This window comes from Trachypithecus francoisi, unplaced genomic scaffold (assembly GCF_009764315.1).
Source record: "Trachypithecus francoisi isolate TF-2019V2 unplaced genomic scaffold, Tfra_2.0 Lachesis_group3, whole genome shotgun sequence".
Lineage (NCBI taxonomy): Eukaryota > Metazoa > Chordata > Mammalia > Primates > Cercopithecidae > Trachypithecus > Trachypithecus francoisi.
This window is the reverse complement of record NW_022681468.1, coordinates 66,122,403-66,194,491: the sequence shown is the minus strand read 5'-3', so window position 1 is coordinate 66,194,491 and position 72,089 is coordinate 66,122,403. Positions and strand designations below refer to the sequence as shown.

Here is a 72,089-nt window from a genome sequence, read left to right as displayed (position 1 = left end):
TCATGCAGCAGAAGGTGGTAAGAGGAAGGAAAGATAGGTAGAAGTAAATGGTACAGACAGAATTCAGTCTACTGAGAAGAAAAAAACCTTTTTCTCAAAAAACAAGATTCTAGGAGAGAAAGAAAGCATAAAGGCCTTTTAAATACACACACACACATCTTGATAGCAGCTTTTAATTAAGCTGACTTTCAACCATCAAACTGTTCAAAACATCCTTTTATATCTCATTACCACATTTTAGCTGGGACAAATTGCTTATATTTAAAAAGTAACATAAATATAAAAATATAAAGCCAGAAAGGACTTGATTTAAGAATCAATCCCAGGTGTCACGGTGAAAAAAAGGGCAAAAGAACGAACCACAGTGTGGGGTGGTGGCCGAAGTTCTTTCGGTTTCACTTGGCTAGCAAAAGGTGGCCTTGTTACATAAATAAAGTCCCTGTGTAGTCAAATCTTTTTTTCTTTTGCTGGCTGGTTTTTTTTTTTTTTTTCCTCCTCTCCTTTTTTTTTTTCCCCAGCTGTGGGAATTTAACCAATTCAGAGGCCTTATTCCTTTTAATTTGGAATGTTCCTTTGCATTTGATCAGGTCAGGTAGAGTTGGTCAAACCCAATGGGATAAAGACCGAAAAAACAAAAACAACAAAAAAACCAGAAACAAATCAACAAAACCAATTAAGCAACACAAACGATGCTTGCACAATTTATATGACTACTGAAGTCTTAATGGTAAGGAGGAATTAAGACCAGCTAGTTGTTAATCTTAAGGAGAATTTCCAAGACAAACCCTAGTTCAACTAACTAGGAATGGGGTCTAGGCTAAAGATTGTTCTCTAGTGTCCTAGAAGCAGGAAAACACTCAAACTTGCCTTCCCTGTTGGAAGCAAGCTGAAACTCCAGAAAGGAGTTGCCTGCTCTCCATTGTCATGGAAGCAGGCAAACTCACTTTTTCTTGTTGGAAGCAAGTAAAACTCCAGAAAAGGAGTTGTGTAGCAAAATAAACCTTAGACCTCAATCAAATTTTGGGAGATCAGGGATTCTCTGGAAGGGAGAGCTCACAAGCCTCAGCAAATCATCCTATTTGAGCAATAAAGATAGCCCAAGCTGGTACCAAGCATCGACAGGAAATTTATTAAAGGTCAGGGGGACCTCCACTGAGCCCCTTCCTGGTCACAAATTTGTAAACCAAAAAGTTCCTGAGACAAGTCTCAACCAATTCAGAAGTTTGTTTTGCCAAGGTTGAGGACATGCCCAGGAGACAGCTTTGTGCCTTTCTGCAAAGATGATTTTGAGGGCTTCAGTATTTAAAGGGGAAAAGCAGGCTGGAGGGGAAATTGGGAGGGTATGGTCACATTACTGAATCCACATGTTACAAGAAAAAAGGAGCAGGTAGGGGAATAGCCAATTATGCATTTGTCTCATGCTCCATAAATCTGTGCTGTACACAAGATAAGGTGAACATAGAGTGGAGATATTTGACCTTTATCTGTAGCTATCTGCTTAGGAACAAAAGGAAAGGCAGTTGCTTGCATGACTCCACTTCCAGCTTCAGTTTTTCCTTTAGCATAGTGAATTGGAGTCCAGACTTTTTATTTTCCTTTCACACTCATAAGAGATGTCTAGTAACAAAAATGTGTTCTAGTTTATTATTTGAAATGCTATTTATTATTTATAATTAGGTGCAATAACCAAATAAGAATTGGACACTCTTTACTAATTGAACAGCTTTTAGCTATATATCTGCTATGGCCACAGTTTTTTTTTGTAAGATATATAGCTTTTGTTTCTTACAATAGTCCTTCTATGGGTCCTGATACAATTCCCAAACAATGGTGGAAATTATAAAGAAACAGCTGATATGACTATTACCTGTAAATCATGACCAGAAATATAATACAGACCTACTTCATTTTGTTACACTTCATTGTGCCTCACAGATATTGTGGTTTCTTGTTTGTTTGTTTTAACACATTGAAGGTCTGTGGCAACTCTGTTGAGCAAGTCTATCAGCACTATTTTCCCAACAGTTTGTTCTTGCTTTGTGTCTCTGTGTGACACTGGTAATCCTCATAATATTTTAGACTTTGCATTATTATTGTATCTGTTATGGTTATCTATGATCAGTCATCTTTGATGTTACTATTGTTATTTTGGTGTACCACAAACCACATCTATAGAAAATAGCTAACTGAATTGATAGATGTATGTGTTCTGACTACTCTACTTTCCCCATCTCTCTCCCTCTCCTTGAGCCTCCCTGTTTCCTAAGATACAATCATTAAAATTAGGCCTATGAGTAACCCTACAATGACCTCTAAGTGTTCAGGTGATAGGAAAAGTCCCATGTCTCTCACTTCAAATCAAAAGCTAGAAATGATTAAGTTTCATGAGGAAGGCATGTTGAAACTAGGCTTCTTGTGCCAGACAGCCAAGTTGTGAATGCAAAGGAAAAGTTCTTGAAGGAAAGTATAGGTGCTACTTCATTGAACACATAAATGATAAGAAAGTGAAATGGCCTTATTGTTGATATGGAGAAAATTTTAGTGGTCTGGATAGAAGATGAAACCAGCTACAGCATTCTCTTAAGCCAAAGCCCTCACTCCAAGTCTATGAAGGATGAGAGAGGTGAGGAAGCTGCAGGAGAAAAGTTTGAAGCTAGCAGAGGTTGGTTCATGAGGTTTAGATAAAGAAGTCATCTCCCTAAAAATGCAAGATGAATCAGCAGGTGCTGATGTAGAAGCTGCAGCAAGTTATCCAGGACGTCTAGCTAAGCTCATTGATGAAGGTGGCTACACTAAACAGCATATTTTCAGTGTAGACAAAAACAGCCTTCTGTTGCAAGAAGAAGCCATCTAGGACTTTGATAGCTAGAGAGAAGTCAATGCCTGACTTCAAAGCTTCAAAGGACAGACTGACTGTCTTGTTAGAGGTTAATGCAACTGGTCACTTTAAGCTGAGCCATTTGCAATTCCAAAAATCCTAGGGTCCTTAAGAATTATGTTAAATCTACCCTGCCTGTGCTCCATAAATGGAAAAACAAAGTATGGATGTCAGCAGATCTGTATATAGCATGGTTTACTGAATATTTTAAGCCCACGACCTACTGCTCAGAAAAAGGTTCCTTTTAAAATTCTCATTGACAATGCACCTGGTTATTAAAGAGCTCTGATGGAGCTGTGCAAGGAAATTCATGTTTTCATGCCTGTGAACACAGCACCCATTCTGCAGCCCATGGATCAAAGGGTAATTTTGACTTTCAAGTCTTATTTTTTTAATTTATTTTTTAGTTCAATATGGTTTTATTTTAACATGTGTACAGCTGAAGGGGGGATCTGATCTTTTGTTAGGTGAAACCAGTTTTCACAGTTCATATTTGGCCATTTTAGCTTTGTAGTGAATAATAACAGAAAAGGAAGTTTCTATTCAAGATCCTCACTCCAGCACACTCAGCCAGGTGCCTGGCAAGATGACACATGTCGTGGTCTAAAGTTCACAGCCAATCCTCTCACCCAGATGGAACACCAGTTCTCCTCCTGGCATACACACACACATACACATCTTATTTTCACTGCTCTACACAGGGCCCTGAGAATCCTTAATTTTAAAGTTGGGAAAAACGTGAAAAGATCCCTTAACTCATTGTCTGTGACAAATTCAACTACCTTTTAACTCTTAACAATTGCAAGTATAAAATGCTTGAAATTTATGAGATGCTTCACTTAATGGAACAACTCAAATGCTAAAAAATTAGGTGAAGTAACATGCTTTAATATTTTAAAATGTTACTTAAAACTTATTGAGACAAGATAGCAGCACATTCTTGGTATTATAAACTCCTACTGATGACTGCTACTTGATAGCCAAAAACATTGAAAAAAGAGAAGAAACCATACTGGTATACAACAATGTCTGCAGGGAATGTCATGTTTTACATTTTGTTAACTGAAATTAAACCTGACAAACCCAAAGATCTACAAAACTGACACTCATGTTATTTTAGATGATGAGGTAGGTTGTTTCCTATGCAGTAAAGTGAAGATAACAAAAAAATCCACACAACTTCCAAATCCTCTTAAATAAATTTCGGGTTACAGTCACTTTCACAAACAAGACATTCATAAACTGTAAAGTAGAGAGGTTATACTCAGGCAGGTTCTGTACTTGATGTGTTACTTGGAGATTCAATAATCAGTCTTGGGTCAATCAACTCTCTCCAAAATACAGTGATTTTGCTCTCCTGTGTCACAGAGTACTCCACTAACTCGGTTCCATTTTCATTGTGATAAACCAAATCAAATTTCCCAGGTTCTCTCAAGGCAAGTAAGGATGGTAGAATTTCTGTATCTACTTGCTGGGTCTTTGGATTAGGGCTTAATATTCTTCTGGATGTTAGTTCTAAAAGCTTAAATGCAATCTTTTCTCCAACTTGAGGGGCAGCTGCTTACAGTGGTAACAGACTATAGTCCTTCTTGTGTGTCTTTACCGGATTCTGGATAATAGATGAATTTGTTACCACGTCACTTAATTGCTGTTGCCTCTGGTTGTCAAGTGCTTCTATTTCCAATACAGAAAACAGGATGCCGTCATCCTCGACCTCTCCCCCGCATGCCCCGTCCCCTAGCTCCCTTCCAAGAAAAAAAGTTCTCTCCTCTACCCCATCCTCTTCCTTAACTAGTGGGGAGAGACACACTAGGAGACGGACCAGGAGTCTGTCTACCACCATTTGAGCCAGAATGCCTCCATCCAGCAGCACCTGCAGTATGTGATGACAACTCTGGTCCTGGACAACCTCTTCCTGCAAAAAGGCCTACTGCCTTTAATAAACCAGCAGCACACTCCAGGGTGCTTGATGACATCAAGCACTGGTCATCTGACTCTGAACTACAGTCTGAAATAGAAGATGTTCCAGAAGTCTTGTCCTTGCTGGGGGTAAGGCTAAAGCCAGATTTTATACCCAGTTTGTCTGCACTTGTATTTTTGGTAGAGGGTCCTTCCTTTGATAGCTCAGTTGGTAATTTCTCTGAGGAATTTCTGGCCTCCAAAGTGACTTTGCTGGGACCATCACTGATAGATTCATCACAAGACTCAGACTTCGAGAAGGAACTGGGACTCTCTTTTGAGCAAACGCTTACACTACCTTTCCTTTTGGCTTTAACAGGCTGTTTCTAGCAGAACCTTTTGGAGAACTACATCTCTGATTGGCCCAGTCTTTTACTGCCTGTACTTCTGGAGACTTGGGATTCTTGGCCTTTTTTTAAATATTCACTTTTCTCTTTTTTCTTTGCTGATTTTCTTTTGGTGTCTTTGTTATCATCACCCGCTGTGCCACAGGTTGCTTTATTTTTTTCTCTCTCTTTTTTTTTTGGCTGACAGTCTGATCTGTAACAGCTTTTGGTTCCAGATCCAAGACCTTCTCATTATTGTTATTGTTCTCTTGCCTCTTCCGATGCTTCTTTGAATATTTGTAATCTGGTTCGGTTTCTTCATCCTCTAACTGAAATGCCCGCTTCTTGCTTTTCTAAGTGATAAATTAGTGTCACCATTACTGATGATTACAGAATTCTCAGCAACTCCTCTCTCTTCTAATTTAACTCTGAGGCAGTTGTTGTCTCTCACCAGGCGCACGCTCTCCGCCCGGGGCAGGAGCCCCCGCTCAAGGTAGAGGCCTAGGAGGGCCCCAGAACTGCAGCTGAAGCGCTGGTGGATGAGACTAGTGAGATCTGTGACGACTCGTCAGCTGTTCAAATCGACCAGAAGCCAGAAGGCCATGCACTGCGGGGTAGCTGGCGGTGGGTAATCAAATTGAAGCCTTAGCCTAACCGTTTCGGAGGCTGCCATCTTGCTCCATGCTCAACGGAAGCCAACTTTCAAGTCTTATTGTTTAAGGAATACATTTTATAAGACTATAGCTACCATAGAGTTTCATCTGATGGATTTGGGAAAAGTAAAGTGAAAACCTGAAAAGGATTCACCATTCTAGATGCCATTCAGAGTATTTGTGATTCACAGGAGGAGATCAAGGTATCAACTTTGTAAGTACTTTGTAAGGAGTGGATTCCATGGATGGAATCCATGGAATGATTTTGAGGGGTCTAAGACATCAGCGGAAGAGGTCACTGCATATGTGGTAGAAATAGCAGGAAAACTAGAATCAGAAGTGGAGCCTGACAACGTGACTAAAGTGCTGCTGCAATCTCATGATAAAACTTGAACAAATGAGGAACTGCTTCTATGGATCGGTCAAAAAGTGCATTTTTCAGGTGGAATTTACTCCCGTTGAAGATGCTGTGAACACTGTTGAAATAACAAAATATTTCAAATATTCCATACACTTAAGTCAATAAAGCTGCCGCAGAGTACAAGACGATTGAGTCCAATTTTGAAAGAAGTTCTGTGGGTAAAAAGCTATAAAACATCATGACATACTACAAGGAAAATGTCCACAAAAAGAAGGAATGGATGCGGCAAATTTCATTGTTGTCTCATTTAAGAAATTGCCAGATCCACTCCAGCCTTCATCAACCAGTACCCCCATCAGTCAGCAGCTATCAACATGGAGGTGATATCCTCCACCAGGAAAAAGACTGACTTGCTGAAGGCTCAGATTATTGTTAGCATTTTTTAGCAATATTTTCAAAGTTAAGGTCTGTACATGTTTTAGACATAATGCTATTGCACACCTAATACATTTCAGTATAAACATAACTTCCATATGAATTATGAAACCAAAAAGTGTGTGTGACCTGCTATATTGTATTATTCTCTTTATTGCAGTGGTCTGGAACTGAACCTGCAGTATCTCTAAGGTACAGCTGTACCCTAATGCCAAGTTCCCCCATCTGCTAATCATTTAGTGCCTTATGGAGAAACAACTGTTTTTTTTTTTTTTTTATCAGAAATTAGAATTTAACTTTGGTCAATATACAAGGCTGTTGATAAAGTAAGGCATACCCATGTATTTACTGACAGCTATGCAAACAATCTTACCTTTTTTTCTTCATGTTTCTTTTTAGAGAGGCAGTTTGTTTTATTCTGCTGCATTGTTACTGTAATTTCAAACTTTATAATTTAAGCCTTTTTTCCACATCTTTCCACATCCCTTTAAGTCTATAAATTTTATGTCCTTACCCAATTTCTCTGAAAAATGTTTTCCAGATGTAGCGATACTGTAAAATTAATGCCAACCCAAATGTTAATATGCCATTCATTTGAGAAACATATCTGAGAGTCTTCTGTGTGCTCGTGTGTCTGGAATCGGTGGGTTCTTGGTCTCACTGACTTCAAGAATGAAGCCGCGGACCGTTGCGGTGAGTGTTACAGTTCTTAAAGACTGTCCGGAGTTTTTTCCTTCTGATGTTCGGATGTGTCCGGAGTTTCTTCCTTCTGGTGGGTTCATGGTCTCCGTGGCTTCAGGAGTAAAACTGCAGACCTTTGCGGTGAGTATTACAGCTCTTAAAGGCGGCGAGTCTGCAGTTATTCCTTCCTTAAATCCGGAGTTGTTCCTTCCTCCCGTTGGGCTCATGGTCTAGCTGGCTTCAGGAGTGAAGCTGCAGGCCTTCGCAGGGAGTGTTACAGCTCATAAAGACCACGCAGACCCAAAGTCTGAGCAGCAGTAAGGTTTATTGCAAACAGCAAAAGAACAATGCTTCCCCACCATGGAAGGTAGGGCTAGAGGGTTTCAACTGCTGGCTCGCCCAGCCTGCTTTTATTCCCTTATCTGACCCCACCCACATCTTGCTGCTTTTACAGAGAGCTGATTGGTCCGTTTTACAGAAAGCTGATTGGTCCGTTTTGACATGCTGCTGACTGGTGCGTTTACAAACCTTTAGCTAGACCCAGAGTGCTGATTGGTGCATTTACAATCCTTTAGCTAGACAGAAAAGTTCTCCATGTCCCCACTAGATTAGCTAGACACAGAGCGCTGATTGGTGCTTTTACAAACCTTTAGCTAGACACAGAGCACTGATTGGTGTGTTTACAAACCTTTAGCTAGATCCAGAGTGCTGATTGGTGCGTTTACAACCCTTTAACTAGACACAAAAGTTCTCCAAGTCCCTCCACCCAGCCCAGAAACCCAGCCAGCTTCATCTCTCACCCTCTGCCGGACCCAGCCCAGGCACTGTGGCAGCCCAGAGGGAGCTCGTCCCCCCATCAAGCCCTGCAGGCGCCCGCTAGCCGCGGGGCCCACTGACCCCGCGCCCACTTGGAACCCTCGTGGGTCGGAGAGCACCGCGCGCAGCCCTGGCTCCTGCCTGCGCCTCTTCCTCCACACCTCCCTGGGAGCAGAGGGAGCTGGCTCCTGCGTCGGCCAGCTCCAGAGAGGGGCCCCACAGCACAGCGTCAGGCTTAAGGGCTCATCAAATGCAGCCAGAGCCAGGAGCGATCGAGGGCTGCTGGCACGTTGTCACCTCTCACTAGGCATGTTCTAAGTGCACAGGAAACAATTAAGAACGACAGACAAGGTCTGATCTTGTGGGACCTTACATTCTGTTAATAGCGGGGAGACAGATTTTAACAATGAATATGTTAAAAAGGCACTTGCAGATAGTGCATGCCAAAGAAAATGAAAACACATAATAATAGAATGTGTTCCAAAAAGCTGCTTTGAGGTGGTGAATTTTTTTTAGCTGAGTTGTGAATAATAAAAAAGAATGTGAATATGGATAGGATAGCATTCCACAAAGAGGAAACAAGTACAAATATGGCGCTGTGCAGAAAGAAATGGGCTTTCATTTTCAGGGAAAGAAAGATGGCTGGTATGATATGGAGTGGAGTGAGCACAGGAGAGCCTGAGAGATCAGATCAAGAAGTAGACAGGGCCAGGTCGTGCCTATCTTTTTTTTTTTCTTTTTTCCATTATCTGTATGAGAGATAGGTTATGCCTGTCTTGAAGGCCATGTTAGGAAGTTAGTATTTTATTCTAAGAACAAGATGCCAGTGGAATATTTTTATATGACCTAACAACATATAAAATGAAAAGCACTTTTATTTGTGTGTGGAGAATGAACTTTAAGGGGAGAAAGATGGAAAGTAAAGAAATAAACTGAAAGACTATTGAAATAGTACAGCTGAGAGACAATGGTGGCAAGAAGAGATGGAGAAGGAAGAGAAGTGGATGACCTTAGGATGTATTTTAAAGTTATAGCCAAGGAGTTGCTGGTGGATTAGATGTAGAGAGTGAGAGAAAAAAGGAATCAGGAGTGACTCTTGGTTTTTGATTTGAGCAATTGGGTGAACAATAATGCCATTTATGGAAATGGGAAAAACTGGGGAGAAAAGTTCTAGAGGGGGTGAAAATCAAGAATAGAGAATTCTATTGAAGAATACAGACTAGAGATTGCCCTATTAAGTTGGAGAGGCCCATTTAGACATCCAAGTGGAGATTACTAAGAAGGAAGTAAACTCTGTGAGTCTGGAGCTTGTGGAGGAAGGCACTTTAGGGCCAGGGAAACTAATCTGGGAGTCATCAGCTTACAGGTAACCGTGCCAGTGGATGAAATTATGTGGGGAGTGAATGTAGACAGAGTTGTGAAAATTTTCACAGTTTACATCAAGTATGTATGGAAGTTGCTTAACACTTTCAATTTAGAAACCTTTGCGATACATTTGGGAAGGTTAAAAAAAAAAGTGTCCATGAAATGCCTGAAAACCATGCCATCCCTTTCTGATGAATTTAAGCCTTGCAGTGCTTCTTCCAAGCCAAACATCCTCTGGCATGGTTTCTTCCTCCATGGGTCTAAAAGTTTTATGACAAAATAGAGAAATATATTTTTAATTAAGGGGATTAACCTCAGAGTGAGTGAGAACCTTCCTGCTTAGATTTGATGAATCTTTCTGGCATCTAGTAAGAGAAATTTTATCAAAAGGGAATGAGTATCAGTCTGTCTCGGACTATGTTTTACTTTTTTTCCTGTCACTTAGCTTTCTTGACTGATAATGCTCCCGCTAAGTTTTAGGAGACCTTTGCATTAATCTGTTTCTCAGTAGGCTGTGCTGTGGGTATGTCTTACAAACAAGCAGCATAATTTGGCTACATACAAACAGAATCCTTCTCTCAGGTTACTTTTCTGGATTGAGTGTGACTTAGGAATCCTTGCATGAAATGCTATTTATCTTCCTTCAAAGGTGAAGATTTACTGGGAATGGGATTTTTCTTGTGCTAGAAAACACCCATCCTAGATTACCTTCAGTTCAAACTATTTAAAACAGTATTTCAGAAATTTAAAATATTTCAATATTTGAAAATATTTAAAATTCTGTCTAGAATGCTCTTGTAAGCCAGAAAAATTCTAGTGACAATGTTGAAAAATTCTAGTGACAATGTTAACATTTATCCTATGAGGCTAAATGTGACCTGTATGTTCCAGAATATTCAGGTGCAGCAGAGCTTGGAAATATGTAAATTAAAATGATTTCTTCCTGTATGTTTCAACTCCAAAGCTAGTTTTGATGCTTTAATTTCATGTATATTCTAACAGATTACATGATATTTAGTTATGTGTTGAATTTGTACAATGCATTATGCATTAGCTTTTAAAAAATTTTCATACCTATTTGTAGTGGCTTTATATCCAGTGATTAGGCAGGACAGCTGTTAAAATTCCTGCCACAGACAGAGCTAGTAATGTGCCTGGGCTGGAATCCAGAGTATATTTCTGTAAGATAAGGACCCTTAAGCAAACAACAAACATAACTACAATACCAGTGGCCACCCTTTAAAATCCCAATAATTTCCTAATATCATCAAATACCACCTAACATCCAGGAATCATAAAGATCCATTCATATTTTTGCAACTGTCTTTAAAATTTTTTTTTTTTTTGTTTGAATCAGTATCTAAATAAGGTCCAAATAGTATCTTCAGAGTGTCTGTTTTACTTTTGTCTTTAAATCCATGCAAAAAAATCTTAAAGTCTAGCTTACATAGTGTTTTAGTAAGATCATAGTATAATTGTTATATATTATCAAATAATCTAGTATGTCAAAAGAGTATTTTGGAGGACCGAGACGGGCGGATCATGAGGTCAGGAGATCGAGACCATCCTGGCTAACACGGTGAAACCCCGTCTCTACTAAAAACTACAAAAAACTAGCCGGGCGTCGTGGCGGGCGCCTGTAGTCCCAGCTACTCGGGAGGCTGAGGCGGGAGAATGGCGTGAACCCGGGAGGCGGAGCTTGCAGTGAGCTGAGATCCGGCCACAGCACTCCAGCCTGGGTGACAGAGCGAGACTCCATCTCAAAAAAAAAAGAAAAAAAAAAAAAAGAGTATTTTGGAGGAAAAAAATAAGGTAACTATGTAGATCTGAAAAAGTTTTATCAGTCAACTTTTTTTGTCCAGCCCAGAGGTCTTTTATTTATTTATTTATTTTAACACCTATTATGCCATGAATTCATAGGGAATAGGTTCCAGCAGCTCAGGCTCCTTCCCATTGGTTCTCACAAAGCGTGCTTCTCTGAGTGGAGCAGGCTGGCGCTTCAGTTGAACCCAGGTACCTTTCTCTTTGGCTTCTTTCTTTTTCTGATCATTTTCCTTCACACGTTTCAGGAAGCCATCTCGGCTCTTAGAGTGCTTAATGTGCTCAATACGTACATTAATTCTCTTGGCAAGAATCTTGCCCTTGTTTGTTTACAACAATGCCAACAGCATGCTGGGTAACATTGTAGACTCTTCCGGCTTTGCCATGGTAACACTTGTGGGGCATCCCTTTTTGAACAGTACTCATTCCCTTGATGTCTACGATATCACCTTTCTTACAGATTCGCATATACGTGGCCAAAGGAACAACTCCGTGTTTTCTAAAAGGCCTGGAGAACATATATCGGGTGCCTTTCCTCTTTCCCTTTGTATTCGTCATTTTGGCGAATTACTGGAAGATGGCGGTTCTGGCGGAAAGGCGATCTGTGAACTTTATGACACGATGCCAAAATAGTCTGTTGATTTTATTAATTTAGTGGAAAACATGATCAATTCAGTCAGCTCAGGTATTAACAAAACTGCAAATTAATTAGCCTTTAAAAAATGTCTTCTAAAGGCCGGGCGCGGTGGCTCAAGCCTGTAATCCCAGCACTTTGGGAGGCCGAGACGGGGGATCACGAGGTCAGGAGATCGAGACCATCCTGGCTAACACCGTGAAACCCCGTCTCTACTAAAAAATACAAAAAACTAGCCGGGCGAGGTGGCGGGCGCCTGTAGTCCCAGCTACTCGGGAGGCTGAGGCAGGAGAATGGCGTAAACCCGGGAGGCGGAGCTTGCAGTGAGCTGAGATCTGGCCACTGCTCTCCAGCCTGGGTGACAGAGCGAGACTCCGTCTCAAAAAAAAAAAAAAAAAGTCTTCTATTTGTTGGGTCCACATATACTGCCAAGATAATATTTATAAAGGACCACAATTATATATTGACCACAATTATGTATAAGACCACTTCAGGTCAGGTGTGGTGGCTCACGCCTGTAACCCCAGCACTTTGGGAGGCCGAAGTGGGTGGATCTTGAGGTTAGGAGATTGATACCATCCTGGCCAACATGTTGAAACCCTGTCTCTACTAAAAATACAAAAATTAGCTGGGTGTGGTAGCGCGTGCCTGTAGTGCCAGCTACTCTGGAGGCTAGGAATGAGAATCGCTTGAACCGGGAGGCAGAGGTTGCAGTGAGCTGAGATCGCACCACTGTAGTCCAGCCTGGTGACAGAGCGAGACTCCGTCTTAAAAAACAAAACAAAACAAAAAAACACTTGAAAATCTTTAATAATGTCACCTCAGTTGAGTAGTTCTTACCTTTCAGAAATAATTACAACTATAGTGCAGTGCCTATTCTAATTTTAGAGCTGTCTTGTCTAACAGTTGGCTAACCACATACCAACTTTTTTTTTTTTTGAGACGGAGTCTCACTGTCACCAGGCTGGAGTGCAGGGCTGTGATCTTGGCTCACTGCAACCTCTGCCTCCGGGGTTCAAGCGATTCTCCTGCCTCAGCCTCCAGAGTAGCTGGGACTATAGGCTTGCGCCACCATGCCCAGCTAATTTTTGTATTTTTAGTAGAGATGGGGGTTTCACCATGTTGACCAGGATGGTCTCGATCTCTTGACCTTGTGATCTGCCCGCCTCAGCCTCCCAAAGTGCTGAGATTACAGGCGTGAGCCACTGCACCTGGCCAATTATGTATTTCTTATTAAAGATTAGAATAAAATTATATGCATAGATTAGGTTATATAGTACACATACACACTTTGTATGTGTTAGATGTGTTAGGCATAAATTCATACACTTACATGATGATCATTCTGTTGCTTTGTGATTCCATAGATTTGGTGATACTGATAAATATACCAAGGGCAGTTTCATATAATGAAGGAGTTCTATCATCTGGGTTTAAATTCTACCCAAACTCTTACTGGCTTTACGACCTTAGACACAATTGTTAATTTTTCTATGCCTGTTTCCTTATACGTGAAATGAGATGATACCTACTCCAAAGTTGCTGTGAGAATTAAATGACAAAATACTTGTGAAATGCTCAAAATAGTGCTTTGCGCATAGTAAATAGTTAATACATATAAGTTATGTCATGTCTTAGCCAATTTATTAACATTGTTTCTTGGAGAATTTACTTGTGTTTTTTTTTTTTTTTTGAGATGGAGTCTGGCTTTTGTCACCCAGGCTGGAGTGTAGTGGCGCGATCTCGGCTCACTGCAACCTCCGCCTCCCGGGTTCAAGCTTCTCCTGCCTCAGCCTCCTGAGTAGCTGGGATTACAGTTGTCTGCCACCACGCCTGACTAATTTTTGTACTTTTAGTAGAGATGGGGTTTCGCCATGTTGGCCAGGCTGGTCTCCAACTCCTGACCTCAGGTGATCCGCCTGCCTCGGCCTCCCAAAGTGCTGGGATTACAGGCGTGAACCACCATGCCCGGCCTTAAGTGTATATTTTGTAGCTAAAGGCTAGTCTTTTAAATACATACTTTTATTTTAGCCATCTTCAGTAGAAATATTTCCAAAATGTACTAAATGCTCCATTAATTTATCCCAATATTCTGAACAGTGTAATATTTTTATATGGATTCAGGTTCATTACAAATACTTACCATTGCCCTGTATTTCAGGCTTGTTATAGGGGTGTTGAAGTCTGTTTCAAACACCAAAATGGCCTAAGACTGATTATGTTCTCGCTTTCATGAATGTGTAAGCTTCCGTGCCTTTCACAGTCACCTCTTTCCCTTCCCTTTCTAATCCACTGTAGACTGAGAAACCTGATGAACAGGTTTATTAGAATTATGCTGAAAAGAAGACAAAGTGAGCTAGAAGGAATTGGAAATGGCTCTTCTGAGTGTGACACCTTTACCCATTAGTCAGGGACTAATCCAGTGCCACGAGTCTTTTATATTTATATCTGGATCCTTGGCTACACTTCAAATAGCTGAGGTTGTTGGATATAATGTCCATATTAAATAAGTATTCATCTAATGACAATAGTGCTTTAAACTGAAATATGGTAGAGTCAATTACAGTGCCATTTTGCAGCTTTGAGGTGTAATTGGCAAAAATTGCATATATTTAAGGTACACAATGTGTTTTGATATATGTATATACTGCGAAATGATTACAATACTCAAGCTAATTAAAATATCACCTCATATAGTTACCATTTTTGGTGTGGTGAGAACACCTGAGATCTACTCTTAGCAAATTTCAAATATACATTAACACGTCACCATACGTAAATTAAATCTCCAGAATTTATTAATTTTATAATTGAAAGTTTGTACCCTTTGACCAGTATCTCCCCTTTTCCCCCACACAGTGACATATTTTGAAAAACCTATTTAGAACTTCCCTGCAAACAACTAGGCCTTAAACTCTCAGTAGATCTTTGAGCCTCTTTCAAGTTACCGTGATTCAGTAATGCATGAAAGGATAGAAAGCAATACTCTGTCCTCCTGCCTTGGTCACTGCCATCGTTTGAATGTGTCCCCCTTCAAAATTCATAGTTTAATCCCCAATACAAGAGTTGGAAAGTGGGGTCTTATAGGAGTAGTTTAGGTCATGAGGGCTTCACCCTCAATAATGGATTATTGATTGCCCCTATAAAAAGTGCTTACGAAAGTAGGTTAGCTCTCTCTCCCCTCTGCCATGTCATACAGTGTTGCTTTGGAGGATGTTGCATTCAAGGTGCCATCTTGGAGGTGGAGATAGAGCCCTCGCCTCACACCAAACCTGCTGGTGTCTTGATCTTGGGCCTCCCAGCCTCCAGAACTGTGAGAAATCAATTAGTATTCTTTATAAATTACCCAGTTTCAGATCTTCTGTAATAGCACAAAATGGACTAAAACAGTTGACTTTAGACTCAGGATTATGAAACAAGTCAGTCCATGAACATTCATTTGTTGGCAACTTGGATCAGTAAATTACAAATTATTTTTTAAAAATAGGAAATAACAAAATATGAATGCCCATGCCCAGTTACAGATAAAATGACCTTCATGCCCATCCATACTGATCCTTGTCCTCATGCCTGCCTCACAGGTAAGCACTCTTGTGAAGAGGGTGTGATTGTTTTTTGTTTTTCATTATGAGAGAGTATATATTGAAGGATGCATTCAGAGCTAAAAGGCAAATAAACTGATAACTGACAGAATATATAAGCTTAAGGAGGAAAATGAATGACAAAATTTCTAGTGATCAAGAGTGAATTGCTTTTTAAAAACAGATGGTAAGCAGGCTGGGTACGGTAGCTCATGCCTGTAATACCAGCACTTTGGGAGGCGAAGGTGGGAGGATAGCTTGAGGTCAGGAGTTCAAGACCAGCCTGGCCAACATGATAAAACCCCAACTCTACTAAATACAAAAATTAGCTGGGCTGGGTGGCATATGCCTGTAGTCCCAGCTACTTGGTAGGCCCAGGAGGTGGAGGATGGAGTGAACTGAGATTGCACCACTGCACTCCAGCCTGGGTGACAGAGTAAGACTCTGTCAAAAAAAAAAAAAAAAAAAAAGATGGTAAGTACTAAATTCCTATAGCATTTAGATTCCATTATACATATTTTAAGTAGTCATGTATATAATTTAAACTGCTAATGTTTATAGCTGCTAAGATTATGACCAATGTTATATGTTTAACTTAAAAATATGCAAAGGGGTACATTTTTAGGGGCTAGAAAAACAAGTTAGAAAACATGGGATTAGAGAATACATCTAAAAGTGAAAATTCTGGGTTACAGGGCACAGGCAACTTCCACTTTACAAGATACTCCAAGTTTGCTTTCCAAAATGGATATATCAAGTTCCAGCTGTGTTTCCTCTTCCTTGCCAACACATGGTGTATCTTGCCCTTTTAAAAAATCTTTTAGAAAGGACGATTCAAGTATCCTGAAAACTTACTTATGATACATCATCCATTTCTTTCCACAACCAGCAAACCAAATTTATTAGTATACTGTACCAGAGGTGATACCCTGCAAGGATACCTAATGAGTCCTGGGGTGGCTGGAGCCTGGGTTGGTTGCCTTCTGATGCTTTCAGGCTCTTCTGAGCAGTGGGAGTGGAGCTGATTCTGAAAGTAGGCCCCGGACAGAGAGCAAACTCACTCACTACTCCTAGCCAGATGAGAGTCACTGTCCATCACAGAAAAGGAGGGGCGGTCTACAAAGCTGTGAAAGCAATACGTTCCAGGTGTTCAAAGAGCAGGAAGGAACCCCAAGTGTGAGGCCCCCAGGTGTGGCTAGTTGGATTTGAAAGGGTTGGGAGCTGGAGGTGGGAGGAGGGCTTCCTGCAGCCTCTAACTGCCTTCACATATATATAAAGTTGGTGGCTGTTTACTCTTCAGTGGTGTCTCACCTAACAGGATTATGTAAGGGAGATCACAAATTAGAGCATCATGATTTTAAAATAATTCTAACAAACATCAATTTGAATTTAAAATTAACTTACAACATTATTTCCCAAAGAAAGAAAAAGAAGCGTTAAATTTCTTAGTTTCAACTGCATAAATTATGGGTTATTTTTTAAAAAGACCTAAAAATTACCTGTTTGTGGGGTGTTTCTCATTGGTGACAGTATTAAAACATTTTAATCAAATGTTTAATTAAATCAATTAAAACATCTGGCAAGATTTTACTTGAAAGTTCCAAATTCAGTATTTTTTCCTCAAATCTTCTACATTTTTCATCAATTATATAATTTAAAAAAAGTAATTTTTCTCTAATTCTTTCTGCTTTATACCAGTATGCTGTACAATATTTTCTATGTGTGCTACAACATGACAAAGGTTGGGAAACATGGATACAATGTGGTATGTTCCCTGGGTATCATTCACATGTGCTATGTTACTCCATTAGCACTGTGTTATGTTACTGGCTTCATAAGGATCCAATCTGATTCATGCTCTAAGTCCCAAGCAAGTTCCTGCATCTTTGTGTTCAATTTCTGCATCTTTGTGCTGGGGAAATGGAAAGTAATTTTAGATAGATACGTAAATTTCTATAGCTTAATAAGCTATGTTTTGAAAATATTTAATACCTTTGTTTAAAGATGATCTCGTGTATCTGTGAGCTACTGAGCTAACAGCAATGGAAAATTTCAATGAAGAATCGGAATTTTAGCTAGACAAGTCCAATCCTTCATTTTAGAGATGAGGAAACCAAAGCTGAAAGAGCTGTTTGTGCTCAAGTAGAGCCAGAGCTTAGACTAGAAAATAGATGTCAAGCCTCCAAAATTTAGAGCTTCACTACAATGACCTTAACTTGCATGCTATTCACATTAGATTTTCCTTTTTCATACATTTTGGGTATGTCTTAAAATATATACTTAAACATGTTGATTCATTCAAAGGAGTTAGATATTCCAGGAAGTAATGAAGTGGTAAGTATAAGGACAATTATTTGTGAACACCAGATTATTCCAACATAAAGCAGTACCTGGAAGAATCAATGTCTGGAATGATAAGGAAGGGAAGATGGAAGGAAGAAAAGAAGTCCTTTTGTTTCCTATAAATAAGAGCTGTGAATCTCAACAACCAAGAACAGAGATTAGAATACCAAAATAAAGGAATATAGGGGTTTATGAAGAATTTAATATTGGTTTATCTAAGTATTTCAGCATTTGGTATCTTTTAAAAAACAGCCCCTCTAGTCTATAAATTAAGTTTTACCATATTGATAATGTATTCTAGGTGCATAATATATTGAGATTTTGGGCTAAGAAATCCAGTGTTTGCTTATAAGCTTGTATTTTGTCAAAGTGAATTTTTGTAAAAAAATTCTCCAAACTATTCAGCTAAGACTTTTTATAATGTATTCTCAAATTTAAGCTTTGCTGCACCAGAATACAACCAGAATACTAACACATTATTATACACAATGTAAGGATTATTGCAGTTTATTTAACACTAAAAGTAGTCATGCTTCATATACAATAAAATATATTACAATGATCATTTTTAATGCTTTATTCATTGATTAAAAGAATATACATTTAACATAAACCATACAACATCAGTCATCAGGTCAAACATTCAGCTGGTTTCCTTACAGTTTCTGTCAGGAGTTATTTTATCTGATCACATTTATAAGATAAAATCTCACCACATCTGGCATTTACACATACTGTGCCAGTGGATTCACACTACTGATGTACATATAAAATCCGCATGGTATGTGCTCACTGGAGACAAAACAGTGCATACCTGTCAAAAGGTCATTTTAATATAAGATGGTAAAACCATTTGTAAAACACATATAAACTTTTTTCCATAAATAGAATCATATCTGGACATCTGTTGCATAAATTGTGTTTCCAAAGCTTACAATAGAGCAGCCAGGTCTCAGCACTGCTGGGCACCCAGGTTGGCTACTTACTTTATTATTGCAGACTGTCCTTTAACATTAAATGCACAACATTCGTACCACTTAAAACTGGGGTCAGGTGGAAGTCTCACAGAGACCACGTCTGTACCGCGGTTGCCCTGAAACAGTTAATAGGCTTTTAAAGCCTCTCAGATATAACAAGGTTTTAAAACATACTTCATGGAATGTTCTTCATGTATCATAGCAGCTCATACCTGTGATAGAACAAGCTTTCAGTTTTTCCTTTCTTTCCTTTACATTCACTATTCACAGTGAAACAGGTGCATGTTTTTTTTTTTTTTTTTTTTTGTTTTGTTTTGTTTTTTCAGAGTTCTGAGGTTGCTGACTGAGCCACAGCACAGCTGTGTACCACAGGTCGAAATTCGACCTTAAATATTACAATCTAGCAGTATCTGGCTGGCCAGAGTGGGCCGGCCCCTGCCAGCATGTGGGCACTTCTTCATTAAGTCTATTCTTTGGCAGCTGACACGCGTGCTGACAGAGAAAAATCCAGTGACTTGTTGTTAGGGATTTCACGACTAATGTTTTTGCAAGCATGTGTATTTACAACTCTGTATTTTTATTTCCTTTAGGAGGTTTTACTCTGAAATACAGTTTCTTTCTTCCCCCACTATTTGAAATCTGGGCTAAACGAATGTGTAATGTAATTGATGAATAAAATTATGTCAAATATAGTTAAAAAAAATCCAACGATTTCAGTATTCATGTTTATGTAAATGCATTTTTTTTTTTTAAAAAAAAGGATTAAGCAATGTTCTAGTACTATACAAAATTCAAAATGGTAACTGGTGATACCGACTATTAGATATGTAATGAAAGTTAAAGTCTTGGCTTTTGTGTTACAGATAATTCATTTGGGATATTATTTATCTTCCATTTGAAATCAAAATTAATGAAATGCTATCAGAATGCATGGATGCAGTGCATTGCATATAAATCTACCAGGCTATGGATATATATCTATATATGTATAAAAATATTTTGGCTCCTGAGCTCTGAACTCTGACACACAAAGAATAAAAACGTCGAAAAGGCAGAGTAACTCAGTGAAAAATAAAGTTAGCCAGCAACCTCAGACAATCTTCGGCTGTATATCCTTAAGGTTTGGTAACAAGTCCATTAACCGTGAAAGCCCTATACATTGTCACTTTGAACTTCTAAACCAATACCCGACTACGTTCTTTGATCAAGAAGTAGAATATACATATATAATTCTATAAAGCTAATACTGATTAAACACAGCACAAAAGGATTAATTCACACTATTGGAAAAAAAAAACATAATGGGACCCTACTTGCATATGTAACCACAGGAATTCTACATTTAAAAAAAAGCTAAATGTCTTCACTGAAGCTTTGCATCTCTCTGTAAAAATGACGATTTGGTTCAGTGAAGACACTGAGTGATTCGATGTCCATGACTGCGTGCCAAGGTTGACCTAGGCCCAGGGATACCTGCTCAATAAGGTTATGCACTGGATCTACATCCTGGTCGGCCAGTTCACCTTGGTCAAAATCAATGCTTTCTTCGGTGACTTCAAGCACTTTCAGATCAGAGCCCCGAAGACGAGCAATGGCAATGAGGTTGTGTGCCCATACCGTGTAACCTGAAAAATTAACAAAAGACAACACTGTCATTTCCTTTTCTCTTTGATAAGTCTGTCTTTTCCTCATTCAAAACTTCTAGAGAAGCTTCAAATTTGTATCTCACTTACCATTTTGGTCTTTTTCCTTTAGAAATATATTGAAATTGGAATAGGAAACATGGTTGTATAGCCCAGAAAAAAAAGGCTACAAGTTGTGTTCAAGAGTACCACTATAGGTGGTGAACTGGCAGTGGATCTAATCCTTTATATACTACTTCATTCAGTAAAATAGACATTTAAAGTATATACAAATAAATTTTACAGCTTTGGGCAACGATGTACCATAAGGATGAAATTTTTAGTTCATATATACACGTATCTGTTAACCACACATGGTAAATGTATTTTTCATTTGCGAAAAATCATCTCCTATAATGCTTCACAAAGTTATGAAGTGACACTTTAAAGATAAACTGTTAATTGTCAGTAGCAAGTATGTAAATTATAAAACAATCATGGGAATGATATACACCAACTTCAGAATAATAACTTCTTCTGGGAAGGAATAAAGGGGGATGAATGTGGGGAGCTTTAGCTTAAAGAAGAAAAAGGCTTTAAAAAGACTGGCTTAAATTAACTTTTAAATAACCTGATATGTCTTTACCCCACTGTGTTTTCCACTTTCAGTATTGATCTAGTCTTTTCTACCACCTCTAATGACTGGCATAAAGCAAGACTTGAAAAGCAAGACTTGAAAAGCAAGACATACATTCCCAAATACAAAGGAACGCTAAAAAAAAATAATGAAACAGTGCTGGTAAGATAGCTAATAAGAGAGTTTAAGACATTCTTATAGACTACTTTGTAATTATCTTACAAGTATCCGAAAAAGGAAGTAAATTTATTTGTCAGAATACCAACTCTCGATCCAAATGAGAACAGGTCACGTTAAAATGAAAGAAGCATATCAATGGAACCATTGCTAAAAAAAATTACACACATTAATACTTTGATACCAAGAACCTAAACGATGAGGTAGTGAGCATGAAAGAAATAATACGTTCTCTTCCCCCGCGCTATGTTTTAAGGGGTCGGGTGATTAGAGGAAATGTATCTACCACAGGTATGTGTGCTTTCTTAGACAGTTAAATTAATTTCCTTGATTTTTTTTTTTTTTTTAAATACCGCCATTCAAATGATGGACAAAAAAGTAACAGGGAAGCTGGAGCAGAACACTTAGGGTTAAATATGATTTTCCTTTTGTAAGTGATATATCTTGCAAGCTTTAGAAAGCATAAGAATCTGCATATCAAGTTGATACAAGATTTCTTGATACTATAAAGGTCAGTGCTATCTCTTCACTGGCATAAAATGTTTTCGGTGTAATTCCAGTATTAGATTATAATGAACAAAATCACCTACCATGAATTGCCAGAAGCGAGAGCTTTGTGCACCTCCATGCTAATAAAACCAACGGATCTTCATTTCGGTTGTCACTAAGATCTGGAAAACCAGACGTGTCAATCACATCATTCATTAAAATAAAATGAGTGAGGAACTTGTCATATTGCCTGGATATAAGATCAACAATAGCCCCTGAAACACAAGTGATATAGCTATCAAAATGAATCCTCTCTAGTGGTATACTGGGTTTCAGAATCTTTAACATATCTTCACTCTTGATATCAAAAGCCATTATATAGACCCGAAGGTTGGTGCTCTTTCGTGACAGGGCTTTCCAGTGCTCATCATTTGGCATGTTGTCCAGAGACTTGTGCATTACGGAAACATTGTGAACCAGAAGAGACAGTCGCTGCAAAGGCACATGGTTGCTATCAGTTAAGACTCTTGCCATCTCAGCTGTAAAGTCACAAAAATCCAAGGCAAGTGAGTGCAGATTCACGAATCGCTCCAGTTCAACTGCAGTGATAAGAGTGCTGTTACCAGGAATATTATTGTCAAGTAAACTCAGGTGCTCCATGGTGTTGGCAACAGCATTAGAGAGAGATGACAGTGATGTTGGCGTTACTATTTCCAGCATAAACCCACAGGACAGCCATTTCAGTTGCCTACTATTACTCAGGATTTCTTCAAACAGTTGCTGAATTCTATAAGGAAAACACATGCCACGGTGATGCCATTAACATTCAGTTCTAAACTTTTAACACTGACTTTTGAAAACAGGCAATGAAAAACATGCAATTTTGAGATCTAGTTTTCCTCATTAGGTAATTTCTATTCAACCCACAGTAAATACCATTAAAATTCACATTAAAATGTAATGAAAAGGTATATTAAACACACAGATCTATTAAACACACAGAAATATGTTCCTCATCCAAGAAAAGCACCACTTATACCCGTTTAGTACAAAAGTATGATGACATACAATTTATGTTATAGCAAAGGCATGTAGGGAAATAATTTTATATAGCAATAATTATTCACCAAGTTATTTGATTTGTCTTAAAGATTTATGAGATGGAATGGCAGATGCGGATCACTATATTTCATCATTAAAACATTTCCAGGACCTATGTTCCTTTCAGGAAAAAAATCATTACTCTTCTGTTTGTATCTCATAATTTATTAGAAAAAACACATTATTAATAAATAGTACAACCTTTCCATTAACCATGTAACTTACTGTTTAATTTTTTTGCCATCAGGGTCCACCTTGCTGAGGTATGTATTTGACAAACTTCCTTGCTGTTGTAGAACACTTATGTCTCCAAAAAGACTAAACTTCTGAAGGTTCCTACAAGAAAAATCATTTAAAATGATTTTCTAAATAATTTATACTTAAAAAAATGTAAATATAAAAAATAAGAATATGCAAAGGGGATATTCTAGCAAGGTTTCTATTTTATAACTCACTTAGAATCCAGTTAAGTACTTTCAGGTTTCTTTATACATACATTCAGATTTCTTTATACATATAAAGCAACATGATACAGGAGAAGTGGCAAAAGCTTTAAAGAACAAGGACTAGGGTATAAAGATTAGTTCAGGAACTCAATAGTATAATGACCATGGAAAAGTCTCTTAATGTGCCTGAGACTCAATTCTTCATCAGTAGTAATAATACCTACCTTATAGGGTTTAGGTATAAATAACACAATGACGTATGACAAACTATATAAGCTCTAAATTTTATAGAGATGATAATTACAATATAACATTTCCTCAAACCAGTTAATTTAGTTAACATGTTAAATGCTCCAGGGTAAATCACTGCCCTGAAGATACCTACTCAGTAAGAAATATTCCTTAACTAAAATCTAAAGAGAACCTTCTCCAGTTTTATGATCAAACCATACAGCTTATGAACAAGGGAAGTAGAAAACTATGTAAGGCTAGGTGCGGTGGCTCACACCTGTAGTCCTGGCTGGCACTTTGGGAGACCAAGGCCAGGGGATCGCTTGAGGCCAGGAGTTCAAGACCAGCCTGGCCAACATGGCGAGACCTTGTCTCTACTGAAAATACAAAAATTGGCTGGGCATGGTGGCATACGCCTGTAATCTCAGCTGAACTGGGAGGCGGAGGTTACAGTGAGCCGAGATCGTGCCACTGCACTCCAGCCTGGGAGACAGACTCTACCTAAAAAAGAAAATGATGTAAAAATCTTTTGGTTTTAGATAATTTTAGCTACCAAACATATAGTTTTCCAATAGTAAAATTGTAAATAAAATAGGAGAAAAACAAATGGATAAAGATAAAACTCCTCAGTCCAATAACAACCAACTAGTGATTCCATTAATAACATAAAATAAGATAATTTTAATTAAAAAATACATCATCTACAACAGTGATACAAGATTTTGGAGACAGTGTCTCGCTCTATTGTTCAGATTGGAGTGTAGTGGTATGATCATGGCTCACTGCAGCCTCAACCTCTTGGGCTTAAGTGATCCTTCCAGTTCAGCCTCCTGAGTAGCTGGGACCACAGGCATGTGCCACCATATGTGGATAATTTGTAATATTTTGTAGAGATAAGGTCTTGCTATGTTCCTCAGGCTAGTCTTGAACTTGTGGGCTCAAGTAATCCTCCCGTACTGGACTCTCAAAGGGCTGAGATTACAGGTAGGAGATACCATGTCTGGCCCGAAAAATACCATTTCTTGACGGTATGTCACATTTTCTCAAGTAAATCACCTTAACTGCACTGAAAAGCCCAGTGATTCTAAAATTTAGCTTGAGGAATAATCATTAATTCGTTTATTCATTTAACCAACAATTCCCTGAGGGCCTACGAAGTACCAGGAACTGTGCTATATATTAGAGACACGATAGTGATTCAGTGCTGTGAAGGATAAGTATCCATAAAAGTGGATATTTGGCTTTGGAGAATATAAGGTTTTATATAAAGTAGAAAAAATATATCACACTCAATTTCTAATAATACTCAGGCAAGTCATACAATCTCAGTACTTTCCTCCTTTCAACTCAACTTTCATTTATTTGGTGGTATTAAAATACATATGGAAGAGACATTTACTTCTTTTACAAAGAATTAAACAAGGACAACTGCCTTCCCTCTGTAAACAACTATAAAACTAGACAAAACATAAAATAATTGTTTTCAGACACTGGACAATAAGCAATATAGGACTCTGATCCTGGAAAATGGGGAAAAAATGAAGTGTGTACTATAATTGCCTGAGATTATGGCCTGGAAAGAGTTTTCAGGTTACAACATAGCCTGGTAGTCTGAGTCGAGGAGACAGAGAAAAATGGGAGTTTGCAGTCTAGAATTTTAGGGCAGAGTACCAGAGACAAAGGAAATGTACAGAGAGAGCTTCACAGATTTGCAAAGACTCTATATTACCCAGGTTTTTGGCTGAGTAATGATTTGTACACGCGTGGGGCAAAACTATAAGGCTGAAGAAGAGAGTACCGCTGGAAAGCAGTAGAGTCCACACAGTGGTAAGGAAACATGGCTCACAATTAGGCGAAAAATCCATCAATAGAAATATACTCAGAAATGGCAGATGAAGGATTTAAGGAATGAATTTAAATCAGCTATTACAACTATACTCCATAAAACTATTTATCAATAAAAAGAATATGGGGTTCAACATTCGCAAATCAATAAACGTAATCCAGCATATAAACAGAGCCAAAGACAAGAACCACATGATTATCTCAACAGATGCAGAAAAGGCTTTTGACAAAATTCAACAGCCCTTCATGCTAAAAACGCTCAATAAATTCAGTATTGATGCAACGTACCTCAAAATAATAAGAGCTATTTATGACAAACCCACAGCTAATATCATACTGAATGGGCAAAAACTGGAAAAATTCCCTTTGAAAACTGGCACAAGACAGGGATGCCCTCTCTCACCACTCCTATTCAACATAGTGTTGGAAGTTCTGGCTAGGGCAATCAGGCAAGAGAAAGAAATCAAGGGTATCCAGTTAGGAAAAGAAGAAGTCAAATTGTCCCTGTTTGCAGATGACATGATTGTATATTTAGAAAACCCCATCGTCTCAGCCCAAAAGCTCCTGAAGCTGATAAGCAACTTCAGCAAAGTCTCAGGATACAAAATTAATGTGCAAAAATCACAAGCATTCTTATACACCAGTAACAGACAAGCAGAGAGCCAAATCAGGAATCAACTTCCATTCACAATTGCTTCAAAGAGAATAAAATACCTAGGAATCCAGCTTACAAGGGATGTAAAGGACCTCTTCAAGGAGAACTACAAACCACTGCTCAGTGAAATCAAAGAGGACACAAACAAATGGAAGAACATACCATGCTCATGGATAGGAAGAATCAATATCATGAAAATGGCCATACTGCCCAAGGTTATTTATAGATTCAATGCCATTCCCATCAAGCTACCGATGAGTTTCTTCACAGAATTGGAAAAAACTGCTTTAAAGTTCATATGGAACCAAAAAAGAGCCCGAATTGCCAAGACAATCCTAAGTCAAAAGGACAAAGCTGGAGGCATCACGCTACCTGACTTCAAACTATACTACAAGGCTACAGTAACCAAAACAGCATGGTACTGGTACCAAAACAGAGATATAGATCAATGGAACAGAACAGAGTCCTCAGAAATAATACCACACATCTACAGCCATCTGATCTTTGACAAACCTGAGAGAAACAAGAAATGGGGAAAGGATTCCCTATTCAATAAATGGTGCTGGGAAAATTGGCTAGCCATAAGTAGAAAGCTGAAACTGGATCCTTTCCTTACCCCTTATACGAAGATTAATTCAAGATGGATTAGAGACTTAAATGTTAGACCTAATACCATAAAAACCCTAGAAGAAAATCTAGGTAGTACCATTCAGGACATAGGCATGGGCAAGGACTTCATGTCTAAAACACCAAAAGCAATAGCAGCAAAAGCCAAAATTGACAAATGGGATCTAATTAAACTAAAGAGCTTTTGCACAGCAAAAGAAACTACCATCAGAGTGAACAGGCAACCTACAGAATGGGAGAAAATTTTTGCAACCTACTCATCTGACAAAGGGCTAATATCCAGAATCTACAAAGAACTCAAACAAATATACAAGAAAAAAACAAACAACCCCATCGAAAAGTGGGGAAAGGATATGAACAGACATTTCTCAAAAGAAGACATTCATACAGCCAACAGACACATGAAAAAATGCTCATCATCACTGGCCATCAGAGAAATGCAAATCAAAACCACAATGAGATACCATCTCACACCAGTTAGAATGGCAATCATTAGAGGTCAGGAAACAACAGGTGTTGGAGAGGATGTGGAGAAATAGGAACACTTTTACACTGTTGGTGGGATTGTAAACTAGTTCAACCATTCTGGAAAACAGTATGGCAATTCCTCAAGGATCTAGAACTAGATGTACCATATGACCCAGCCATCCCACTACTGGGTATATACCCAAAGGATTATAAATTATTCTACTACAAAGACACATGTACACGTATGTATATTGCGGCACTATTCACAATAGCAAAGACTTGGAATCAACCCAAATGTCCATCTGTGACAGACTGAATTAAGAAAATGTGGCACATATACACCATGGAATACTATGCAGCCATAAAAAAGGATGAGTTTGCGTCCTTTGTAGGGACATGGATGCAGCTGGAAACCATCATTCTTAGCAAACTATCACAAGAAGAGAAAACCAAACACCGCATGTTCTCACTCATAGGTGGGAACTGAACAATGAGATCACTCGTACTCGGGAAGGGGAACATCACACACTGGGGCCTATCATGGGGAGGGGGGAGGAGGGAGGGATTGCATTGGGGAGGTATACATGATATAAATGATGAATTGATGGGTGCTGACGAGTTGATGGGTGCAGCACACCACCATGGCATAAGTATACATATGTAACAAACCTGCACGTTATGCACATGTACCCTAGAACTTAAAGTATAAAAAAAAAAAAAAAAAAAAGAATATGGATAGGAAGAAGCAGAAGTGTCCTAATTTGCCAATTACATGATCATTACACAAAAATTCTAAGGAATCTAAAAAAAGCTACTATGAGTTTAGTAAGGTTAGTGAGTTAAGGTCACATGATAGAAGGTCAATATATAAAAATCAATTGTATTTCTACATGCTAGCAATGAACATTTGGAAATTAAAATTAAAACTATTTACAGTAGTATCAAAAATATAAAATATTTAGGAATAAACTGAACAGAAGTATCAATCCTATACATTGAAAACTGCAAAACATTGTTGAAGTAAATCAAACAAGATCTAAGTAAATGGAATTCCACATCTGTTGGCTGGAAGTTTCAATACTGTAAACATGTCAATTCTCCCCAAATTGATCAACAGACTCAACACAATCCTAATAGGTACTATGCTTTACAACAGATCTCTAGAAATTTTTCATCTTGCAGAACAGAAATTTTATACTCATTAACAATTTTCCATTTTTCCCTCCCTACAGCCCCAGCAATCACCATTTTATTCTCTGCTTCTGGGAGTATGACTATTTTAGATACCTCACGTAAGTGGAGTCATGCAGTATGTATCCTTCTGTGACTGACTTATTTCACGTAGCATAATGTCCTGTGGGTTCATCTAGGTTGTTGCATATAGTAGGATTTCTCCTCTCTATTTTTAAGGCTTAATATTTTTCCATTGCATGTATATATCACATTTTCTTTATTCATCTTTTGATGGACATTTGGATTGTTTCCTTATATTGGCTAATGTGAATAATGGTGCACTGAACATGGGTGTGCAGATATCTTTGAGATCCTGATTACAATCTTTTTGTATACATATCCAGAAATATTCCATTACTGGATCATACAGCAGTACTATTTTTAATGAATCTCCATATTGCTTTCCACAGTGGCTGCACCATTTTACACTCCCACGAACAGTTGTATAAAAGCTCCAACTTTTCTACATCCTCACAAATGTCTATTTATTTAGAGACAGGGTCTCTGGTTGCCAAGGCTGGAGTGCAGGGCGCCATCTTGGCTCACTGCAGCCTCAACTTCCCAGGCTCAGGCGATTCTCTCACCTCAGCCTCCTGAGCAGCTGGGACTACAGGTGTGCGCCACCATGCCTAGCTAACTTTTTTTTGTATTTTTTAGTAGAGACAGGGTTTCACCATGTTGGCCAGGCTGGTCTTGAACTCCTGGACTCAATCAATCTGCCTGTCTCAGCCTCCCAAAGTGTTGGGATTACAGGCGTGAGCCACCAAGCCTGGCCTTAAATTTATTTTTGATAACAGACATGCTAAGATGTGAGTTGATATCTCACTGTGGTTTTGATCTGCATTTCCATGATTAATGATACTCAGCATCTTTCCATATACCTGGAGGCCATTTGTATGTCATCTTTGGAGAAATGTCTATTTGTTTTTTGCTTGTTTTAAGATTAGGTTACTTTTTTTTTTTTTTGCTATTGAATTATACGAGTTACTTATATATTTTGGATATTAACCTCTTATCTTGATAGGTGTTTTGCTAATATTTAACTTCTATTTCTCTTTGTTTTCTGGACATGGAGTCTCACTCTGTGGTCCAGGCTGGAATGCAGTGTGCCATCTCAGCTCACTGTAACCTCTGGCTCCCAGACTGAAGCAATTCTCCTGCCTCAGCCTCTCAAGCAGCTGGGATTACAGGTGTGCGCCACCACACCTGTTTTTTTCTCTTTTTTTGTATTTTTTTTTTTTTTTAGTAGATACAGGTTTCACTATGTTGGCCAGGCTGGTCTTGAACTCCTGACCTCAGGTGATCTACGCCTCAGCCTCCTTACTTTTATCTAACCTTTTTTTTTTTTTTCTTTTAGACAGGGTCCTGCTGTTGCCCAGGATGGAATGCAGTGGCGTAATCATGGCTCACTGTAGCCTCGATCTCCTGGGCTCAATGGATCCTCCCACCTCGGCCTCCCAAGCAGCTGGGACTACACATGCATGCTACCACACCCAGCTACTTTTGTATTTTTTTGTAGAGATGGGGTTTTATCATGTTGTCCAGGCTGGTCTCGAGCTCCTGGGCTCAAGTAATCTGCCTGCCTCAGTCTCTTCAGCTTGCTTTTTAATTGTGTTGATTGTTTCCCTTTCTGTACAGAGCTTTTATTATGATACAGTCCCACTTGCCTATTTTTGGTTCTGTTGCCTTTGTTTTTGGTGTCAAACCACAAAGTCATTGCCAAGACCAATGCCAAGAAGCTTTCCCCTATGTTTTCTGTGAGAAGTTTTACAGTTTCAGAATTTATATTTAAGTCTTTGATCCATTTTGCTTTGATTTCTGGCCATGGTCTACGATAGGATCCAATTTCCTTCTTTTGCCTGTGGATTTCCAGTTTACACAACACCATTTGCTGGAGACTATGCTTTCCCCATTTTATGTTCTTGGTTCCCTTGTCAAAGATCAGTTAATCATAAATGGGTGGGTTTATTTATGGGGTCTCTCTTCTGCTCCATTGGTCTATACATCCATCTTTATGCTAGCATGATACTGTTTTGATTGTTGTAGCTTTGTAATGTATTTTGAAATTAGGAAGTATGATGCCTCCAGTTTTGTTCTTTTTCAAGACTGCTCTGGCTATTTGGGGTCTTATGTAGTTCCACGTTAATTTTAGGGTTATTTTTCTATTTCTGTAAAAAATGCCACTGAGGTTTTAATAGAGATTGCATTGAATCTGTAGACTGCTTTGGGTAGTATGGAGATTTTAACAATATTATTTCTTCCAATCATGAACATGAGATGTTTTTCCATTTATTTGTATCTGCTTTAATTTCTTTCATCAGTAAAACAGAAGACTTTCACCTCTTTGGCTAAGTTTATTCGTAAATATTTTATTCTTTTTGATGTTACTGTCAATGGGATTTTCTTAATTTCCTGTTGAATGTATAGAACTGCAACTGATTTCTGTATGTTGGTTTTGCATCCACCAACCTTGCTGAATTTGTTTATTAAGAGTTTTATTTTGGGTGGTGTCTTTAGTGTTTTCTATATATAATGCCATGTCATCTGCAGATAATTTTAGTTTTTCTTTTCAGATTTGGATGCTTTTATCTTTCTTCCCTAATTGCTCTGGCTAGGACTTCCAATACTGTGTTGAATAGAAGTGGCAAGAGCAGGCATCCACATCTTGTTCTTGATCTTAGAGGAAAAGGTTCCAGTTTTTCACTGATGAGTATGATGTTAAGCTATGGGCTTGTCATACATGGCCATATATGGACTTTATTATAATGCTGAGGTACATTCCTTCTATGGTTAATTTTTTGAGTGCTATATCATAAAAGAATGTTGAATTTAATCAAATGCTTTTTCTGCATCTATTGACATGGTCATGATTTTTATCCATTGTTACAATGTGGCGTATTATATTTATTGATGTGCATATGGTGAACCATGCCTGCACTCCAGGGATAAATCCCATTTAGGATGTACGATCCTTTTAATGTGCTGTTGAATTTGGTTTGCTAGTATTTGTTGAGGATTTTGGTATCTGTGTTCATCAGAGACACTGACCTATAGTTTTACTGTTAGTGACCTCATCTGGCTTTGGTATCACAGCAGTGCTAGGCACATAAAATGAGTTTAGAAGCGTTCCCTCTTCCTCAACTTTTTGGAAGAGTTCAAGAAAGACTGACATTAATTCTTCTTCAAATATTTGGTAGAATTCACCTGTCAAGCCATCCAGTCCTGGGTTTTTCTTTTTTGGGGGGGGGGTTTAAAAATTATGGATTCACTTTCATTTGTTATTCATCTGATGATATTTTATATTTCCTTCATGATTCAGTTTTGGAAGGTTTATGTTTCTAGGAATTTATTTATTCTTCTAGATTATCTAATTTATTGGAAATGAAGCCTCACAGGAGTCTCTTATAGTCTTATTGTATTTCTGTGGCATCAGTTTTAATGTCTCCTCTTTCACTTCTTTGAGTCTTTTGTCTTACTCTAAAGGTTTGTCAATTTTGTTTATCTTTTCAAAAAGCAACACCTAGCTTTGTTAGTCCTTACTACTGCTTTTTCTAGTCTGTATTTACTTCTGCTCTAATATTTATTATTTCCTTTCTTCTGCTAACTGTGGGCTTTGAATGTTGTTTTTCTAATTCCTTAGGGTTTAAAGTTAAGTTGTATGAATTTTTTTTTTTCTTTTTCTTTTTTTTTATTATACTTTAAGTTCTAGGGTACATGTGCATAACGTGCAGGTTTGTTACATATGTATACTTGTGCCATGTTGGTGTGCTGCACCCATCAACTCGTCAGCACCCATCAATTCATCATTTATATCAGGTATAACTCCCAATGCAATCCCTCCCCCCTCCCCCCTCCCCATGATAGGCCCCGATGTGTGATGTTCCCCTTCCCGAGTCCAAGTGATCTCATTATTCAGTTCCCACCTATGAGTGAGAACATGCGGTGTTTGGTTTTCTGTTCTTGTGATAGTTTGCTAAGAATGATGGTTTCCAGCTGCATCCATGTCCCTACAAAGGACGCAAACTCATCCTTTTTTATGGCTGCATAGTATTCCATGGTGTATATATGCTTTTGAGATGGAGTCTTGCACTGTCACCTGGGCTGGAGTGCAGTGTGTGATCTTGGCTCACTGCTACCTCTGCCTCCCAGGTTCAAGCAATTCTCCTGCCTCAGCCTCCCAGGCAGCTGGGATTACAGGCAACCACCACCACACCCAGCTAATTTTTTGTAGTTTTAGTAGAGACAGGGTTTCACTATGTTGGCCAGGCTGGTCTCAAACTCCTGACCTCATGATCTGTGTGCCTCTGCCTCCCAAAGTGCTGGGCTTATAGGCGTGAGCCACTGCGCCTGGCCTTTTCTTCTTTCTTAACATTTTTTTGCTATAAATTTTCCTTTTAGTATTACTTTTGCCACTTGCTATACGTTTTGGTAAGTTTTTATTTTTATTTGTATCAAGACATTATTTGACTCCCTCCCCCTCTTTTTTTTTTTTGAGACAGTCTCGCACTGTCGCCCAGGCTGGAGTGCAGTGGCAGGATCGCAGCTCACTGCAACCTCCGCCTCCCAGGTTCAAGTCATTCTCCTGCCTCAGCCTCCCGCCTCAGCCTCCCGAGTAGCTGGGACTACAGGTGCATACCACCACGTACAGATAATTTTTGCATTTTTAGTAGAGACGGGGTTTCACAATGTTTGGCCAGGATGGTCTCGATCTCTTGACCTTCACCCTTTCAAAGTGCTGGGATTACAGGCATGAGCCACTGGCATCCGGCCTTGACTTCCTTTTTAATATTATATTAATTGACATTAATATATCAATTATCAATAGATTATAAATTAGTATAAACTGATATTAACATCAACTATATATTAATTAGATATTAATGTATCAATCGATATGACTTCCCTTTTAATATTTATTGACTTCCATTTCTACATATTTGTAAATTTTCCTCCTTTTATTGATTTCTAGTTTTATATTATTGTGGTCAGAAAAGATATCTGACATGATTTCAATCTTAAATTTGTTAAGACTTGTTTTGTAGCCTAACATGTGATTTATCCTGGAGAATGTTCCATGTCTGCTTGAGAAGAATGTGTAAACTGCTGTTGTTGGATGGAATGTTCTGTATGTATCTGTTAGGTCCATTTGGGCCATAGTTTGGTTAAAATCCAGTGTTTCCTCATTGATTTTCTGTCTAAATGATTTATCCATTGTTGAGAGTGGTGTCTTGATGTCTTCTTTTATTACTATATTGTTTGTTTGTTTTTCCCTTCAGGTATGTTAATATTTGCTTTATGTATTTAGGTGCCCTGATACTGGATGCATATATATTTATAATTGTTATGCCTTCCTGACTGACCCTATCATTCTATAATGACCTTGTCTCTTGTGTCAGTTTTTGACTTAAAGTCTATTTTCTAAGATATAAGTATATAACTTATATACCCAGCACATGATGGGTTCCTGTTTCTTTAATTCACTCAGCCACTCAATGACTTTTGATGATGGAATTTAATCCATTTATATTTAAAGTAATAATAGGTAAAGACTTACTATTGTCATTTTGTTTGTAGTTTTTTCATTCTTCTCTTGCTGTCTTCCTTTGTGATTTGATGATTTTTTTGTAGTGCTATGTATTTATCTTTTGTGTATCTACTACAGGCATAACTTGGAGATATTGCAGGTTCACTTCCAGACCACTGCGATAAAGTGAATATTGAAATAAAGAAAGTCAAATAATTTTTTGTTTTTCAAGTTAAAAAGCAATATACATACCTTAACTAAAAAATACTTTATTGCTAAAAGATGCTAACAATCACCTGAGTCTTCAGCTAGTTGTAATCTTTGGCTGGTAGAATGTCTTGCCCCAATATCGGATGGCTACTCACTGATCAGGGTGATAGTTGAAGGTTGGAGTGACTGGCAATTTCTTAAAGTAACACAATGAAGTTTGCTGCATCTGTTGACTCTTCCTTTCATGAAAGATTCTTTGTAGCATGCTATGCTGCTTAATAGCTTTTTATCCACAGTAGAGATTGTTCTTACAATTGGACTCCATCCCCTTAAACTCTGCTGCTACTGTATCAGCTAAGTTTATGGAATATTCTTAAAGCCTTTGTTGTTATAATTTCAACAACATTCACAGCATCTTCATTAGAAGTAGATTCTAATCTCAAAAACCACTTTCTTTGTTCATACACAAAAAGCAACTTCTCATGCATTCCAGTTTTATGATGAGGTTGCAGCAATTTAGTCAAACCTTCAGGCTCCACTTCCAATTCTAGTTCTCTTGCAATTTTTACCACATCTACAGTGACTTCCTCCACTGAAGTCTTGAACCACTCAAATGATCCATGAGTGCTGGAATTCAACCTCTTACAAAGTCCTGTTAATGTTGATATTTTGATCTCCTCTCATGAATCATGAATGTTCTGAACGGCATCTAGAATGGGTGAATCCTCAGTTTACTTTTCCCAAATCTACCAGAGAAATCACTATCTATGGCAGCTATAATCTTATAAAATGTATTCCTTAAATAATAAGACTTGAAAGTCAAAATTACTCTTGGATCCACAGACTGAAGAACAGATGTTGTGTTTGCAAGCATGAAAACAACATGAATCTCCTGGTTCATCATGTACATTGTCAATGAGATTAATTTCAAAAGGAACCTTTTTGTAAACAGTACCTCTCCACAGTGGGCTTAAAATAGTAAATTATGCTGTATACAGATGTGCTATCATCCACGCTTTGTTGTTCCACTTATGGAGCACAGGCAGAGTAGATTTAGCATAATTCTTAAGGGTCCTAGGATTTTTAGAAGAGCAAATGAGCATTGGCTTCAACTTAAAAGTGACCAGATGCATTAACCTCTAACGAGAGTCAGCCTGTCTTTTGACGCTTTAAAGTCAGGTATTGGCTTGTCTCTAGCTATCAAAGTCCTAGATGGTATCTTCTTGCAATAGAAGGCTGTTTTATCTACACTGAAAAATCTGTTGTTTACTGTAACCACATTCATCAATGACCTTAGCTAGATCTTCTGCAGCTTCCATGACAGCACCTGCTGACTCAGCTTACATTTTTGTGTAGATAACTTTTTTCTTTAAACCTCATGAACCAACCTCTACTAGTTTCAAGCATTTTCTCCTGTAGCTTCCTTACCTCTCTCAGCCTTCATAAACTTGAACAGCATTAGAGGCTTGCTCTGGATTAGGCTTTGGATTAAGGGAATGTTGTGGCTAGTTTCATCTTCTATCCAGACCACCAAAACTTCATCAGCAATAAGGCCATTTCCCTTTCTTATCACTCATGTGATAGATGGAGTAGCACTTAGACTTTCTTTCAAAAACTTTTCCTTTGCATTCACAACTTGCCTGTTTGGTACAAGAGGCCTAGTTTTTGGCCTATCTGGGCTCTTGAAATGCCTTCCTTATGAAGCTTAATCATTTCTAGCTTTTGACTTGGAGTGAGAGACGTGGGACTCTTCCTTTCATTTAGCAATTAGAGATCATTGTAGAGTTATTAATAGGCCTAATTTTTTCTTTCTTTCTTTTCTGAGACAGGGTCTTGCTCTGTTGCCCAGGCTGCAGTGCAGTGGTGTAATCACAGCTCACTGCAGCCCTGATTTCCCAGGTTCAAGTGATCTTCCCACCTCAGCCTCCTGAGTAGATGGGAACACGGGTGCTCCACTATGCCCAGCCAATTTTAAAATATTATGTAGGGATGGGGGTCTATGTTCCCCAGGTTGGTCTTGAACTCCTGTGCTCAAGTGATCTTCCTGATGCCGAGATTACAGGTGTGGGCAACTGTGAATGGCCAATTGGCCTAATTTCAATATTATTGTCTTAGGGATTTGGGCAGCTCAACGTGAGGGCAAGAAATGGGGGAAGGGCCGGTCAGTAGTCAGAACACACACAAAATTTATAATTAAATTAGATATTTTCTATAGGTGTGGTTCGTGGGGTGCCAAAATGATTACAATAATAACATCAAAGATTACTGACAACAGATCACATCAGATATAACAAGAGTGGGCTCAGCGTGGTGGCTTACACCTGTAATCCAAGCACTCTGGGAAGCCAAAGTGAGGATCTCTTTAGCCCAGGAGTTGAGGTTGCCATTAGCCATGATCATGCCACTGCACTCCAGCCTGGGTGTCAGAGCAAGACACTGTTTCTAAAAAATGACGACGACGACAACAACAACAACAACAACAACAAAGGTATAATAAGAAACACAATGTGAGCACATGATACTGGACAAATGGTGCCAATATAGTTGCTTGATGCAGGGTTGCCACAACCTTAATTTGTAAAAAACACAATACCTGTGAAGTGCAATAAAGTGAAGCATAATAAAACAAGGTATGCCTGTATATGTTTTTGCTTTATGATTAACATGCGGCTTACATACATGATCTTATATATATAATAGTGCATTTTAAGATAACAATATAATTGTATGCAAAAACTGTACACATTTACTCCTGCATACTTTGCTACTGATGTTCTAATTTACATATTTTATTATTACATATCCACTAATTAACTATTGGAGTTATTCTTCATACTGTTGGCTTTTTCTTTTTTTGAGACAGAGTCTTGCTCTGTTGCCCAGGCTTGAGTGCAGTGGCATGATCTTGGCTCACTGCAACCTCCGCCTCCCAGGTTCAAGTGATTCTCCTGCCTCAGCCTCCCAAGTAGCTGGGTTTACAGGTACCCGCCATGCCCGACTAGTTTTTGTATTTTTAGCAGAGACAAGGTTTCACTATGTTGGCCAGGCTGGTCTCGAACTCCTGACCTTAGGTGATTCACCTGCTTTGGCCTCCCAAAGTGCTGGGATTACAGGTGTGAGCCATGATGTCCGGCCTAATCCTGTTGGCTTTTAACATTTATACCAGAGTTACAGTGATTTATTAACCAGCAGTACAACATTAGAGTATTCCCTATTTGTTTATATATTCACTAGTGAGTTTTTTACTGTCATGTGCTTTGTGTTATTTATTGTTCCTTTGTTTCATATTGAAGAACTCCCATTAGTATTTCTTGTAAGGCAGTTCTAGTAATGATAAACTTCTTTAGCTTTTGTTTATCTGGTAAAATCTTTCCATTTTTGAGGGATAGCTTTGCTGGGCATACTATTTTTGGTTGACAGTTTTTTTTTCTTTTCTTTCAGCACTTATCTCACTTACCTTTTGTCTTTGATTTTTGACAATTTGATTATAATATGTGTTGATGTAGACCATTTTGGGTTCATCCTGTTTGGTATTCTTTGACCTTCACATTTCCCTCACCAGATTTGGGAAATTTTCAGTCATTATTTCTTGCAACAGCTGTCTGCTCCTTTTCTACTTCTGCGACGTCCATTGCTTATCTTTGCTTGAGTTCCACAGCTTCACTCCTTTTCATTCTTTTTATTTTGCTCCGCTAACTTGATAATTTCAAATGACCTGTTTTCAAGTTCACTGATTCTTTCTTCTGCTTGATCAAGTCAGCTGCTGTTGAACTCCTGTAGTGAATTTTTCGGTTCAGTTACTGTATTCTTCAGCACCAGTATTTGCTTCTTTTTAATTGTTTCTCTTTGTTAACATCCTTACTTTGCTCATGTATTCTTTTCCTGATTTCATTTAGTTTCCTACCAGTGTTTTCACGTAACTCAGTGAGCTTCTTTAACAGGATTAATGTAAATTCTTTGTAGGTAATTAATACATCCACTTTTTTTTTTAATTGGTTACTAAATAATTATTTTCTTCCTGAGATTGTGTCATGTTTTCTTGATTTTCCATGTTTATTGTATGGCTGCATTGTTGTCTGTGACTTTGAAGAAACAGTACTTTTTCCAGTCTCACAGAGTACTGGTTTGCTGTAGGGGGCAACCACCCATTTCCCTTTATTCCTAGCTGTCACAGGCATCCAGGCTCCGCCAGTCCTTTAGTACGTGGCATGAACTGAGATGGAAACCAGCCCTTTGGGTACCATACTGAAAGGCTAGAGACAAGGCTCCCTTCTTTTCCCTCCTAAAGGGAAACACTTTGTTCTGAGCCTTTTCCCAATCTTGCAGAACAGTGCCAGCTGTAGGAGGCCACTCACCCTTCTTTTGTTCTCAGTTGTTTCAGGCATCTGAGCACTATCAGTTTTTCAGCACTGGATGAGGTGAGACAGAAATTGGCAGGGATGCACTAAAATGCCAGGAGGCCAGATGGCCAAGTGCACGCTCCATTCTTTCCTTTCCCAATGTAGGATAAGTCATGGGTGATCCTCTGGGCTCTGAACTAAGCTAGTCTGGGGGAGAAGCTGATGTGGGCAAAGTGAATTTGCTCTCCTTACCTATCATGGTGTGGATTTTCTCAGTTATGTATGTGGCTGGGGTGCTACAACTTATTAACCGGATTCTGCATTTCTTATAAAGGTATTTTAGTAGGAGTGTTATTTATTGTTTTGAAATGGAGTCTTGCTCTGTTGCCCAGGCTGGAGTGCAATGGCACGACCCTGGTTCACTGCAACCTCCAAATCCCGGGTTCAAGCAATTCTCCTGCCCCAGCCTCCTAAGTAGCTGGGACTACAGACATGCACCACTATGCCCTGCTAATTTTTGTACTTTTAGTAGAAATGGGGTTTCACCAAGTTGGCCAGGCTGGTCTTGAACTCCTGACCTCGTGATCCACCTGCCTTGGCCTCCCAAAGTGCTGGGATTACAGGTGTGAGCCATCACGTCTGGCCCAAGTATTGTTATCTTGATGTTTCTATGGGAGAGCAAAGGCTAGGACTTCCTACCCTCTGTCATCTTGCCCTCATGACAGGATTTTTAATTATGTGAAAAAATGCATGATCTAATCAACGGAAAAAGGAATAAAACCATACACAGACTGTTATTCCAATTCTGTAGAAGGATGCATCACATTTTACCAGTGTTCATATCTGGTGGGCTTTTTTCTTTGTAATTTTCAAGTTTTCTATTATTATAAGCACACATTACTTAAGAATTCAGAAAAAAATGTTAAATTTGATTTAGAGAGCCTCTAAGTTCGTAAGAACTTAATTTACTTTAAAATCATTTAAAAAATTAACAAACTGCATTACAGTAAAACTTAACAAGTTAATGTAAAGATTCTCTCTGGAATAGTTCCAGCAATACAATAATTTAAAAATGTTCTAGAGCAGTGTTAGAAATATGCCATTCAAAGGAAACTGAAAAAAATTCTAATTGCAGCAACAAAATGGTAATAATCCCTTTACAGTATGGTACACAACACATGCACAAACTTTCCCTACATATGTAACGAGAGATATACTTTTAAAGCCAGAAGATTTGTGGGATTATCGAATTTATTCCTCTCCTGTTGTAGACAAAGAAATTGAAGTGACCTGTTTCAGACTACAACACTAGTTAAAGTACAGCGAGGTAGAGAACTGAGGTTTTAATTTCCACTTAGTGATGCTTCTTATAATTAAACCAGGCCCTTGAATACAATGGTTTTATTCAAGTGATAGGAAAAATTGTAACACATATTTTAGAGCAGTATAGGATGAACATTTGCAAAAAACACTTTTAGGTACTTATTTTTCAATTCAAAATGAAAATTTATTAAGTGATATGGAAAACAATAATTTAAAAGTTAGAAAAAACAAAAAAAATGACAACTCAAGGGCAGCTTTCAAACGTATGGTGTTGAAACTAGATTATAGACCACATGGTAAAGCCAAGAAAACTGCATGTAGCCTCCAAGTGGCTCCTTGTTTCAGATGGTAAAAAAGAGACTGAAAAGAACATCTAGGCAGCAATACTGGAACAGAACCTACTGGGCTGTGGTAATAAACAGATGCCTCATTTTGAGGCCAGGAGACTATACCAGTAATAAATAAGGGAATTGTGCTACATAATCTTTTTAATTAAGGTGAACTCAGTAACCTCAGTTTATTTACTCATTCATTTATTTATTGTTGAATAGCAAGTGAACTAAAGAAATCAACAGGGTTATTTCCTGCAGAATGTCACAAATAACACTTGCTTAAAAGACATGTAACAAAAAATACTGGAAAAATATTACAGTTGGCTAGAAAGTTTCTTCAACGTACTTTGATTCCCATGGTAATATTGATAGGATAGAACCTATTTACTAGTCCCTATGTAAATCCTAAAATGTGTTGTGAAATATCACAAAGTCATAAACAGTGCTTGATAATCTTTCTAAAGCATGCAAAAGGCCACATACTATCATCAAAAGAGAATGAATTTCTTCTACTTAATTTTGTCCTTCTTTAACAGTATTTTAAAGTAATGAGTTCCAGATCTAGAGCTAAAGCACATACTTAAGCACTTACAACTTAGAAACAGCCTACACACCGCTCTCCTACAATTTGCTTATTTAATTACTAAAATATGCATATTGTGTGCCAATGACATGAAAAGTTATAGTGGTTAAGTTCTAAATATCTGTGGGCTTATTAGATTGTTGGAATAGAAATAAAGGTTTTAAAAACAACCTTGTTTTTTAAAAATTAGATGATATCAAGGAATTACTGATAACTCTGTTAAGGTATCAATGGTATTGTAGAAATGTCCATTACATAGAATGGACATAATTTTCAGACCTGCATACTTTAGTAAGGTAAAATGGCAATGATATCTGGGATATGCTTTAAAATACTTCAGTAAACAAGAAAGTGGCTGGGCGCCGTGGCTCACGCCTGTAATCCCAGCACTTCAGGAGGCCAAGGCGGGCGGATCATGAGGTCAGGAGATCGAGACCAACCTGGCTAACACGGTGAAACTCTGTCTCTAATGAAAATACAAAAAATTAACTGGGCATGGTGGCAGGCGCCTGTAGTCCCAGCTACTCAGGAGGCTGAGGCAGGAGAATGGTGTGAACCCAGGAGGCAGAGCTTGTAGTGAGCCGAGACTGCACCACTGTACTCCAGCCTGGGGCACAGAGCGAAATTCCATCTAAGAAAAAAAAAAAGCAAGCAAGCAAACGTGGTAAAATCTTCAAATTACTGAATCTGAGTGATGGTATTAATGGGGGTTCGTGTGTCTAGTTTTTGTGTTTCTTAAAAATTTCACAAGTAAAATTAGAAAACAATGCAGTCACTTCTCTAATTGTGTAACCCTAATAATTTCACTTAATTACTCTGTGCTTCAGTTTCACCATCTGTAAAATAGAAATAATAAAAAAGCCTAACTCCTAGAGTTGCTGAATACTGCTGTTAATATAGGAAAGCTAGTTTAGGATTTTAGGGGACGTCAAGAACACATCCACTCAGTCCTCTGAAGCATGGCACTATGAACGGGCATTACCCAGCCCTGTGACCGTGGTGGTGACTCCTGTGGTCTATGTGTGGATTCTAATAGGACATCGGTATGAAGGTGGGTGGCTTGCGAAGGTGGGGTTAAGATCAAAGACTCTTGCCTCAGGTTACTATGTTTCCTCTTCTTTTCCTTGATCAAAAATTGTCCTTTTGAGGTTTTGAAAAGTAGGTTTCATTTTTGAAGTTATCAGCAACAGCTGAGTAACAAACCAGATTAAAAGGTAGCCCAACTCTGACCCTTATTTTCTCCCTTATTTGGTTCAACTTAAGGAGTACACATGATGAGCATCTGCATGGAAAAACATAATTACCTTGGTCTAGTGTCACAGGTGATTAGATCACTGATTTGGATGCAAGGAGAGGAAAAAATCCACATAGGGAATACCATTGGCTTCTTCCTTTCTGCTCAGTCCTACCACATATGGACTTCATATGAGTCCACAGCTCATATGAAGGTTAGACCTAGGCAAATTTCAGGGAGTAATGAGTTTATACGAAGCAGAAAAGTGAAAGAGAAAAAAGAAGAAAAATGAAAATTTCAGGTGACCACAGTAACGAAGACCAGGAAGTTTCTGGGGGCAATTACACAGACTAAGCCAAATTTATATAACACGATATGAACAGAGCACTGCTGTATAAGTGCTTGGTGGTAAAGGAGTTAAACACCAAAGTAAGTTATGTTTTCAGATAATAAACTGTATGTAAACCCTAGCTTTTTTTTTTAGTACAAATCATACACACACACACACACAAACACACACAAGAAAGAACAACCAAAAAGCGGAAAAATATTTTTAGATGTATTTAGGGAAAAGCAACTAGAAGGGCATTGTAATGTTAGAACATCATATCTAACTTTTTGTACTTTATTCCACTTCTAGAACACCTCCAGCTAAAAATAAATACAGACCAGGCACAGTGGCTCACGCCTGTAATCTCCGCACTTTGCGAGGCTGAGGCAGGTGGATTGCCTGAGCTCAGGAGTGCGAGATCACCCTGGGCAACATGGTGAAACTCCGTCTTTACTAAAAACACAAAAATTAGTCGGCCTTGGTGACATGCGCCTGTAGTCTCAGCTACTCAGGAGACTGAGGCAGGAGAATTGCTTGAACCCAGGAGGCGGAGGTTGCAGTGAGCCAATATTGCGCCACTGTGTTCCAGCCTAGGCGACAGAGCTAGACTCTTATCTCCAATAAAACAATAAAACAATAAAACAAAAAACAAAGTAAGTACAGAATCAGACTACTCATCATTTCTGTTGCTCATGCCCTGGTCTAAGCCACCATTACTTCTTGCCTGGATTATTGCAACAATCTCCTAACTCTGCTTATTGCTTCCACCCTTGCCCTACTACAAACTATTCCTAACACATTAGACAGACTGATCCTTTTGAAATGTCAGATCACATCACTGTCTTGGCTCAAAACCCTCTCATGGCACCTCATCTAAGAGTATAAGTCAAAGTCCTTACAAGAGCCTCACAAATGCCTACAGATTTCCGTATCACCTTCCCCCTTACCTGGCTGACCTCTTCGACATTTCATTGCTTTCCATGCTGTGTCTTTTTCTTTTTTCACCCTTCATAAGAATTTATTACCAGGTAGAGTGTAAAACAATAAAGCTTCTAAATGGTGACATAAGAGAATATCTTTTTGACTTTGCAGATTTTTTTCTAACAAAGTTTTTGTTTCAGTAGAACACAAAAATCTCTACCCATAAAGGAACAAAATGATAAACTGGAATTTTTAAAATTAACAACTTCTAAATATTAAAAAATGCTTAAGGCTTGGCGCGGTGGCTCATGCCTGTAATCCTAGCACTTTGGGAAGCCGAGGCGGGTGGACCACAAGGTCAGGAGTTTGAGACCAGCCTGGCCAATGTAGTGAAACCCCGTCTCTACTAAAAATACAAAAATTAGCTGGGTGTGGTGGCATGTGCCTACAGTCCCAGTTACTTGGGAGGCTGAGGCAGGAGAATTGCTTAAACCTGGGAAGCGGAGGTTGCAGTGAGCCGAGACCACACCATTGCACTCCAGCCTGGGTGACAGAGTGAGACTCCATCTCAAAAAAAAAAAAAGAGCTTAATATAATGACAGAATTTTGTAATAACTACAACTATCAAAGGACTCATTTAGGACACATAAAAAGTTATCAGAAAAATACAAATTAAAAGTACAATGTAATACACTTGAAATTAAAAACACTGACACTTGCTAACACGTTAGTAAGACTGGAAAAACTGGAACTCATATATATTACTGATGAGAGTATCAAATAGACAACTCATTTTGAAAAGTTTTTTGGTTATTTCTACTAAAGCTGAGCATATGTATATGTTATGATCCAGAAATTTCATTCCTAGGTATAAGTCCAATATGAATGACTACATTAATGCACTAAAAAGAAGTGCACAAATATGTATATAGATAGCAGCAATCACCATTAAATACAAAAACTGGGAACAATTCATATGTCCATCAGCAATACAATAAATTACGGTCTACTCAGCAATGAAAATTAATGAACAACTATTATGTTGAGGTCTCAGACATACAACATTGAGCAAAAGAGGTCAGACTCTAAAGATAACATACGGTATAATCTCACTTATGTGAAATCCAAAAAGAGGTAAAACTAACTCACGGTGTTAGAAGTCAGGATAATGGCTACCTTTGAGGTAAGGGAGTGGTAACTGGTAGGGGGCACAAAGGGAACTTCTAGGGCTCTAGCAATGTTCTATTTCTTTGTAAAAAAATTACAACAACTTTTATTTTAGAATCAGGGGGTACATGTACAGGTTTGTTACAAAGGTATATTGTGTAATGCTGAGGTCTGAGGTAAAAATGAATCCATCACCCAGGAGTGAGCATAGTATCCAACTGTTACCCTGCTGCCTCCCTCTCCACTCCTGTATTCCCCAGTGTCTACTGTTCCTATTTTTATAACTATGTGTACTCAATGTTTAGCTCCTACTTATAAGTGAGAATGTGTGGTATTTGGTTTTCTGTTTCTGTGTTAGCTTAGGATAATGGTTTCACCATGCTGTCTTTAAAATATGTCGTACTTGCACTACAGGGCTACTCCACTTAGTGCTACTTCTGTCTGGAATCACTTGCCCCAAAGAGACACACGGCTTGCTCCCTCCCTACCTTCAAATACCACTTCAGCAGTTGAGACCTTCCTTAACTTCCCTATTTTAAATAGCAACACTCCTAAGTCCACCATTCTCATCTCCCTTCACTGCTTTATATTTCTTCGTAGCATATATTACCAACTAAGATACTATAATTTCACTTAATGTGTTTTCTGTCTTCTTTTCCATAAGAAAAAGCTCTATGATGGCAGGGCCTTTTGATTATTGCTATATCTCCAAATACTAAAACAGGGTCTGGCATTCAAAAATATTTGTTGAATAGTATATTTACCTTAGTTCACAACAAAAATTAGTCTATTTAGCTACATCTCACACATACAAATTTAGGGGGCAGACCAGTTTTCAGTGACATTATACATTAGGAATCCCTCTAAAACAATATATTTTCCCAGAAAACTAAAAATCCCATTCTCAATTATTTCTTTGACGTAGTATATAGTACCAGTGGAAAACCGCAAAATGCAGCTACCTTATATTAGAGTTAATATAGCTAAGTCAAATTAGCTGTAGAAACAGAAAATAGAAACAAACAACTTAAGTATGTATGCTGGGTGTGGTGACTCAGGCCTGTAATCCCAGCACTTTGGGAGGCCAAGGTAGGCGGATCATGAGTTCGGGAGATAGAGACTATCCTGGCCAATATAGTGAAACCCCATCTCTACTAAAAATACAAAAATTAGCTGGCCGTGGTGGCGCATGCCTGTAATCCCCGCCACTTGGGAGGCTGAGGCAGGAGAATCACTTCAACCCGGGAGTGGGAGGTGGAAGTGAGCTGAGATCGTGCCACTGTACTCTAGCCTGGTGACAGTGAGACTCCATCTCAAAAAAAATGTTTATTAAAATTCCACTGAAATGAGATATCTTGTTTTCTGTGCTGCCCAACAATTTCCTTATGAATTAAACAACCATCACAATTTTTTATTGTCTTCTTCTCAGACTCCTGTTGGGACTGTTTAGCACAATTGTGACCCAATGCTTGAGATTTCAGACCTGATGACCTTGTTCTCTCTTCTGTGGGTCAGAATTGGGGAACTTCATCTATGGTAGTAAATGTTGGTAAGTTTCTTTTCATTCCAGAGGATCCAAAATTATTTCTTTAATACATAGGAACAATAGAAAAATGCAAACTGCAGCCACCTTAGAGTTATTACAGCTAAGAAGAATTAAGTTATGGAAACATAAAAGAACATGGTTCTTTAAAAAGATGCTCTTAAAAACATTAAAATCTTTTCCAATGCCATAAAAGAGATCGTGACATATAATATTTTTCCTTTTTTAAATTAATAAAAGCTAAAATAATCCACCATCATTGCATGAAATTATCTCAGGCTGGTTCTATTCTTCTTAGTCCACTTTCAGTATCATGTTTTAACATCCACATTATACTCTTTTAATAACATTATTTCCTTTCCTCACAAATGCTAATGAATGATCACAGCCAAATCAAATGAACACAAATAATTTAGAGATGTGTTGTCCAGCAGAGTTTTCTATGGATGGAAGTGTTCTATTCTATGTTGTACAATATACTAGTCACTAGCCACATGTGACTACTGAGCACTCGAAATGTGGCTAGTGCAACTAATGGGATCTTTAATTTTATGTATTTAAAATTTAAATAGCTGTCTGTAGCTACTGGCTGCCATATTTGACAGTATGACATTAGAATCCAGAAATAAGTCACCGGCCTACAACAGTATTCCTTATTAGCTTTATTAGGACCCGTTAACCAGAAGTTATATCCCAGAACTTACAATTCCATCTAAGAATTACCATCCTCCAATCTAAGAATAACTACCATCCCCAAATCCCAAAGGTTACACACAAAAGGTATATTTAAATAAAACGAACACTTAAGGTTGTTATTTAACATGCTTTTAAAAGATAATTTTAACAGTAGTAAGGACAAGAAAATCGAGTGAGAAAGAAATGATGAAAAAATATTGTTTTTTCCTTTTCTCTTACTACTCACATCCAACTGTTAAGTACTCTGGGCTATACTTCCAAAATCCATCCGCTTTTTTTCATCTCTCCTGTCTCCATGGTAGTTCAAGCTACCATCATCTCTTGCTTAGATTACAGCAAAAGCTTCCCAACCTGTCTCCCTACTTTCTCTCTTGGTCCTTAAGTCGCTCATAAAATGACCAGGGTGATTGTCTTAAAATACAAATGATATCACATTATTCTTGTCCTCAAAATTTTTTTCAGTGACTTCTTCTATCCTTAGAATATATTCCAAACTTCATTAAATAAGCCTACCTAAACCCAATCCTTCCTTCTTCTGCTTCTCATGGCACCATTTTCATCCTCACTTGCCACAGCCCTCTCACACTTTCTTTTCTACTGCTCGAACAGACCAAAGATTTGTCTGGTTAAAGACCTTTGTGCTTACTGTTTCTTGTGTGTGGAATGCTATTTGCTCAGATCTTCAGATGGGCAACTCTTGGTCATTCATGCTGCAGCTCAAATATCCTTCTCAAAAGAGGTTTCCCCTGACACTTTACCTAATGTTGCCACCTAGTCACTATTACATCCTTCTGTTTTATTTTCAGATTTTATTTTCACAACCTGAAATAATCTTTCTTTCTTTTGTCTACTTGTTTCTTTCTTCCTTCTTTAGAATGACTCCATGAGAACAGGAAGTATGTCTTCCCTGCCTGGCACATAGTATGCTCTCAATAATTGGAAGAAAAAAACCATAGATTTTCTAAAACTATCATTTTAGCTCCTAAATAAATTGATCGAGTTTGGTGAACTCTCCCAAGGCTGCCTCAGAACTAACAAATTAAAATGGAGATGTTTAATCATTCCACTCAAAAGCTGCTTAACACCCTCATTTAACACAGTCAAAAAATTTTAACTTTTTTTCCCTTGAGTTTTACAACCTATTCCATGTATCAGTTGCCAATACAGCTGTGGAATAAAAAATCCTAAAACCTCTCAAAACAGCCTTCCAGGAGGTTAGTTTCTTTAGCCTTCCTTCTCAATAACTTTGAGGCTATCCCTAAGGAAACTCTTTGTTAGCTTTTAGGTAAGGAGTCTGCTGGGAATGCAGTGCTACAGGAAACTAATTCTTGGACAGGGCAGATTGGTCACAGGGCCAGTATATTTTAATATATTTATTCTGTAAATGGGCTTTTTAAAGTAAATAATGAAACAGAGTAAGCTGTCAGAAATGAAACATTGTTATACATATTTATTATACTACCACAGGAGAAATATTTCAAGAAAAATAAGGCTAAAAACTGTTGGAGATAATACCTTCAAGGCATTTTCTACCATCTTAGGTAGTAATCTGAAATGTCCAAAGAATTTTTAACTCATTTTAAAATGCATTTTTAGGCAGGGCGCAGGGGATCACACCTGTAATCTGGGAGGCAGAAGTGGGATAATCATATGAGGTCAGGCATTACAGACCAGCCTGGGCAACACAGTGAGACCCTGTCTTTACTCAAAATTAAAAAAAAAATATACCAGCCAGGCATAGTGGTGCATGCCTGTAGTCCTAGCTACTAGGGAGGCTGGGGTGGGCAGATCATTTGAGCCCAGGCATTTGAGGCTGCAGCGAGCTATGATCACGATTGCTCCATCCTGAGTCACAGAGCAAGATTCTGTCTCAGAATATTTTTAAATGCTTTTATTATTGTTTCCTGGTATGAAACAATACAAAGGTAAGATTCTTCTTCACTGTGCATGCCAAATCAACAAGACCCAAATCTAAGCATTATTAATAGATCCTGTTTCACTTACAGGGTATATAAGCAGAGTCATGAAATGGTCAATCTACACACAAGCAGTTAGAGCTATACCCAGAATATTAAAAAGAAAATCAATTTTATACAAAATTTCTCTGGTCTGTTACAATATGCATTCTTTTTTTTTTTATTTTTTGAGATGGAGTCTGGCTCTGTCACCCAGGATGGGGTGCACTAGCAGGATCTCCACTCACTGCAACTTCCGCCTCCCGAGTTCAAGCGATTCTACTGCCTCAGCTTCCTGAGTAGCTGGGATTACAGGTGTGCACCCCCACACCCAGTTAATTTTTGTATTTTTAATAGAGATGGGGTTTTGCCATGTTGACTATGCTGGTCTCGAACTCCTGACCTCAAGTGATCCACCTGCCTCGGCCTCCCAAAGTGCTGGCATTACAGGTGTGAGCCACCACCCCTGGCCAACAACACGAATTCTTAAAAAAAGAAAAAAAAAAAAAAGTACTGCCCTCTAATAGCATTTCACCCAAGAAGAGCTTACGTGAAACATTTATACAGCCCATAAAAGCACAAACCAGATGAAGACAATGTGCCTGTGGCTACTGTTTAGGTATTTTTAGTGACTGAGTCCATTACCTATTATCATAAATCTCACCATGAACTCGTTTTTTTTAAGGAGTCTGAAATACAGCATTTCAATAGGCAGTACTCAACCTGACAACTGGTTTGAATGCTAAAAATGCATTTATAGATTTGTTGTTTTGCACTTCTAGGTACGATTTCTTATAGAACGACTACAGAAGAAATTCAGCCTATGTGACCTAAAATACAGTTGAATGAGTACTTATTGCCTTTCTGTTCTTACTTTTCATGAAGTAGACAGGTATCCTAGTGCCCTGTAGAGAAGGAATTTCTGAAACGTGAAGGACTGTGTTTTACCCTCAAAGAGGCACTTCTGCACCTTCTTTATACTTATTAGTTGTTCCTAAAACCTAAGATACAGGTATGGCAACTACAATCACTGTGAGAATACATGTACATATATAACCCGGGAATCAAGCAAAACAAAACACCAATTGTCCTCTCTGAAGATCAGTACCCTTGAAAAGTTCCCACAATTCAAGTTTATACTTTTAGTTATTTTCCTGAGGGACATGAAAATAACTGGAACAAAACAAAATAACAGTCTGAATTGTATGAACTGTATAAAGGAATTCAGCACAAAGCCTGGAAGCAGAATGCTTATGATCTGGTATGATTCACTCCCCCTCTTTTCTACTTATAGAATGGCAGAGATCATAAAGCAAAACCATTGTAAATTTAACTCAGAATATAAAGAGCAATGTCAAATGTCCCAAGTCTATAGTTTAAGTGATTATAGAAAGAAATAATACGCTTTCCAAGTCACTGAATAAACAACCTGGTTTAAAACATTTTCAGATTTGTTAAAATTTAAAGGAAACTAGTCCTATTTATGGATTTAATATTCATATTAACTTTTCCAGTATCACTGGAGTATCTCAAAACACTTTTAACAATAAAGATGAGATTAACTTATTTCCAAACATATGAATAGAATTTTAAAAAACCCTTTGATGTATCACTAGTACAAACAACATGCAATTACACTACACTTTAATTTGAGACACACAGAATGAATATGCTACCAAAGCAGCACGACATACAGCACCATGCTAATAGTAGATGACAAGCAAATCTGAAAATTAGGGATGACAGGTGTGATGTTTTTGCATAGAAGCGATAGCTGACCCAGAAGGGCAGGCATGGGTGGCCTTAGAGGGAAGCAGATTGGGATGTTAATAAAAATTGTAGGGGTAAGGAAGAGAAGGACAGGAGAACTAAGCTACAAAGATGTGAAATACCTCCATTTTGCCTATGTGTTATCCACCCATCCAACCAACCAGTTATTAAAATACTTAAAAAGAACTAGACACTGCTCAAGGTTTGTTCTTACTTGGGTCAAAGGCACATACATTGTTTGGATGGTTGGATAAAAATGCAATTTGATCTCAGTACAGAAAAATCTAATTGGTACTCACTCACTGAATTCACCCTCAACCTTGGTCTCATTAGTAAGTGCTCACTGACTGAAACTTTGCAACTTTTGGGTCAGTTGGTCCTCTAGCCATACATTCAACTCTGAGAAAGTCTCTAACCTAATTAAGACCTGTTTTTAGCTTCAATGGCCTCTCCTACCAGATAAAAACAAAGTAACGAAATGGAATGTCTTGCGAAAAGCTGGGGAAACACACACAGGCAACTGGAATAATGGAGCCATATCCCAGATATAACTTGGAGCTATATGCTTATCTCTTGACTTCTGGATTAAGACACAGAATAATGGTGCATATATATATAACCTTATAATATATCTATATATCTATATATATCTCCTAGCATTAAACCAGGGACTGCTTTTAACCTTGTTCAACATAATGTTCAGTATATTTACTGCAAAAGGACACACTTTTGGAGAAAACCTATGTCGTACAGCAATGTGCAAATCACTTGATCCTATAAAGGGTCAGTTTCCTTTCTATAAAACAGGGATATTAAGTATTGCCCTGCCTTACAGTGTCACTGAGAGGCTCAAATAACACAGTGAATGTGAAACTGCTGAAGTGTTTTTACTATGTAAGGCGCTCCTTTTGTGAACTTCTAAACTTTCTTCTAATAAGAGTTTTACTGTAAGGTTCTTTAGAATATCCATACACAGAAGATATAAATTAATAGGGTTTTGGAGGTGGCGATAGAGAAAAATGATGATTGGAAGGGATACTGGGTCAGAACATAAGGTGTTGGTTCCAGAATTACAGGGAAGTCCTGATGCAAAACCAGAAGAGTTATGTGCTTACCCTTTGCAGACCCTGGCCAACTCCCTCGCTGCCCACCCCCCTCCTCCGCCCGACTGTTACTTTTAAGTGAACTACTGGGGACAAGTTGAGTGTGGGGGTGTATGGGGAGGGTCTTTCAACCCTGAAGATCAACTTCTTCCCCAATCCCTTTAACAAACATTCCTCCTTCTTCTCTTCGGGCCTTGTTCAGTTAGCTGAAACTATTTCTGGTAAGAAAACGCCTGTTACAAAATTTCTTTTACGCAGCGTCCTATGAGTACTCCTTCCCCCACAATGAACTATTTCTAACAGATTCAGAGTCAGAAAATCAAGTTATGTGTATGTTTTGTTTCTTCCAAGGCTCACCCACAGGCCTCACCCTCCCAGCCTTAACTCTCCCATCTATAAAACGAAAAATGACGGCGCCTGTCAGCTCCATCCCACGGCCACCGAGAGGATGAATGAGTGCCTAGAAGGCGCCAGAAGTGGTGTCTGTTAAACACCCAGTCCACCACTGTTTATGAAGTATCATGATGAGTCCCGTTATGCCCTTCCGCTCAAGGAAACCGCCTGGTTAGAACCAACACTCTCCGTCACTGAAGAAGGCAACGCTGAAGTTGGCCGGGCGCCTATTAGGCACAGAATCTATGTCGGGGTGCGGGAATGAAGCCACCCCCGTTACAGGGCGGGGCGGGGCTCACGGCAAGCCTACCTGTTGTTCCGGATGCTGACCAGGACGCAAAGCATCAGCTCCAAGTAGGTGCGCAGCACTTCCAGCCAACGAGCAGAGAGCTGCAGGGCCTCGACTTCCTCCCCTCCAGTCCCGGTGTCCGCGCCACCTCCGTCTCCCGGGCCGCCGCTGCTCAGGTAGTTCTCCGCGGCGAATTCAACACGCAGCTCCCGCACGAACCAGCCGCACTTGCGCATGAGGAATTCCAGCCGAGGCTGCTCCGCGGGCGAGACGCGGAGGCAGATGCGGAGCTGGGGCCAGAGGGCCGGATAGAAGAGACACTCACGCCAGTGCGAGCAGGAGGCCGAGGCCCGCAGCCGGTCGGGCGCCGGCAGAAAGGAGAAGATGTGCACGATCAGCTCGCTGGGCAACGACGCAGCGCCCGCCGCCTGCCCGCACAGAGCCATCCGGCCCCGTCGCCGGGTGCCGGCTTCCGGCCGCCCCCGCAGTACCCGGAGCAGCCCCCGCAGCCGTCGCAGCTGCTGCCGCCGCAGCCGCCGCCACCGCGCCACCCGGGCGGCCCCGGCTCGGGTTCGAGCTCCCGGCGGTCGGGGCTGCGGCACTGGCACTGACAAGAACAACAACATCAATGACAAGGAAGAAGGGGGCGGAACCGTCGTGGGTCTCGGCGGAACCAAGTAGAGCACAAGTTGTAGAGAGGGGGAAAGGCCTCTGCGGGCGTGGCCTGTCGGAGCCAGCCTCTGTTCTCTCAAACTCTACTCAAGTGCGTTCGAGGCTGGCACACTCAATAACTGCAATGCCCTCCCTTCTAAAGTTCAGTGGCCCGAAAGCCTCAAGGCATACTGTAAGGGAAAGGCAGTCCTCCCTGCGCCAGTCGGGGGAGACAGAGAAGTGGTAGGAGCTGAGCTTGACGTCGCCGCAGGTGGGAGGAGTCCGGCGCGCACCAGCGCGACTTCCGGAAGATGGGAGCGCCCGATTGCCTGTAGGGACGGGAGACGCGGCACGTGATCTCTGACGCAGGCAGACCGCGGGGCGGGGCGGCACTGGGCGGGGTGGAACCAGCACTTGGCGCCCCTTAAGGCTTAGGGCGGTCGCTGCCCCCAGTCACATCCGTAAGTCGGTGAATTTTGGCGCTCCGTGGATGGAGGTGGCGATACTCTGGCTTATTGCGAGAGGTCGTCACGCTTCTCTGTAAAACGTTTCTCAGTTTGGGCTGAGGAGCCTGAGCCCAAGTGGCGGCATGCAGGGTCTTTCTCAGCCATCCCACCTGCCCAAAGTAGGGTTAAGAATTCCTGAGATTGCGCCTGTGAGAGGGAGCAGGAGGACGGGCTGGCTAACCCCAGCGGGCTGTGCTGGGAGGGGCGGCGTGGGGCGTGGCAGAGGCCGCGAGTGGACCTGCCCCCTCGGTCCGACCACGAAGGTGGACTTTCGCGCACTCGCTAGTGTGTGGGGAAGCAGTGAGGACAGCGTCACCCTTTGGATTCAAAGGGAGAGAAAAAAATTGGCAAATGAGTCTGAGATCCGCAGGTTGTTACCAGCCTCTTCTCCAGGGCTTGAGGAAGGGTCTCTGTTCCCAGGGCTGAGATTTAAGTCTCATTGAAGAGAAGTTCACAGTGATGACAGAGCTTTGATTTTCTTTTTCTTCTTTTCTTCTTCTTTTTTTGCCTGTTACCCCTAACTTAGATTGTCTAAATCATGTCCCTAACTTCACCACAGTCTACCTGCGAAGTAAACTCTGGTTGCAAAGAGTGGTGAAGTCAGAAAGGATTAAGTGACTTTATGTAATAATCGAGGGTTGCTGCTTTAGGGAGGCTGCCTCTTTATGTAATAATTGAGGGTTGCTTTAGGGAGGCTGTGATTTTGGAACAGCCTCGTTCTTTTGTGGTAAACACCAAGACTTTTTTGTTGTTGTTTTAAGGGGCGGAGAATTTAATAGGCAAGAAAGAAGGAAGAAGTAGGAAGGAAGAAGCTCCCCTCTACAGAGACAGACGGAGGGGGCCTCCAAAGCCGGAAGAGGAGAGCCCCCCCCCGCCCCGTTCTAGATGTTCTTAACCCTTTGAGGGCAAAGCTCTCCGTTCATGTTTCTTAATGTCTTGCACATACCAGTTTGCCAACAACATGATGTTGTTTATCAGTTGTGATAGGTGACTTCTCCGAGCCCCTGTTTGCAAGAGTTTTAGGTAATTATACCTTATTAATTTTAATGAACACTTAGAGGGCGACCCCAGCCGTGGGTTCGGCAGGATGAAACACTACCCATTTACCAGTTTAGAGACATTTAGGTCGTTTCCAGTTATGAATACTGTGAACATTCATGTACAAGTCTTTGTGTGGACGTATGTTTTAATTTGTCTTGGTTAGATAACCTAGGAATGAAAGTGATGGGTCGTAGGGTAGTTCTGTGAATAACTTTTTGAGAAACTGGGAAACTTTTCCAAAGTGGCTACATCATTTTTCATTCCCACCGGCAATGTATGAGAGTTTTCAGTTCTGACTTTTTTTTTTTAATATTCTAGAAATACACTCTAATTAGAGATTGATACTTGTTTCTTAGCATTTTGCTAGCAACAAGCTACCTTCTAGGATATCGTTAATAATTAGTCTTTAATTATTAAGAATGGTTCCTGAGTAAAATGAAAATATGTCAGTCTGCCATAAATGAAATTCATTAGTTTAGAATTTCAAACTTTCTTATTAAATGAAGTGTGGTAGGACTCCTGTTTTAATAACTGTAAGCTAAATAATTAGCTGCGAATCTTGCCCAGTTTCAATAATAAATCAGTGAATTCCAGTGGTTGCCCAAAATTTATCTTATCAGGCCAATACATTTGCTATTAATTAAATGTATATTTAGCATGTATATTTAGCATGTTGAGTTAGATTCTTTTGACATGTATTCTATACTGCTAGAATAAAATTGACTCATATAGGGCAGAATGGAATTGCATTTTGTGAAGTTATAAAATCTGAGCTATGATTCAGAGTGTGGGAGGAAGTACTGACGTTATGAAGCTCATCAGTACCTAGTAGTACTAAGCTCCAGGTTCCAAAAGTGGCATATTGTCACTATAGCAACCACCATGCTTATTTGGATTTGAAACCCAGGCAACGAGTGGTGGATAGGACTATAACGCTAAGGTAGATATGTGCTCTGGTGGATTGATATGCCTGCCTGTTGATAGTCAATGGTCTGTTCTGTTTTTCTTGTTACACTTACTATGATTAATTCTTTTAGAGAGAAATTAAGCATTTAATACTTTTATATTTCTTCTTTTCTAACATGCTAAGTTTAGTGTTTTTCCTAGTTAGGTAATTGGGATATTAAATATGTGTTTATTATAGCTTTTTTTCCATTTTTGCTTAAGTTTGGCAACTTTCTTTGGGTTAAATATAACTTTTATTGTACGGAATCACTTGCAATTTTATAATAGAAAAAGGTAACCATGACAGATTTTATTTTAGCTGCATCATGAAACGCTGTTCAAGGCTACCAATAAACATGAAAATTGCCTAAATTCTAATATTTCTTGAAAAAATATTGTTTTCTGAGTGATTTCTGGGTTTCAGACATTGTTGACAGGTAGAGGTGGCATAATACCTTTCCAGTTTTCTCTTAGCATGCACCCATAAATTTACCTAGTGGCACAAGAGCCTCCTGGGACAATAGATCTGGGGACCTGATTCCCGTCACCCTTGTCTGATGGATTGAAGTGTTCCTAGTGTGATCATATTACAGTAAAAAGAAATGAGGGATTGAAGGGAATTCATCTTTAGAGGGGGAAGTCTGCGATGGTGAGCTAGATGACAGAGGAACGGGTCATTGGTTTGTCAGTCTAGATGCAGCTTGTTGCTGATATCACAACTTTTTCTAACCAAGCCACTCATGAGTTGATTGTGCAAGACCTCTCTCCATAAACAGGGATTGATAGTTCATATCTCAGAAGAATCAGACAGGTGTAGTGAGAGAAGAATTGGGTCCTGTGCAACATAGGGAGATGGAAAGATTGTGTCTTACAGGAGGATGCTTTTCACAAATGGGAAAGTGGGCTCTGTGTTTCCAGATTTCCTAGTTTTTCAAAAGTAACTACAATCCTCATTTTTAAAAAGGCTAAACCTTCAGATTGCCAATTTATTTACATTAAAAATGATCTGTGGGCATAACAAAACCAGAATTAGTCTTCAGGGCACCAGATTTCAAATTCTTTAGCAAAGCTCTCAAAACTCTGGGCCAAAGCCATTTTTTTTTGTCTCTGTAGCTAGGCCTGCTAGCTAATCCCTGCGTTTTAAGTCCACTTCCAGAGCTATTTTTTCCCCATCCATCCCGTTTAGTTAAAAAATGAATTAAAAAGGTTTAACTTGAATGCTTCTTTTATTGCATTACTGATTTCTTCCCTTTTATTTAAGAGGATGGGTGTTTTCAGAGGTACCCTTTATTGCTTAAGTACATATTAAAAACTGAATGTTATGTTTAACACAGGTGATTCAACCAACAAAATTCCTTGACTTCTAGTTAAAATAAGGAATTGACTAATGATCTTCGTTGGAGTTGTGCAGCTTAGATTATAGGCAGGATCCCACAATGGGACTCACAGGGCTGTTACTTAAAAGGCACAGTCTCCAAGTAGTCATTTTAATTGGGTTCCTTTGGTTGTTTAACCTAACTAGCTTAAGCACTGAGAGGATTTTCTTCCCTCCTTTCCTCTGGCCCTCTTCCTCCTCTTCCTGGAGTTTTGAGGACATCCACAGGTATCCTTTGATGCATAGGGACCAGAATGGAAAACTAAAAGCAGGAGCTAATGTTACTGTCTTCATCTCTGAGTACCATAGTTATTTGGAATCTTCATCAAGCTTTTCCAGGTCATACTGACTGAGTAATCGTAAGACTTTGTCATGAAGAAATATATTATTCATGGCTAATTACTGCAATATTCTCATTGCAAAACTTAGTATTTAATCCTTTGGAAAATCTTTTTAGCCCATTAGGTGCTGAAAAGGAGAAATGATGTGAATATTTTCATATAGTAACATTAATTGGAATGTTGTCTTGCTCTAGGCCAAAGGGGTTTCACTTGATGTGCCAACTGTAATTAGTTTTGGAGGTTGAGAAGTACTATGTTAAGAAAGATTTTGTGGTTGTCCTCATTCTACTGGAAGGGGTATCATTTGATTTGTGATGTCTGCCATAGTTGGAAAGAATTGGTTATCTGTTTAGTTAATTATTGTCTAATATGACTATATGTTAGTATTTGTTTTCTACATTTGTTGCACAGTACATATACAATTTTTAGTGGATTGTATTCATGCTAACTCCTTATTTTGTGAATAGCAACAGATCACTTAAATAAATTTTATAAATTATTTCAAATTAGGAATTTTTATAAGCTACAACGTATTAAGTAAATTTTGATATCTATAAGTGAATCAGCCCTTAACTGAATTCTCTGTGAATGGTAATCAGTCCTTCATTTATATTGAATATTAAAAGGGGAGTCATACTTTCAAACCACAAGGGAAATAAAGCAAATTTTTCATTCACTTGAAGGTTATGAGATTTCTTCCATAGTATTCAGTTTATGTAGGAAGATTCTCACATCTCTAAAATCTAACCCTTTAGCAAGAAATTTCTAGTCGAAATTCATTATTTTTTTTTCGTAAGAGTAATACATGACCATGGTAACAAAAAAATGTAGTACAGAAGTACTGTTGATGAAAAGCAACAAATTTTTGTCTCTTGCCTCCCATTGTCAGTCCTACTCCCCAAAACGTTTTTAACCATTTTGGTATTAGATTCATTAGGTAATTTTATTTCATTTAACTTATTTTTCTTTTTTTTCCCCCAAACCTTGCCCCCTTCCTTCCCCCTTCCCACCAGTAGTCACCAGTGTCTGTTGTTGCTTTGTTTATATCCATGAGTACCCAGTATTTAGCTGGGATGAGAACATTCGGTATTTGGTTTTCTGTTCCTGCATTAATTCACTTAGGATAATGGCCTCCAGCTCCATCCATGTTACTGCGAAGGACATGATTTTTGTTATTTTTAATGGCTGTGTAGTATACCATGGTGTATATGTACCACAGTTTCTTTATCCAGTTCACATGATGGGCATCTAGGTTGATTCCATGTCTTTGCTGTTACGAATAGTATTGTGAACATGTGAGCATGTATGTCTTTTTGGTAGAATGATTTGTTTTCTTTTGGATGTATACCCAGCAACGGGGTTGCTGGATCGAATAGTGCTTCTGAGTTCTTTGGGAAATCTCCAAACTGCTTTCCACAGTGGCTGAACTAATTTACATTTCCACCAAAGTGTGTAAGTGTTCCCTTTTCTCTGCAACCCTGCCAACATCTGTTATTTTTTGACTTTTAAAATAACAGCCATTCTGACTCGTGTCAGATGGTATCTCATGGTGGTTCAGATTTGCATTTCTCTGACAGTTAGTGATGTGGAATATTTTTTCATATGTTTGTTGGGTGCTTATATGTCTTATTTAGGGAAGTGTCTATCCCTGTCTTTTGCCCATTTTTAATGGGGTTATTTGTTTTTCACTTGTTCAATTGTTTAAGCTCTTTATACATTCTGGATATTAGACCTTTGTTGGTGGTGTAGTTTGCAAATATTTTCTCCCATTTTGTAGGTTGCCTGTTTACTCTGTTGATAGTTTCTTTTGCTGGGCAGAAGGTCTTTAGTTTAATTAGGTCCCACTTGTCAAATTTTGTTTTTGTTGCAATTGCTTTTGAGGACTTAGGCATAAATTATTTCCCAAGGCTGATGTCCAGAATGGTGTTTCCTAGGTTTTCTTCTAGGATTCTTATAGTTTGAGGTCTTACATTTAAATCTTTCATCCATCTTAAGTTCATCTTTTTATATGGTGAAAGGTAGGGGTCCACTTTAATTCTTTTGCATATGGCTAGCTAGCTATCCCAGAACCATTTATTGAATAAGGAGCCATTTCTCCATTGCTTATTTTTGTCAACTTTGTCAAGGATTAGAAGGCTATAGGAGTGTGGCTTTATTTCTGGGTTCTCTGTTCTGTTCATTTGTCTGTGCTGTCTGTTTTTATATCACTACTATGTTGTTTTGGTTACTGTAGCCTTATAGTACAGTTTGAAGTCAGGTAATGCAATGCCTCTGGCTCTGTTCTTTTTGCTTAGGATTGATTTCACTATTCAGAGTCTTTTTTTGGTTCCATATGGATTTTAGAATAGTTTTTTCCAATTCTGTGAAAAATTACATTGGTAGACATTGGTAGTTTGTTAAGAATAGTGTTGAATCTGTACATTGCTTTGGGAAATATGGCCATTTTAACAATATTTATTTTTCTAGTCCATGTGCATTGAATGTTTTTTCATTTGTTTGTGTCATTTATACTTTTTTTTCAGCAGTGTTTTGTAGTCCTTTTTGTAGAGATCTTTCACCTCCTTAGTTATATATATATCCCTAGGCTTTGTGTGTGTGTGTGTGTGTGTGTGTGTGTGGTTATTGTAAACGGGATCATGTTCTTGATTTGGTTCTCAGCTTGAACATTATTGGTGTGTAGAAATGTTACTGATTTTTGTACATTGATTTTGTATCCTGAAACTTTACCAAAGTCATTTATCAGTTCCAGGAGCCTTTTGATGGAGTCTTTACAGTTTTCTAGGTACACAGTTATATTGACAGCAAAGAGAGATAGTTTGACATCTTTTCCTATTTGGATGCCTCTTTAGGTAATTTCAAATTATATGCCTTTACTTATACTTTTTTCTCTTCTGTGTTTTTTGAGAAGGGGTCTCACTCTGTTGCCCTGGCTGCAGTGCATCAGCAGGATCATGGCTCACTGCAGCCTCAACCTCCCAGCTCAAGCAATCCTCCTGCGTCAGCCTCCCAAGTAGCTAGGACTATAGGCACGCACCACCACACCTGGTTAATTTTTAAATTTTTTGTAGAGATGGGGTCTTCAGCTCCTGGCCTCAAGCAATCCTCCCACCTTGGCCTTCCATAGTGCGAGGATTAGATGTATGGGCCACTACGCCCAGCCACTACCTATGCTTTTTAACTGATTAACTTTAGGCATCATCTGTTTACTCCCTTTTTGCAAAATATGTAGTTCAATTATATTACTCTTTCCCTCTTCCATATTCCTACTAATATTTGATAATTGTAATGTTTTGTTTTTCTCTTGGTTTTGTTTTTTTTTTTTTTGGAGATGCAGTTGCCAAGGCTGCAACTCTGTTGCCAAGGCTGGAGTATAGTGATGTGGTTTTGGCTCACTGCAGCCTCCACTTTCTGGGTTCAAGCAATTCTACTGCCTCAGCCTCCTGAGTAGCTGGGACTCCAGGCGTGCATCATCACGCCTGGCTAATTTTTGTATTTTTAGTGGCGATGGGGTTTTACCATGTTGATCAGGCTAGTTTTGGACTCCTGGCCTCAAGTAATTTTCCCATCTCAGCCTTCCAAAGTGCTGGGATTACAGGCATGAGCCACCGTGCCTAGCCTCTTGGTTGTTCTTACATTAATCAGCTTTTGCTACATAGCAGTCACAATCTTTTGTCTATAATTGGCTAGATTATAGTAGATTAGATAACTATTCTGCAAATATTCACTTTTTCTCCCTTTATCCACCTTTATGGAAAAAGCATACTTTCTCCCATGATTATTAATGTTGAACTTGGGTCTTATGATTTGTGTAAAGTTAATTTTTCCTTTCTTCCTTTTATAAGAAGGGCTCTAATGAATAAGGATGCTAGTTGCTATAAAAGGGAAACCTGAAGATCTTAATGACAACAAAATAGCCCTGTATTTTTTTACTCATTTAACCGTCCACTGAAGGTGTTCTTAGCAGGCAGCTTTCCTTCATGTGATGATTCAGTGACCCTAATTCCTTCTGTTTTACGGTTATACCATCCTTAAAATGCTCTGTGATTCTCTGTCTCTTGTAATGGATGGGGAGAGACAATGGAGAAGGCACTTCTTAATTGCCTTAGCAAGGAAATGACAGATTACTTCCTACATTCCATTAGCTAAAACTAGACACATGGTCCTGCCTAGATGTAAAGGGTCTGAGAGATGAAGTTTTGCTACAAAGGAGGCCCATCCTTTTATTACTATTTTTAGCTGGAGGTAAATACTAGGGCCCTTGTATTTGCTGTGGACAGAGATGGAAGAAAATGGATTTATTTGGTATAGTTTTCTTATATTCAGATCTTTAGTTAATCTCTGTTCCTAGCTAACCTTCTCACTCTTTCCTTAATGTTCCTTAGAGATAGTTCCTCAGGTGCTCTGAACCCAGAATCTCTAAGATTTCAGTGCACAGGCCAACTTTTATCTCAATTGCAGCTTCCTCCTAGTGATGGTGGCGGCTCATCTGGAGCAGCTGCTGCGGTGAAGCCAGCTGCAGTAGGGGAGGTGCACCTGGGGCTGTGCCCTCCGTAGAGCCAGCGGGGGGGGTGGGGGGGGGGGTGGGGGGGGTGGGAACAGGTGATCCCAGTGGAAGCCTCACACTCTACCAAGTCGGCGGGGCAGGAGCCTGCGCTCCTAGGTGCAGCTGCAGCCACCCAGCCATGGCTCCGGACCTGGGCATCCCTGTGCTCTCTGGGGCCCAGGAAGCCTCTTGTCCCTGCAGGTTTGGAAGTGCCTGCTCCCACTCTACCTGGCCTCTCCCTACTCTCAGTGCTCACTCTGGTGTGGAGCAAAGTTGTAGCTTAGCCCAGGCACTGTCGTGACCCAGCCAGGTGTTTGCATGCTTGGGGTAACACTGACACACCAACCCCCACCCCCCCCACTGCTGCCTTGGGCACTGATGAGCTCAGAGGGAGGCCGGGGGTGCTGAGGGCAGCTTGGTGTGGGCCTGTGGGCTCCCCTCAGCACAGACAGCCTGGGCACAAATAGCATGTTGATGGCAATGGGAGGCAGACATATTCCTAGGCGGGAAGGGGCAGGTCCCTGGTGAAACCCTGTCTTGAAGCCAGAGATGGCCTGAAGCCTGGGGGCCAGGCTGTCAATTACAAGTGGAGTCCGCGACCCAGAGTGAGAACTTACGGTGTTTTTTCCATGCCTGCTCATGGCTACCCATGAATCAATCAGCATGTACTTCCTCCCTTCTGAGCCCATAAAAACCCTAGACTCATCCAGACTCAGATATTCTTCAGGATGACCTGCTGGTGGAAAGGAGCTACCCACTATGCATCTTCTTTTACTGAGAGCTGTTCTGCTGCTCAGTAAAGCTCCTCTCTGCCTTGTTCACCCTCCAGTTGTCCATGTAACCTCATTCTTCCTGGACATGGGACAAGAACTACGGACTCACTGAATGGTGGGTGTGAAAGGAGCTGTAATGCTTTCCTGGCCTGCTTGCCAAGCTACAGGCAGTGACACACTCCTGGACTGTGAGAGTGAAGAGTGACAACCCTTCTGGGGGCCCAGACCTTGGGATTTCCTGAGGCAGAACTGCTATAACACTATAGCACTCCCACCCTTTGTTGGCGCCAGGTGGCCGCCCCATGCAGTGGGAAGCAGCAGATGGGGCTGGGCCAGCCACGGGCTGCAGTAGGGCAGTGCGACTGAAAGAGCTGTACCACAAACGAGCTTAAACACTCCCCACTGAAACATGTTGCCATCCCCTGCTCTCTGCACTGCAGGCAATGAGAAGGAGAGAAGAGCTGCAGCCCTTCTGGAAGCCCAGACCTTGGGGGTTCCTGCCCCAGAGCTGTGACATGATGTAACACCGGTGCTCTGTGGTTCCTAGCATCTCCAGGCTTTTGGGTGTCACCTTGTTCCCCTTATCCAGACACTGGTCTTTGCAGCGGAAGCTGCTTGCGATACATCTGGTCCAGCCAGAGCCTCACATGGAGCCAGTGCCTGTGCTGGTGCTTGGAGCTGCCCACTCTGCAGCAGCAGCTGGTGTGCCTGGCTGTGTGCAGTGGCTGGATTCCACACTTGATTGCTCATACATCCCTGTCACTGAGTGCCTAGCTCACCCTTAGCAGCCGTGGGATCCAGGCCAGTAGTGAGAGCCAAGTGCAGCAGGCTGGGTCAAGTGGGTGGAACAGTCCAGTGGGCGTGAGCAAAACTCAGGCAGAGGCACCGCCAGCCACGGAAGTTTCCGGCTGGCAAAGCGACACCCAGAGGAGCATGGATCACTAGTATGTTAGGTTCTGCTTCGGTTGTCAGTACACTCCTGTCCACTTTTTGCCTTTGAGGAAATATTTGGAATCTCTTAGTGGCCAATGGTTATCTCTTTCCTAGCTGAGTTCTCTTCATTATTTTACAGAGTCAAATATCTGTACATTGTTTTTTAAATTTTAAGTTTCAGGAGTCAGATGAAGTAAATCTGGAATACCTTCAATTAGTACCCTTAACAGAATTTTAGTTTTTGAAAAAATATATGTTGCTTGAACAAGATGCATTTTCTATCCATGATGGGCTGAAGATCAATAAATAGGGGGTTCTGGAGGATATGTAAAAAGGTATAGTATATAATCCTTGCAACCTGAAGAATTTCTACTCTACTCCAACTTTGATGTCACTACTGGCTTATCTTTCTAGAACATAGATTGTATTACAGTTCTTCTTCTTTTTTTTTTTTTGAGATAGAGTCTCGCTCTGTTGCCCAGGCTACAGTGCAGTGGCAGGATCTCGACTCACAGCAACCTCCACCTCCCCGGTTCAAGTGATTCTCCTGCTTCAGCCTCCCTACTAGCTGGGATTACAAGTATGTGCCACCATGCCCAGCTAATTTTTGTGTTTTTAGTAGAGATGGGTTTTTCCATGTTGGTCAGGCTGGTCTTGAACTCCTACCCTCAAGTGATCTACCTACCTCTGCCTCCCAAAGTGCTGGGATTGCAGGCGTGAGTCACCACACCTGGCTATCATAGTACTTCTTTAGAAATGTTCAGTATTTTTTTTCCTTGCTCATATTTCTGTGTGAACTCTGATTGGCTTTCAATACCTGCCTATCAGTACTTGCCCTTCTACTGAGAGCTACTCAGTTTATTGTGTTATCTACATGCCATGTTCATTCTTTTACTTTTGTACATGTGGTCTCTACTCTCTAGAGTAACTATCTTTTCCATATCTGAGTCCTATTGAAACATAAATGTTGAATTCAGATTTCACTTTTTTCAAGTCTTTCATCCTGACTACTGCAAATTTAGTAATGTTTTTCCTCTAATTAGCAACAAAGCTTATTTATCCATATTATTTGTAATTGTTTTACACTTCTTCATGTTCTTCCTTACAAAGTATAGAAGTATAGACTCTCTAAAGGAAAAGCCTTTACTTTATACCTTTGTCATTGTCCTTCAGTGTCTAGCATGGTGAAGATTTCATGCTGAGTATAGCATAAATATTTATTGACTGAAGCCCTGAATTGTTTATTTCTACTCAAAGTGTGTTCTGTAGACGGATGTCAGTCCATGAACTGTTTATTACTGCTTTGCTGGAATATAAGTAAAGAAATTGAGAATAAGCTTTAGAAATTTTAATAGTCATTTGACAGGGTAGTTTTATATTGGTTGAAATTTGTAATAAAAAATTTGACTTCTAATTTCCTTTTTTTTTTTCTCCTGAGACAGAGTCTCGCTCTGTCGTCTAGGCTGGAGTGCAGTGGCGCGATCTCGGCTCAGTGCAAGCTCTGCCTCCTGGGTTCACGCCATTCTCCTGCCTCGGCCTCCTGAGTAGCTGGGACTACAGGCGCATACCACAACGGCTGGCTAATTTTTGTATTTTTAGTAGAGACAGGGTTTCACTGTGTTAGCCAGGATTATCTCAATCTCCTCACCTCACGATCCGCCGACCTCGGCCTTCCAAAGTGCTGGGATTACAGGCATGAGCCACCGCGCCCGGCCTAGTTTGCATGTTTATAAAAATTTCTGGTAATCATCTTAATTTCATTTTATAAAAGTATCAGTCCACAATGGCATAGAAAAATTTAAAAATTGCACCTCACAGTAGATTGCTTGAGAAGCACTGATTAGACTACAAGAGATATGAGAATTTAGCAATGAAGCGATCAGTATGTTTTGGCCTGGTCGAAGATGATTTTATGTTGGAGGTGAGATCTTTACTTGAAGGTTAAATAGCATTTGGATGGTTGTAGTGCACTGGGTTGTTTCAGGTAGGAATGATAAGGTTTTGGACCACAAATGGAGTAGAGGTGTGGTGATATGTTTTGTGGTGACCAGGGAGGAAAGAGTTCTGGCAGAATTAAAAATCAAATTTATGGAAAGCTGAAGACACCAGATAAAAGGAGCATTTCCTATTCATTTGGTTACTGCTTGAGCTATGGCATGATGAAAACCTTTCATTCCCCATATGTTTATGGCTGACTTTCCACGGGGCTAGTAGTACTAAGTATGTTTTAAATTTTATGTATTTGAAACATTGCTTTTTAATTTAACCTTTAAAACATTAGATGGTTGATTTATTAATGTAATTGCTAAATGCATTGTAGCTTTAATATGAAGTGACATAAGTAAAATGTAAAGAAAAATAGTTGTTAAAAATTATTTTAGGCCAGGCATGGTGGCTCTCGCCTGTAATCCCAGCACTTTGGGAGGCTGAGGTGGGTGGATCACCTGAGGTCAGGAGTTTGAGAGCAGCCTGGGCAACATGGTGTAACCCTGTCTCTACTAAAAATACAAAATTAGCAAGGCATGGTGCTGTGTGACTGTAGTCCCAGCTACTCGGAAGGCTGAGGCAAGAAAAATCACTTGAACCCAGAAGGCGGAGGTTGCAGTGAGCAGAAATCGCACCACTACACTCCAGCCTGGGCAACAAGATTGAAAATCTGTCTCAAAAAAAAAAAAAAAAAAAAGAAAAAGAAAAAAGAAAAAAATTATTTTAAATAGAAAAACCCTGTTTTTATCGTGTTCTCTATTTTCCTTTGTCAGTTTCATCTTGGACCGAAGCTTTTCCTCATTATTGAATTGCAATAATGAATTCAGAGACCTGAGATTAAAAACAATATTGATATAACCATTGTTCTTGGAGAATTAACATTTAGCTTATAGCATAAAATGTGAGCTGAACTAGTTATTTTTTTTATTGTGATAAAATATACATAACATATAATTTACCATTTTAACTATTTTAAGTGCACAATTTAGTGGCGTTAGGTACATTCACATCATTATACAACAGTTACCACCACCCTTTTTCATCTTCTCAAACCAAAACATTGTATCCATTAGACAATAGCTGTCCATTTCCTATTTCTCCACAGAATTAGTTACTTGAAATCTACCCATTTTGGTATTTTCTTTCTTGTCTTATTTGCTACTTTTATAAATGAATATACATTAAATACTCTTTATATATATGGAACTGGGCCACATGCTGAGCAGGGTTGAATTACAATTATAAAGAAGACTGCACAACTTTCCATGATATTATGTGGATTCCTGGGTGACAGAGACTTGTTGCATCACATTCTTTATCTTACATCCAAACTACAATCCAATTAAATGTGCAAAAGTATACGAGCTGATTTTTGTTTCAGAGGTTACCAGGAAAATAATAATACCAGTCTGACAATTTTAAATGAAGACTGAAGTATTGCTTTGGTTTCATCTGAGATTTTGAGTACCTAAATGAACATATTTGCAAAATTATTAAATATGAAAGTGGTGGTAGTTTGGTTATTTTTAAAATCCTGAATAACTTTTTATATTTATATGGATTTTGACGTGTCCTGGTTTTATTTTTTCCTCTTTAACTTCCTTTTGTCTGTCATGTTCATTTGCACCCCTTGTTTCCCCTGACCTGTAAGTTCACCTATTTCCCATGGTGTTCTTTAGTCTTTTGGTTAGAAATCTCACCTTTTTCAGTTTCAATTCTCTGTAGTGGGGAAAACTCTTCTAATTCTGTATTTCTTAAAGTTGTGAGTCACAGTTCTCAGGCTAGAACTGTGACCTGAAATTTCCACTTATATGGTCTGCTGTCACCTCAAACAAAGCATGTTTAATGTTGGACTAGTCATTTTTCCATTAATTTTGTACACAGTCCCCCCTTTTAAAAGTGGCACTATGTTCGTGTCATTTTCTAAGCTTGAAAATTTGTGATGTTTCTTTCCCTGTTCAAGTAATAGCCAATCTCTACCAACTGTTTCTGTCTATTGTTATAATCACACCTGTCCTTTCCTTTCTATTTTTTTTCATTATGTTCAATATAGGGCCTGATCCCCTGATGCCTAGGCTGCTGCAGTAGTTCCCCACCAGTGGAATTTTCCATCAAGTCCTTATAGCATTTTCTTTGTGAAAGCTGTGAATATTTAGATTACAGTTAATTGTGTCGCCCTCTCACATGGTCTTTTTATCTTTTCATTCTCCAGAAACCTTGCAGCATTGTTGCTACTAAACACATATTTTTGAGAATTTGAGAATATGGTATTCTAGTTATAATATTTTCTCCTTCTAATGTAGTTTGTATAGCATTGCCAGGTTCTTCATTAATTAAACAAATATTGGGTGTCTATTATGTGCTAAGGACTCTTTTAGGAACTAAGGTTATAGTAAACAGCAAACAAAAACTTACGACCTTGGATGGCTTATCTTCTAGAGAAGTAAAAAGGACTGATAAATTAGCAAAGTACATAGCATGTTAGGCAGTGATAACTGCAAAGGAGAAAAAAAATGAAGGAAGGAGGAAGACAGGGAGTATGGAGTATGAGACGTTGACATTTTGTCAGAACAGGGCTTTCTGAGGGAAAAAATATTAAAAAGATTGACATTTTGGATTAAAGTGGCTAGGAAAGCCCTTCTATAAAGGTAGCGTTTGCGTAAAAACTTGAAGGAATTGAGTGAGGAAGGCAATACATATGGAAAAAGAAGGTTCCAGGCAAAGAGAAAAGCAGGTGTAAAGGACCTCAGATGCAAGTGTGCCTGTCATGTTTGTTTGAATATCGACAGGGAGCAGAGTGAGCTGGAAGATGACTATGAATATCGACGGGGAGCAGAGTGAGCTGGAAGATGACTAGTAGGAGGCAAGGGTGTGTGTTGGGGGAGAGGTATGATGTGGAAAAGTGCAGATTGAGTGGCGCCACATAGATCACAATTAGAGGTGTAGTTTTGACTCTGAGCTGGCTAGCCTTCGTAGGAATTTGAACATGCAAGTGACATCTGACATACATGATAAGAGAATCATTCTGGCAATGATGCTGAGGTAAGAGAGGAAGCAGAGAGGCCAGCTAGGAGCTTTGGTACAAATCCAGCGAGAGGAAGAGTCTGGTTTGGGATATACTTAAAGTAGAACTAACAGAATTTCTGATAGATTGGATGTGGGGTGTGAAGGGAAAAGAAAAGTCAAGGATTATTTGAAAATCTTTGGCCTGAGTAGCTGGAAGAATGGAGTTGCCATTAACTAAGATGGGAGTAGCCCTGAGAGGAGCAGATTTGGCAGGGGGTTTTCAGGAAGTACAACTTTGAATGTGCTGAATTTGTGATGCTTGCTTGGTGTCCAAGTCGAATGAGACGGCCTGGCTTCATGTGAGTGTAATAGATTAGACTGAAGTTCAGGAAGGAAGTCTGGGAGTTGGCATCACAGAGATAATATTTAAAACTATGAGACTTGTTGAGTCATCTAGAGAAAAAGTATAGAGAGAAAAGAGATTACACTTTTTGAAATACTTTACTTTCATCTTTCAACTTAGTACATACCCTCAAAGGCTGCAGGTTTTCCATGATGTTTCATAGTGGAATTTCATGTAAATCTCTTACTTCAGTCAAACTGGAACACTTATGTTGCCTAAGCTCTCCTTTTGCATTGCTGCTTTCCTATGCTCATTTATTCTTCGTACATAGAATGCTTTCTTACCTGCTTTCTACCTAACTTAAATGCAGTTTTCTCCAAGCAGCATTATCTTATTACCACAGAGTGTTATATTTCCTTTTGCAAAATTTTGCATCTTTATTTCATCCCTCTTAATCTTGTCTATAAAGTTCATCATATTTTTATATATGTCTTTTTTTTTTCCTGATGAGCTAATTAGATCTATGGCTGGTACCATAATTTTGGATATTTCATCTCCACAGTGATCAGAACCCCAGTTCTACTTCACAGAGGCAATCTGTGGGGAATCAGTCTTTTCAAACACTATCAAGCTGGAGGAAGTGAGGCTGTTCAGGAATATCTGTACATTGATCCTGCTTCATCTTCTTAGGTAAAGTTGTGGCCTTACTGGCACTGGGTTTGGCTCAAGAACCAGCAAGAACCCAGATATTTGTAATTTTCCATTAAAGGGCATGGCTTGTTAGAGTTTGTTATTCCCCAAATGGTGATGTAAGCCCTGAGCATCAAAGAGAAGTGTCACCCTAATAACTGAACTTGTTAAATATGGCAAAATGTCACCTTGTTATCTCATTGGTAGTGCGTGACTCTGGAGGCCAGTGACAGCTGTGTTGAGCCATGCTACATCTGTTCTTGCTCTGAGTGGCAGTCTGACTGCTAATAAGATTTTGGATCCTTAGCTAAGTAAGTCAGGAACTAAACGTAAACCTATTTTCTGTGTGTGTGTGTGTGTGTGTGTGTGTGTGTGTGCACTCTTTCCTGTAGTTCATAGCTGATAGCTAATATTTGTTTAAGGTTTACTTATTATGGGCCAGACATAGTTCTAATGCACTACTTGCATTAACTCTTTTAATCTTCATAACATTCATATGAATTAGCCATCTCCATATTTATAGCCATTTTCTAATAAGAAAATTGAGGAGAAGTGAAGCTGAATAACTTTCTTTAACAGACTGTAATGTTAAGTGGAGGAATGGGGTTTGATCCCAAGAAGATTTGATTCGGAGTTTATATTTTTAACTGCTGTTCTAGACTAGCGATATGGTTAGCCTTTGTGTCCCCACCCAAATCTCATCTTGAATTGTAATCCCCAGGTGTTTAGGGAGAGACCTGGTGGGAAGTGATTGCATTATGGGGTCGCTTTCCTCCATGCTGTTCTCATGATAGTGAGTGAATTCTCATGAGATCTGATGGTTTTATAAATGGTAGTTTTTCCTGTGCTGGTACATGTACTTCTCTCTCCTGCCACCATGTGAAGAGGGTCCTTGCTTCTCCTTCCCCTTCCATCATGATTATAAGTTTCCTGAGGAAATAAAGCCATGTGGAGCTGTGAGTCAATTAAACCTCTTTCCTTTATAAATTACCCAGTCTTGGGGAATTCTTTATAGCAATGTGAAAACGGACAGATACAACTAGTTTATTTGAAATGCTGCAAGCCAATTTTGATTATTTCATTTTGTCTTGTGGGGTGTTTCTATAATTTTAAATAATGTGCTTATACTACTATTTCTTGATTTATCAATTAAGGCGATAACTATTGATGATGTTTAAACATAAGATGATTTACTCTTCTGCTACTCTATTGCCCTTCTTCAAACTTCATATAGTTATATATTATTGTTGTTATTTCCTCTGTTGGTTATCTTTGTGACTCCAATATGCCTGAACCTCTATTTCATGTTCCATTAACTTTTGGCAGTACTGTATCCTTTATTCCCCTTTTTATAAAGTGAGAGTTTATCACCCATACCCTCTACTTTAATTTTTACCTCCCTTCTGTCTTTTAACTTCTGTCAAATATCCGTTTACTTTAAAATTATCAAAGTTTATAATATTTATATTCTATTTAAGGAAGGCAGTATAACTTTGTGGTTAAGAATGTAGAGATTGCAGTTAGGTTGCCTGGGTTTAAATCCAAGCACTACCACATCCTAGCTGTGTCACCTTGGCAAGTTATTTAATTTCTCTGTACCTCAGTTTTCTCAATTATAAAATGAGGATAACGTACTCTTATTTCACAGGATTATTGTGAGGATTTATGTAAAACATTTGAAACAGGGCCTGATACATAATAAGAACTATATAAATGATTGCTATTAGTGTTATAATTATTCTGTAATCATAGTGAACTCTTCCATGCTTCCAATTTATTCTAAAAGTTAAAAACCAATACATGATATTTAACTAATTAATTTGTTATGATTATACAATGGAGAACCAAATAGTACACTGTGATTACATTTCTTTGTCTCTGTGTTCAAAGTCGCGACCCTAAAAATAATGTTTCTAGTATCAAGGTCAAATGGGTTATCTTTTCTTTCACTCCCTAAAATTTAAAACATATGATATAGTCGGGAGCAAGATGGCCGAATAGGAACAGCTCCAGCCTCCAGCTCCCAGCGCGAGCGACACAGAAGATGGGTGATTTCTGCATTTTCAACTGAGGTACCGGGTTCATCTCACTGGGGAGTGCTGGACGATTGGTGCTGGTCAGCTGGTGGAGCCCGACCAGCGAGAGCTGAAGCAGGGCAAGGCATCGCCTCACCTGGGAAGCACAAGGGGGAAGGGAATCCCTTTTGCTAGCCAAGGGAAACTGAGACACACAACATCTGGAAAATCGGGTAACTCCTACCCTAATACTGTGCTTTACCAAGGGTCTTAGCAAATGGCACACCAGGAGATTATATCCCACACCTGGCCCGGAGGGTCCCACGCCCACGGAGCCTCCCTCATTGCTAGCACAGCAGTCTGAGATCTAACTGCAAGGCGGCAGTGAGGCTGGAGCAGGGGTGCCCGCCATTGCTGAGGCCTAAGTAGGTAAACGAAGCCATGGGGAAGCTCGAACTGGGTGGAGCCCACCACAGCTCAAGGAAGCCTGCCTGTCTCTGTAGACTCCACCTCTGGGGACAGCATAGTTAACAAAAAGCAGCAGAAACTTCTGCAGATGTTAATGACCCTGTCTGACAGCTTTGAAGAGAGCAGTGGATCTCCCAGCATGGAGGTTGAGATCTGAGAACGGACAGACTGCCTGCTCAAGTGGGTCCCTCACCCCTGAGTAGCCTAACTGGGAGACATCTCCCACTAGGTGCAGACCGACACCTCCCATCTTACACAGCAGGGTACACCCCTGAGATGAAGCTTCCAGAGCAAGAATCAGACAGCAGCACTCGCTGTTCAGCAATATTCTATCTTCTGCAGCCTCTGCTGCTGATACTCAGGCAAACAGGGTCTGGAGTGGACCTCAAGCAATCTCC

The 72,089-nt window shown here is 39.4% G+C and overlaps 1 protein-coding gene, 1 long non-coding RNA gene and 2 pseudogenes across 3 annotated transcripts; 1 reads left to right on the top strand and 3 right to left on the bottom strand.

Moving 5' to 3' along the window:
* Nucleotides 1-4,136: 4,136 nt before the first annotated feature.
* On the bottom strand, nt 4,137-5,846 carry LOC117069779 (annotated as a pseudogene).
* Nucleotides 5,847-11,363: 5,517 nt separating this feature from the next.
* LOC117069778 lies at nt 11,364-11,994 on the bottom strand (annotated as a pseudogene). Its single transcript, XR_004431664.1, has one exon. The product of XR_004431664.1 is annotated as a 60S ribosomal protein L21-like (transcript).
* A 6,350-nt stretch (nt 11,995-18,344) lies between these two features.
* Nucleotides 18,345-52,792, bottom strand: FBXO33 (F-box protein 33). The gene is made up of 4 exons (XM_033188188.1): nt 52,097-52,792; nt 23,082-23,192; nt 21,857-22,542; nt 18,345-20,455 (listed from the first exon to the last, which is right to left on the bottom strand). The coding sequence occupies exons 1-4, from the start codon at nt 52,699-52,701 to the stop codon at nt 20,184-20,186; spliced, it is 1,674 nt and encodes a 557-aa protein (XP_033044079.1). The 5' UTR covers nt 52,702-52,792; the 3' UTR covers nt 18,345-20,183.
* Nucleotides 27,869-51,017, top strand: LOC117069777. The gene is made up of 3 exons (XR_004431663.1): nt 27,869-28,420; nt 45,756-45,875; nt 49,303-51,017. It is a non-coding gene; the product is annotated as an uncharacterized LOC117069777 (long non-coding RNA).
* Nucleotides 52,793-72,089: the final 19,297 nt, after the last annotated feature.

What these genes read in the sequence shown, in the direction of transcription:
- FBXO33 (XM_033188188.1), bottom strand. Translation starts at nt 52,701, where the DNA reads ATGTTGTTGTTCTTGTCAGTGCCAGTGCCGCAGCCCCGACCGCCGGGA. An exon ending in GATGGCAAAAAAATTAAACA is followed by an intron (nt 22,543 to 23,081) that starts GTAAGTTACATG and finishes TTTTCCTTATAG; the next exon opens with AATTCAGCAACTGTTTGAAG. An exon ending in CTCGCTTCTGGCAATTCATG is followed by an intron (nt 20,456 to 21,856) that starts GTAGGTGATTTT and finishes TTAATTTTTCAG; the next exon opens with GTTACACGGTATGGGCACAC.